This window comes from Triticum urartu, chromosome 4A (assembly GCF_056163025.1).
Source record: "Triticum urartu cultivar PI428250 chromosome 4A, HENAU_Tu73, whole genome shotgun sequence".
NCBI classification, from domain to species: Eukaryota; Viridiplantae; Streptophyta; class Magnoliopsida; order Poales; family Poaceae; genus Triticum; species Triticum urartu.
In genome coordinates, this window is record NC_141876.1 from 559,020,070 (window position 1) to 559,092,158 (window position 72,089).

At 45.6% G+C, this 72,089-nt stretch overlaps 3 protein-coding genes and 1 non-coding gene across 4 annotated transcripts; 2 read left to right on the forward strand and 2 right to left on the reverse strand.

Annotated features, from left to right (window-relative positions):
* Positions 1-5,409: 5,409 nt before the first annotated feature.
* LOC125552758 (F-box/kelch-repeat protein At1g55270) lies at positions 5,410-27,786 on the forward strand. Its single transcript, XM_048716428.2, has 2 exons — positions 5,410-5,766; positions 25,833-27,786. The coding sequence occupies exons 1-2, from the start codon at positions 5,764-5,766 to the stop codon at positions 27,081-27,083; spliced, it is 1,254 nt and encodes a 417-aa protein (XP_048572385.1). The 5' UTR covers positions 5,410-5,763; the 3' UTR covers positions 27,084-27,786.
* A 1,199-nt stretch (positions 27,787-28,985) lies between these two features.
* LOC147976602 (signal recognition particle RNA) lies at positions 28,986-29,289 on the reverse strand. Its single transcript, XR_015602344.1, has one exon.
* A 5,776-nt stretch (positions 29,290-35,065) lies between these two features.
* On the forward strand, positions 35,066-38,327 carry LOC125552757 (uncharacterized). The gene is made up of 10 exons (XM_048716427.2): positions 35,066-35,216; positions 35,731-35,943; positions 36,028-36,097; positions 36,216-36,412; positions 36,532-36,607; positions 36,800-36,883; positions 36,970-37,049; positions 37,146-37,272; positions 37,420-37,479; positions 37,566-38,327. Exons 2-10 carry the CDS (start codon positions 35,777-35,779, stop codon positions 38,106-38,108), a joined length of 1,404 nt encoding a protein of 467 aa, XP_048572384.2. The 5' UTR covers positions 35,066-35,216; positions 35,731-35,776; the 3' UTR covers positions 38,109-38,327.
* A 1,713-nt stretch (positions 38,328-40,040) lies between these two features.
* Positions 40,041-41,833, reverse strand: LOC125552756 (uncharacterized). Its single transcript, XM_048716426.2, has 2 exons — positions 41,406-41,833; positions 40,041-41,309 (listed from the first exon to the last, which is right to left on the reverse strand). The coding sequence occupies exons 1-2, from the start codon at positions 41,725-41,727 to the stop codon at positions 40,198-40,200; spliced, it is 1,434 nt and encodes a 477-aa protein (XP_048572383.2). The 5' UTR covers positions 41,728-41,833; the 3' UTR covers positions 40,041-40,197.
* Between the last annotated feature and the right edge of the window lie 30,256 nt (positions 41,834-72,089).

The window sequence follows — 72,089 nt, forward strand, 5'->3', positions numbered from 1 at the left end:
GAGGTTTTTGAGGTAAAAAAACAATGGATAGTAAGAAGAAGACCGGCAAATTGATTGCTTAATATTTTGATGAATAAAAGCAATTGTTCACATAGAATTCAAGCCCCCCTTCCCAACCCCTATTCTCCTCCCAAAACAGGAACCACTCTTAGACTAAATATTTTGATGAATAAAAGAAATCAATAGTGATAATGAATTGCAAGCGACGAGGATATAATTGCTAGGTTTGAGGCAATGAAGAGTCTTTTCTGGCGCCATTGCCCGTGAGTGTAATGCTCTTGGCAAGTGAAATTTTGTAAGGAAACTTTCATCGTACATGGTGATTTTTATTTACACTTGCGATTGTGGTTTGTGGAAAATCATCATTTGAGAGGCTTGTTTGGGGTGCGATGCCACGTGCACAGGTGGTAAGAGATGAGTCCCCACCTACTGAAAATATTTATTATGAGATTCCTATTACGGAAATATTGCATGCTAATCCCAATGCAGGAGATAAAATCGTTCATCCTGATATGCACTTACTTCTTATAAATGAACTATGTGGATTATTTAAGCTTGCACAATTATTGAGGAATGGAATTATAAAGAAGTTGTTCCCTTTATTTTTGGAGGGAAAAACATTGGCATGGTTTATGCTATTGGATGATCCCCATTCATGAGAATGGAACCGACTGAAGCTGAAATTCCACAATAAATTTTATCATATGCACTTGGTTCATCGTGATTGGAATTATATCCATAGCTTTTGTCCTCGTGAAGGAGAAATTGTCGCTCAAGCTTTCAAAGGCATCTTATATTATGAGACAGATGAAGTATTTATGTTTTTATTTTTATTTTTTTACTATATATATATTGTTTTAGAGTTATGTTTATTTAATTCGGGTTAATTTTCTATTTTCATTTTATTTAGTTTATTTTAATCCATTTTGTGCACTATACATTATTAAATAATTGAAAGCTTAATAATTAGGAGAACATCATTACTAATCTGGATACATAAACACAATACAAACATGCCCCCAACACTTCAAGAAGGTTGTCAAGCTTCCTGCTAGTTACAAGATTAAATTGCACAATGTGGTAGGAATTGATAGGTAGGGTAAATAAGTAAAACAATACAACAAAGTAAAATATTTCTTATGATGTTTCTAGTAAAGGAAAATAGACCCCCCCGATGCCATAGGTTCACTAGTGATATCTCTTACAGTTCGATAACGATTAAATCACAATATTTATATTTATGACTATGATCGTTAATGGTATAATATCATATATGCATTGCATACCTGATATGTCGACCGTTATCCAACTGTATCTACAACTAATACTCCACGCCAATACGGCTATCCAACATGCATATCAAAGTATTAAGTTTATTTGTTTATGAGAAACAGAGCATTGCAATAAGCATGAAGGCATAATGTAGACAGTAAAACTACCATCCAAGTGCGATAAAAAACCATTGTTTTATCCTTAGTGACAAAAATACAATACATATCTTGTCCCTTTCTGTCACTGGATATAGATCACCGCAAGACTGAACCCACTACTATGCACCACTTTCTCTGAAGAACTACGTATCAATCTTGGCCAGAGATGACAAATAGATCTAAAGCACACATAACTACTTAATTATACAACAAAGAAACTCCAAAAAGATTCAATATGATTCAATGAAAAATCTGATCATAAAGTAATAATTCATCATATCCCAACAAACACATCACTGATTACATCATATTGATCCTGATCATGTGAGGCACCTCAAGGAAACTTTGTATTGAATTAAAAGGGAGAGATGATGCCATCTAGCTACTGCTATGGACCCTAAGGTCCTAAGGGAACTACTCACACATGATCATGGAGGTACCAAGGCTGATGAAGAAGCCTCCAATGATGGATTCCCTCTTCGTCAGGCTGCCGGAACAGGCCTCCAGATTGAATATCCTCGAAACAGGAACTTGCGGCAATGGAAAAAATAAGAGAAAATTGGTACGGAGGGTTTCACAAAAATAGGATTTACATGCGAAAGAATGGATGTAAGGTGGTGCCCAGGGGCCCCACGCGGGTGGCCCCTAGCCGCATGGACCCCGTTGATACGTCTCCAACGTATCTATAATTTTTGATTGCTCCATACTATATTATCTTCTGTTTTGGACATTATTGGGCTTTATTATCCACTTTTATATTATTTTTGGGACTAACCTATTGACCCAGAGCCCAGTGCCAGTTTCTGTTTTTTCCTTGTTTTAGAGTATCGCAGAAAAGGAAAATCAAACGGAGTCCAATTGACCTGAAACTTCATGGAACTTATTTTTGCAAGGAAAGCAACCCGGGAGACTTGGAGTCCACGTCAAGGAAGCTTCGAGGAAGCCACGAGGTAGGGGGCATGCCCACCCCCCTGGGCGCGCCCTCCACCCTCGTGGGCCCCTCGTGGCTCTCCTGACGTACTTCTTTCGCCTATATATCTCCATATACCCTAAAACGATCTGGGAGCACAATAGATCGGGAGTTCCACCGCCAGAAGTCTCCGTAGCCACTGAAAGCCAATCTAGACCTGTTCCGGCACCCTGCTGGAGGGGGAATCCCTCTCCGGTGGCCATCTTCATCATCCCGGTGCTCTCCATGACGAGGAGAGAGTAGTTCTCCCTCGGGGCTGAGGGTACGTACCAGTAGCTATGTGTTTGATCTCTCTCTCTCTCTCATGTTCTTGAGGTGATACGATCTTAATGTATCGCGAGCTTTGCTATTATAGTTGGATCTTATGATGTTTCCCCCCTCTACTCTCTTATAATGGATTGAGTTTCCCCTTTGAAGTTATCTTATCGGATTGAGTCTTTAAAGATTTGAGAACACTTGATGAATGTCTTGTCGTGCGTATCTGTGGTGACAATGGGATATCACGTGATTCACTTGATGTATGTTTTGGTGATCAACTTGCGGGTTCTGCCCATGAACCTATGCATAGGGGTTGGCACACGTTTTCGTCATGATTCTCCTGTAGAAACTTTGGGACACTCTTTGAGGTTCTATGTGTTGGTTTGAATAGATGAATCTGAGATTGTGTGATGCATATCGTATAATCATACCCACGGATACTTGAGGTGACATTGGAGTATCTAGGTGATATTAGGGTTTTGGTTGATTTGTGTCTTAAGGTGTTATTCTAGTATGAACTCTAGGGCTGTTTGTGACACTTATAGGAATAGCCCAACGGATTGATTGGAAAGAATAACTTTGAGGTGGTTTCGTACTCTACCATAATCTCTTCGTTTGTTCTCCGTTATTAGTGACTTTGGAGTGACTCTTTGTTGCATGTTGAGGGATAGTTATATGATCCAATTATGTTATTATTGTTGAGAGGACTTGCACTAGTGAAAGTATGAACCCTAGGCCTTGTTTCCTAGCATTGCAATACTGTTTGTGCTCACTTTTATCATTAGCTACCTTGCCGTTTTTATATTTTCAGATTACAAAAACCTTTATCTACCATCCATATACCACTTGTATCACCATCTCTTCGCCAAACTAGTGCACCTATACAATTTACCATTGTATTGGGTGTGTTGGGGACACAAGAGACTTTTTGTTATTTGGTTGCAGGGTTGCTTGAGAGAGACCATCTTCATCCTACGCCTCCTACGGATTGATAAACCTTAGGTCATTCACTTGAGGAAAATTTGCTACTGTCCTACAAACCTCTGCACTTGGAGGCCCAACAACGTCTACAAGAAGAAGGTTGTGTAGTAGACATCACCCGTGTCTACCCCCGACAGGTCTCGACACTTTCAGGACTCCTAGTGCCGTGGAAAAAAATCATATTAAATCCTGATGATTTTTTGACATATGTAGATATTGATTTTCTAAGAAGTCAAAAACATGCAAAAAATAAGAACCACTCTGGGCACTTAATTAGTACATTAGTCCGGAAAAATAATATAAAATGTTATAAAAATATTCAAAAGTGATAATATAATAACATAAAACAATCAAAAAAATATATAAATATGCTTGGGACGTATCAGCAAGTGTTTCTTCTTTCGTCCTTCTAACACGTACAAAAATGGAACGATAAAGCCTCGCAAGATACACATGACCACAGTGTGCAAACAACAACACAAAAGACTGTCAAGAACCTAGCGTTGAAGGCCAATGACCGACAGACGTGTTTGAAGAAGATACTGGTGCTGCATCAGTACCACATCAGCAACGTCGAGGACAGTGGCGGAGCTATGTGTGCTCCTGGGGGTGCTGTGCCCCCCTCAGCCTAAGCAAAAAGTGTGAAGGAATTTTTTTAGAGGGTTTAGATGAGTATAAATTTAGTATTTGGCCCCCTCAGGTCTGCCAGTTTTACCATTTGCCCCCCTAGACTTTCTTCCTAGCTCCGCCAGTCGTCGAGGACAAGAAGGAGGGGGAACTAGTCACTTGTAAGATCTTCTACAGGATGGTGGAGTCCATGAAAGGTCAATAAGAAAGCATTAGTATAATGTGTAAATATATGCTACCTTTATAATCCATATAGTTGCCCTACACAAAAATCTACCCGATGTACCCGAAATTGAATCGACATCCTTGCTCGAAACAACGCTCTACAAAGGACCTGCCTGGGCTCTGCGGCCCCGTCCCTACACAAGAAATATCCAAAGCAATAGCACGGTGCCCAGGACGCACCTCCAGGCAAACCATTCTCTGGCTCCTAAGCCGTTGCTCCGAGGACCGACCATGACTGCATCGGCCCAATGGGTCACATTATCCTTCTTTCTCAGCTATATTTGGTTTTGCGTCATGGGCGTAATGGTTCATCGAGTAGCGAATAGAGAAAACAAAGGAGCAAGGAGAGTAGCGACAAGCTAGGTCGAGGTGAAGGGTGTTGTGGTATTTTGAGCATAAAATGGATCCCGAATCAGGAAAAGGGTGGCGGGTATCACTTAATTAGAATCTTTTTTGAACACAATATAGAGACAGACATTCATACATACACGTATACATACACCCCTATGAACGCATGCATGCATACTTCTATCTTTATGAACACCTCCGAAAAATTGAACCGACAAAATATTTTGATATCTTCGAAGTCATCACAGACGCCTTCATAGTCGACGGAAACGTCTTCTCCCACCGAACAAACATCGCCAGAAGCGTGAAATGGGGTTCAGAAATAATCTAGCCAAAAGTTTCGACTTCTTTTTGGTTACCGCTTATTTCCCCTGGTAGAAGCTCAAACAATTTGATTTTCTTTGACCTTTTGTCTACTTCTTCTGTTTGACTAATCACACATAGCAGCTAGTACAAGTCAACACAGCATAAATCTCATCTAGAAAAACACACAGCATAAATCTAGTGTTAAAAAACCGTAAACTAAATCTAAAGTGTGATATTGTTCGTGGGGGGAGCTAATTTATTCTCTCGATCAGTTGGGAGCCGCTGACCATCTCCGGAAAAAACATGTGTCAGCGCCAACACTAGCCCCCGGTAGAACTTGGGAGCTTGCCCTGTCCGAGCGCCTCCCCGTGTGGCCGCGCCTTCTCCCGGTCGGCGACGCCTCCCTGCTTCCCCTCTAGCTCCGCGTCCCTCAGCCGACTCTCCAGCGACGGCCACCTCCCTCCGACGAGACGCCCGGCCACCCCGTCCTCCCTCAGCACCAGATCCACGGTCAACGCGGCTTCCTTGCGCGTTCCCACGGCCCCCGGCAGATCTACGCGGGCGGCGGCCCTCTCTGTCGGTGGCTGCCCCCCCGCTACCCGACGGCCCTCCTTAGCCATGGTGAGCTCCTTGTCCTCTCTTTCTTACCATGGCCGCTGAATTTGGGCAGCAACTGGGTTGGTTACTACGCCAAAGTGGGAGTAAAATCCCCCTTTGAACGCTAGGTTTTGCTGTAGGATGAAGAACTTGGTAGATTTGAGATTGTGACTCCGCTTTTGAACGCTTGCTTTCATATTATCACAATGCTTATGGGTTATGGCAAGCCATCATATGGAAAATGTAAGGTGCATTTTCCACGTTTCCAGCTTTAGCGATCTTGTGTAAGGTGCATTTTCTATGTTTCCAGCTCTTGTTATTTCGGTTTGGCACAAACATTTACAGAATAAGATTAGATGTTACATATACTAGTGTATAAGACTATGCCCCTGTGTCCAATGGCGGAGGACGATATTTTATTTTTGAGGTGGGGCGGACTCTAAAACAAAAAAAATCGATGCAGATTCAAAGTAGTCTCCATACACACTAACAGTGCACACTAATCCCTAAATTGTTTTGTGGAACATGCGATTCACAACATTAAAATGCCACCAATCACTACACTGCAGACTGCAAGCTATTTTGAAATGCTACTAAAATTCAGAAAAATATAACTCTGCCCCTTTGCTTCTGCTAGCCGCTTCCCCTTTGGTTCGTGGCGTGAGTTGCTTTCTGGGGCTGGCTTTTTTTTTTGAGGGGCTGGCTGCCTGGCTCAATCGGTTCGTGGCGCACTGGCCTGGTGCGGCACTGGTGGTTGGGCAGTGGGGCTGACCAGTGTGCGTCGCTGGGTGCTGGCTAAGGCCCAAGTAGCTGGCTGCATGGCCCAATTAGACAAAATGACTAGTGCTTTGATGTTTTCTAGTGCTCTTTTCCATCGAACGTTAGCTAGCCAGCCACAACAAACCATGTATCACTCGGTCTAGGCTGAGTAATGCGTTTCCGAAGGAGAATGTTGTAGTAGCCGACCGGCTAGGGTTTGATCGTTCATGCCATGTTTGTTCGTTCAGGAGATTGGAGGCTGCGCTAGAGTGACGAGGGTGTGAGTTGGCATTGGGTTGGGAGAGAAGAGGTCCACTGGGTTTTATAACCAAGCAAACCTCTTTTGTTCAGTTTGAGTTAAGTTGGATATGTAAGTATTGGTTCCCACAGAATTGAAGACCACAAAGAAGATCTGCACTTGTAATTTGCTTCAAAACCATTAAATGGTAATACCACAATAGACACTCAAAAGATGATTGACGAATCAAATAATTAATAGCTTAATGATTTGAATGAAAGCAATGGTTCACACAGAATTCAAGACACCCCCAAAGTTGTAGTATCAATGTAGGAGCTATGGTTTTTAATTTGTTTACAAACCTGTTTACATTCATTAGATGTTAATACCGTAATAGATACTTGAAAGAAGATAAATATATTATATCAGATTAGGAGGTTAACAGCAGAAAGCAGAAGTCCTCACACCTTTGCAAAGCGCTTTGGTTTTAAGGGGAGGTAACGACCCTCGCATGTGCTCTCCAGCCGGGATTCCTCGGTAAGGATCGTTCTCTGGGTCACAGGGCAGGGCACTGTATTCTGTTCGGTTTAGTATGAGTAATGTGTTTCGGAAGGAGAACACTGTAGTAGCCGACCGACTAGGGATAGTTCATGCCATGTTTGTTTGTTCAGGAGTTCGGAGGCTGCGCTTGATTGACGAGGGTTTGAGTTCGCATTGGGTTAGGAGAGTGGGGGGGGGGGGGGTACATTGTTTTTTTTAGCCGAGCAAACCTCTTTTGTTTGAATTAAGTTGGATATGTAATTATTGGTTCACAGAGAATGAAGGCTACAAGGAAGATCTGCACTTCTAATTTGCTTCCAAATTTGTATATGCTCATTAAATGGTAACACAGTAGACACTAATACCGTTAAATGGTATTGACACAATAGACACTCCAAAGAAGGTTGGCGAATTAAATAATTAATACCTTCATATTTCGAAGAAAAGCAATGTTCACACATAATCCAGGAACCCCCACCCCGGTTGAGTCAATGTAGGAGCTTCTAATCTTTTACTTCGTTTACGAACCTGCACATTGTCATTATATGGTAGCACTTGTAATTTGCTTCCAAATCAGTATATGCTCATTAAATATTAATACCACAATAGAAACTAGAATGCAGGAGCTTCTAATCTTTTAATTTGTTTACAAACATGCATATATTCATCAATGTTCAAAAAAATCGGTAAGCGTAAGCGAATTGCAATGCCACAACTCAGAGCATTGAGCGCTTAAGCGTAGCGTAACCGCAATTAACTGTTTTTTTTTATAAATTCGTTAGAATCTAGCTCCTTTTGAATAATATGCACATGAAAAATAGGAAACATATCATAGGTAATTGAAATAGTATCTAAAATAGAAGTTCACACAATAGCTCAAACACATGTCCAACAGTAGCAAGCATCATCTCCGACTCCATACTAGACAAATTCCTCTTAAGTGCCTGTGCTATTCCTAAGTAAACAACCAACAACTAATGTTTTTAAGGCGGTAGGGCGAGGCAAGGCGCTGGGGGGGAGGGGGGGGGGGGAGGGCGGTGTCCTCACCGCCTAAGCGCTATGGTATAAGTCAAGGCGACGCCTTAGAGGGTTCTAAGCAGCAGAATTGAGTAGAATTTGGTAGCGGGAGGAGGTAAAACCAATGCTGTCCTGAAGAGAAGCCGAGGAGGATCTGCCGGAGAGGAGGGGAGAAGCTGCAGGAGAGGAGGGGGAGTAGGATCTGTTAGAGATGATGGGGAGTATCCGCCTGAGAGGAGGGGGACAAGCTGCGGGAGAGGTGGGAGCGGATTGGATCTGCAGCTCCAGCCGCCACCAAAGGTCCAGGTGGGGGAAAACTGGTTCGATCTCTCCGATTCCCCTGTTCATAACTGTTGGCGCGCGAGAGCCTTTGGTCCTCTCCCTTCGTTCCCGCCCAAGACTTTATTTCCCGCCTGAAGCCCCTGCCCGAGGCATCCAGATATGCCTAAGGCAGGCAGATTGGAGCCTAGGCGGACGACTTGGACGCCCTATGACCTAAGTCAGACACCTGAAGCATGTGTCTAAGGAAAGGCCGATGACTTGTGACCTGGGAGCGTCTGACGCCTAAGCATCGCCTAGGCGATGCCTTAGGGACGCCTTAAAACAATGCCAACAATTGTTGCTGGAATTAACCGATGACTAAATGTCTAAATGGGAGGAGCAATTGAGTAAGAGAGAACAAGAGAGAGCAGAGGAGGAAGAGGAGCACTTCTACACAAGAGAAGAGGGAGAGGAGGAGGGGAGGAAGAATTGAAGAACAAAAGAGGAGGAGAGGAGAGGAAGGAATCGGTCGGTCCTCACCTGAACTGATTGGTGTAGACGTCGAGGAGGACCAGGGAGCCTTGCGACTCGGAGTTGCCGCTGGCTGCCGAGGAGGAAAGCAGCTGCCAGTGTAATCAGACAGGGGCAACTGCGGCCGCAACAACCTCTCCTTTCCTGGCTTCCGTTCGTTCTAACCCTAGCCGAACTTGCCAATTTTGGCCTAGCCCTTTATACCCCTCCTTTTCCCTCCTGCCTGACTGACCCCAATGCTTTTCCCCTAGCATAATAGCGTGCAACACACTCGGCTTGCGGTTAGTGCTAAATTGGCCGCTAAAGCAAGCTTAATTTAGCTCAATGCTAAATTATGTGCTTATGGTAGAGGCGAGGCGTTAGGCCATTACTTAGTGCTTAAGCACGATTAAGCGCCTACTTAGTGCTTAAGCACGATTAAGCGCCGCCTAATAACGCTTTCTTGAGCATTGACAGTCATTAAATGGTAATACTGTAATCGATACTAGAAAGAAGATAGGCAAATTCTATGAGCTTGGGAGGTTTAAAACTTTTATTTTTTGTAGACATCCATTGGCTAAATGGTAATACCACAATAAAAATGGAAACAATATTGGCAATTTAATTGTAGTTTAATATTTCAAATAAAAGCAATTCCAGTAAGGAGAAGTCCTCACACCTTTGCAAAGCACTTTGGTTTTAAGGGGAGGTAACGATCCTCTCACGTGCTCTGTAGCCAGGATCCTTCGGTAAGGATCGTTCTTTGGGTGGCAGGGCAGGACACTGTATTCTACTCGGTTTAGGCTAAGTAATGTGTTTCCGAAGGAGAACGTTGTAGTAGCCGACCGACTAGGGTTTGATAGTTCAGTCCATGTTTGTTGGTTCAGGAGTTCCGAGGCTGCGCTTGATTGACGAGGGTTTGAGTTCGCATTGGGTCGGAAGAGGGGAGGTAGAATGGGTTTTATAGCCGAGCAAACCTCTTTTGTTTGAATTGAGTTAAGTTGGATATTTAATTATTGGTTCACAGAGAACGAAGACTACAAAGAAGATTTGCACTTCTAATTTGCTTCCAAACCTGTATACACTCATGAAATGGTAACACAATAGACACTAATAGCGTTAAATGGTATTAACACAATAGACACCCCAAAGAAGGTTGGCGAATTAAATAATTAATACCTTGAGATTTCGAATAAAAGCAATGGTTCACACATAATTCAGGAACTCCCACCCTGGTTGTAGTATAAATGTAGGAGCTTCTAATCTTTTAGTTTGTTTACAAACCTGCATATTGTCATTAAATGTAGCACCTGTAATTTGCTTGCAAATCAGTATATGCTAAATAAATGTTACTACCACAATAGTAAGTAGAATGTAGGAGCTTCTAATCTTTGAATTTGTTTATGAACATGTATATATTCATCAGTGTTCAAAAAGTCGGTAAGGGTAAGCGAATTGGAATGCCACAACTCAGAGCATTGAGCGCTTAAGCATAGTTTAACCGCAATTAAGTGTTTTTTTTATAAATTCCTTAGAATCTAGCTCCTTCTGAATAATATGCACAGGAAAATAGGAAACATAGTTTAGGTAATTGAAATAGTATCTAAAATAGAAGTTCACACCATAGCAAAAACACATGATGTTCAGACAGTAGGAGCAACATTACTAGCATCATCTCCTGACTCCATACTAGACAAAATCCTCTTGAGTGCCTTTCCTATTTCTAAATAAACAACCAACAACCAATGCTTTTATGCCGGTAAGGCGAGGTAAGTCGCTGGGGGGGGGGGGGGGCGCTCACCGCTTAAGTGGCAAGTTGATGCCTTGAGGGTTCTAAGTAGTAGAATAGAGTAGAATTTGGTAGTGGGAGGAGGTAAAACCAATGCTTTCTTGGAGAGGAGCTGAGGAGGATCTTCCGAAGAGGAGGGCGAGGAGGTTTTGCTGGAGAGGAGGGGGAGAATCCGCCTGAGAGGGGGAGAAGCTACGTGAGAGGAGGTGGGGGCGGATTGGATCTGCAGCTCCAGCCTTCACCAAAGGTCCAGGTGGGGGAAAACTGGTTCAATCTCTCTGATTCCCCCTGTTTGTAACTGTTGGCATGCGAGATCCTCTTGTTCCCACCCAAGACTTTGTTTCCCACTTGAAGCCCCTACCCCTGCCCCTGCCTGATGCATCCAGATTTGCCTAAGGCGGGCAGATTGGCGCCTAGGTGGACGACCTATGACCTAAGGCGGACGCCTTAAGCATGTGGCTAAGGCAAGGCCGACGCCTTGTGACCTAGGAACGCCTTGACGCCTAAGCGTCGCCTAGGTGACGCCTTAAAAACAATGCCAACAACTATTGCTGGAATTAGCAAATGATTAAATGTCTAAATGAGAGGAACTGAGTAAGTGAGAACAAGAGAGAGCAGAGGAGGAAGAGGAGCACTTTTGCATAAGAGGAGAGGGAGAGGAGACGAACAATTGAGAATAGAAGAGGAGGGGAGAGGAAGGAATCGATTGGTCCTCATTTGGACTAATAGGTGTAGTCGTCGAGGAGGAAGACCAGGGAGCCTTGCTTCTCGGAGTTGCCGCCGGCTGTCGAGGACGAAAGCAGCTGCTGGTGGAATCAGACAGGGGCAACCGGCGCTGCAACAACGTCTCCTTTCCCAATATCCTTCCGTTCTAACCCTAGCCGAACATGCCAATTTTGGCCTAGCCCTTTATACCCACCTTTCCCTCCTGCCTGACTGACCCCATTGCTTCCCCCTAGCCTAATAGCGTGCAACGTACTCATCTTGCGGTTAATGGTAAAATCGGCCGGTAAAGCACGCTATGGGCGAAGCGAGGCGTTAGGCCATACTCAAGCGCGATTAAGCGCCGCCTGATAACGCTTTCTTGAACATTTACAGTCATTAAATGGTAATACCGTAATCGATACTATGAAGAAGATTGGCAAATTCTATGGGCTTAGGAGGTTTAAAACTTCTATTTTTTGCAGACATTCATTGACTAAATGGTAATATCGCAATAAAAATGGAAAGAATATTGGCAATTTAGTTTTTAATATTTCAAATAAAATCAATTGCAGTAAGGAGAAGTCCTCACACCTTTGCAAATGCTTTGGTTTTAAGGGGAGGTAACGACCCTCGCACGTGCTCTGTAGCCGGGATCCCTCGGTAAGGATCGTTCTTTGGGTGGCAGGGCAGGGCACTGTATTCTACTCGGTTTAGGCTAAGTAATGTGTTTCCGAAGGAGAACGTTGTAGTAGCCGACCGACTAGGGTTTGATAGTTCAGTCCATGTTTGTTGGTTCAGGAGTTCCGAGGCTGCGCTTGATTGACGAGCGTTTGAGTTGGCATTGGGTCGGGAGAGGGGTGGTACAATGGGTTTTTATAGCCGAGCAAACCTCTTTTGTTTGACACTAATGGCGTTAAATGGTATTAACACAATAGACACCCCAAAGAAGGTTGCGATGGAGTGATGAGGGTGAGAGTTGGCACTGTGTTGGGCGAGAGGAGGTCCAATGGGATTTTATAGCCGAGCAAACTTCTTTTGTTTGGATCGAGTTAAGTTGGTTATGTAAGTATTGGTTTACACATAATTGAAGATGACAAAGATCAACACTTGTAATTTACTTCCAAACCTGTATACGCTCATTTAATGGTAATAACATAATAGACACTAGAAAGAAGGTTGGCGAATGAAAAAAATTAGAAAAAAGTCCATTTTACTACCCTCAACAAAGTGACCGGTTCACATAACCCCCTGATTATTTTTTCAGTTCCCTTAACCCCCTAATCTATTCAGTACCGTTCAAAATTCCTCTCTGATGGGTTTGCTCAGATTGTTTGCTGACATGGACGTGGTCAAAGCGGTATTTGACCAGCTAGTGGGTCCCTGGAAACCACGTCACAATTTTGAGCCTTGTTTTTCTTCCACACCGAGCTCTGAGCTGCTTCTTCCACGGCCACCGCTTGTCTCCTCGTGGCCTGAAAATACCCCAAGGCCATCTAGCTTGTCCCTAAGTCCCGCCTCGTTCCCCTGTACCTCCACGTCAAGGGGATCGGCTAGAGTGTCCCCTAGAGCGTCGCCCCTGAGCTCCCTCCCTCGCATCCGACCACTGTTCTCTGCACTAAATTGGGCGTCGGCAAGACGCCCGAGGACTCTCTACTCAACGCTTCCGGTCCGCGGCACACTAGCCAGGATCCTAGACATCACCACGGTGAGCGCCGCTACGTCCTGTGCCTGCTGCACGTCGTCGTGCTCCGGCCAACGCCTTGGTCGCCCATGGCCGCGCTCACCTACCTCCCATGCCTCTTCTACAGCGCAGTGAAGACACTCCGGCCAGCGCCTCAGTTGTTCGCGCCGCGCTCACCGACCTCCCCTACATCTTCTACAGAGCAGTAAAATGAATTGCAGTGGGCAGCAGAGCTTGGCCACGATGTGCGAGGTCCTCGGAGATGCGCAGCTCAAAATGGAAGGGTTGTACTTCAGGGGAGCACCACGTTGCTCGGGAAACAAAGGAGAAGAAGTAGGGGTCGCCAGAGGAAGAGATCGAGGCAGCGGGTTCTCCGTACGCCGCGGGGGTGCTCCTCCGAGGCATGGCGTTAGTGCGAGCGCTTGGTGCGGCGGCAGGAGATGGACCGTGTGCTCGGTTGCGTCAGGTTGGTGTCGTTGGTCAGCTCCTCGCCCTCGTCGTGTTCTATGGCGCATGGTCTTCTGACCCAGGCCGATGCCCGTTTTTTGCATGGCAGAGGAGATGATGTTGTCCTCCATCCCAAGCTAGACGACGAGATGCGCGCCATAGCGTGGCCTTGTGGAGATTGGATGGGCGGCTAGGCGAGAGGGAAGACAGAGACCGGCACGCTGCGCGGGGGGAAGGAGATGCGGTCAGGTGGCGGAGCTCTGAGGAGTCGCCGGCTAACGGCGGGGTCAAGGAGCCCCAACCTGACAAGGGTGCCCCATTGGTCAAATACCGCTTTGACTACCTTCACGTCAGCAAAACAAATGAGCAAACCCAGCTAAGATGTTTTGTGAATGGTATAGGATAAATCAGGGGGTTAAGGGAGCAGAAAAAATGGTCAGGGTGTTATGTGAACCAGCCACTTTGTTGAGGGGAGGAAAATGGACTTTTTTCAAAAAATTAATAGCTTAACATTTCGAATAAAAGCAATGGTTCACACAAAATTGAAGACCCCCCCCCCCTCGCCCAGTTGTAGTATCAATGTAGGAGCTTCTAATCTTTTGATTTCTTTAGAAACCTGTATACGTTCATTAAGTGGTAATACCACAATGGATAGTAAGAAGACCGGCAAATTGATTGCTTAATATTTTGAAGAATAAAAGCAATTGTTCACACAAAATTCAAGCCTCCCTTGCCAACCCCTGTTCTCCTCCCAAAAAAGGAACCACTCTTAGACTAAACGTCAGGCACATTTGGACGCGGGTTACTATTGGTTTTAGATCAAGTCCTTTTGTATCTATTTTGGGGTTTTGTTAGAGAGAGGTTGTGAGAGTTCCTCAACTCCTTGAGGTACAATTGGGTGAATCAATTGGAGATTTTGCTTAATCTTGGCATGGCTTAAGTGCACAGAGATAAGGTGAATCCAATTGCCATTGCAACTCCTATGGTCAGATTACTGGTGACGTCCGATCTTTGTTTAGCCTCACCATTGTTTTTGAGTCGAACGACTAGTCAACGAGTCGCAACTGGCAGGTCGACACAACATGTCGACTTGACTAGTTGGCTGAGTTGAGCGACTCAATCGACTATTTGCTTAAGCGGCAAGTTGATGCCTTGAGGGTTCTAAGTAGTAGAATAGAGTAGAATTTGGTAGTGGGAGGAGGTAAAACCAATGCTTTCCTGGAGAGGAGGAGCTGAGGAGGATCTTCCGAAGAGGAGGGCGAGGAGGTTTTGCTGGAGAGGAGGGGGAGAATCCGCCTGAGAGGGGGAGAAGCTGCGTGAGAGGAGGTGGGGGCGGATTGGATCTAGAGCTCCAGCCTTCACCAAAGGTCCAGGTGGGGGAAAACTGGTTCAATCTCTCTGATTCCCCTTGTTTGTAACTGTTGGCACGCGAGGTCCTCTTGTTCCCACCTGAAACCCCTACCCCTGCCCCTGCCTGATGCATCCAGATTTGCCTAAGGCGGGCAGATTGGCGCCTAGGTGGACGACCTATGACCTAAGGCGGACGCCTTAAGCATGTGGCTAAGGCAAAAGGCCGACGCCTTGTGACCTGGGAACGCCTTGACGCCTAAGCGTCGCCTAGGTGATGCCTTAAAAACAATGCAACAACTATTGCTGGAATTAGCAAATGACTAAATGCCTAAATGAGAGGAACTGAGTAAGCGAGAACAAGAGAGAGCAGAGGAGGAAGAGGAGCACTTCTGCATAAGAGGAGAGGGAGAGGAGACGAACAATTGAGAATAGAAGAGGAGGGGAGAGGAAGGAATCGATCGGTCCTCACTTGAACTAATAGGTGTAGTCGTCGAGGAGGAAGACCAGGGAGCCTTGCTTCTCGGAGTTGCCGCCGGCTGTCAAGGACGAAAGCAGCTGCTGGTGGAATCAGATAGGGGCAACCGGCGCTGCAACAACGTCTCCTTCCCCAATATCCTTCCGTTTTAACCCTAGCCGAACATGCCAATTTTGGCCTAGCCCTTTATACCCACCTTTCCCTCCCGCCTGACTGACCCCATTGCTTCCCCCTAGTCTAATAGCGTGCAACGTACTCATCTTGCGGTTAGTGGTAAATCGGCCGGTAAAGCACGCTATGGGCGAAGCGAGGCGTTAGGCCATACTCAAGCGGGATTAAGCGCCGCCTAATAACGCTTTCTTGAACATAGAATTTAAGCCCCTCCTTCCCAACCCCTGTTCTCCTTCCAAAACCGGAACCACTCTTAGACTAAACCTCATGCACATTTGGCCGCGGGGATTACTACTGGTTTCAGATCAAATCCTTCTGTATCTATTTTGGAGTTTTGTTATAGAGAGGTTGTGAGAGTTCCTCCACTCATTGAGGTATAATTGGGTGGATCGATCGGAGATTTTGCTTAATCTTGACATGGATTAAGCGCACAGAGAGAAAGTGAATCCACTTGCCAGTATAACTCCTATGGTCAGATTACTGGTGAGGTCCGATCTTTGTTTAGCCTCACCACTGTTTTTGAGTCGAACGACTAGTCGATGAGTCGCAACTGGCAGGTCGACACAACATGTTGACTTGACTAGTTGGCTGAGTCGAGCGACTCAATCGACTAGTCGTGGTTTTCGAGTCGAACAAGTCAAATTGCCCCCACCTGTCATATATTTTTTCTATTTGCTTGCCCAAACCCCCTGGAAACCTGGCTCGCCCAGTGCCCCCCTCCCCTGCCCGAACTTCTCCTGCAACCGTCTCTCTTGGCCGTCGCTGACGCCCCACAATCCTGCCGGCCAGTGCCAGCGCAAGCTGGTCTGCTCCTCCGTTGGTTGCTGTTGATGGTGGTCTGCTCCTCCCCTGGTTGCTGCGGTTGCTGGTCTTCTCCTCCCCTGGTTGTCGCCGGCTACTGCAGGTCTGTCCTCCCCTGGTAACTCATGCCGACTAGTCAACCATGAGTCTTGACTATCCCCCCTAGCCCCCCCCCCTCCCACACCCCCCCAGTAAGGATCGTTCTCTCGCTGGTGTGTTTCCAAGGAGAACACTGTAGTAGTGGCTGGCTAGGTTTCGTTTGTTCAGGATTTTGGAGGCTGCGATGGAGTTATGAGGGCGAGAGTGGGCATTGTGTTGGGAAAGGGTAGGTCCAATGGAATTTTATAGCCGAGCAAACCTCTTTTATTTGGATCGAGTTAAGCTGGATATGTAAATATTGGTTTACACAGAATTGAAGACTACAACGAAGATCCACACTTGTAAATTGCTTCAAACATGTATACACTCATTAAATGGTAATAACACAATAGACACTAGAAAGAAGGTTGGAGAATGAAATAATAATAGCTTAAAGTTTTGAATAAAAGCAATGGTTCACACAAAATTGAAGACCCACCCCCTCGCCCAGTTGTAGTATCAATGATGGAGCTTCTAATCCTTTGATTTGTTAAAAAACTTGTATACATTCATTAAGTGGTAATACCACAATTGATAGTAAGAAGAAGATCGGCAAATTGATTGCTTACTATTTTGATGAATAAAGCGATTGTTCACATAGAATTCAAGGCCCCCCACCCTTCCAACCCCTGTTCTCCTCACAAAACAGGAACCACTCTTAGACTAAACCTCAGGCACATTTGGCCATGGGTTACTACTAGTTTCAGATCAAGTCCTTCTGTATCTACTTTGGAGTTTTGTTAGACAAAGGTTGTGAGAGTTCCTCCACCCCTTGACGTATAATTGGGTGGATCGATAGGAGATTTTGCTTAATCTTGACATGGATTAAGCGCACAGAGAGAAAGTGAATCCACTTGCCAGTGTAACTCGTATGCTCAGATTACTCGTGAGATCCGATCTTTTCTTAGCCTCAACACTGTTTTTTAGTCGAACAACTAGTCGACGAGTCGCAACTGGCAGGCCGACTCAACATGTCGACTAGACTACTTGGCTGAGTCGAGCAACTCAATCGACCTGTCGTGGTTTTGAGTCGACGAGTCAAATTGGCCCCACCTGTAATTTGTTTCTTCTATTTGCTTGCCCAATCTCCCCTGGAAACCTAGATCGCTCAACCCCCGCGCCCCCGACCTAAACTTCTCCTGTGACCCTCTCTCTTGGTCGGCGCAGCTGCCCCACAATCCTGCCGGCCGGCGCCGTCGCAAGCTGGTCTGCTCCTCCCCTGGTTTCTGTTTATGCTGGTCTGCTCCTCCCCTGGTTGCTACGACTGCTAGTCTACTCCATTGATTGCCGCCCGCTGCTGCAGGTCTGCTCCTCCCCTGGCAACTCACGTCGACTAGTCGACCATGAATATTGACTAGTCCCCCCCCCCCTAAGTAAGGATCATTCTTTGGGTGGTGTGTTTTTGAAGGAGAACACTGTAGTAGCCGGCTGGCTAGGGTTCGTTTGTCCAGGATTATGAAGGATGCGATGGAGTGATGAGGGCATTGTGTTGGGAGTTGGGAGGTCCAATGGAATTTTAAAGCCGAGCAAACCTCTTGTTTGGATCGAGGTAAGCTGGATATGTAAGTATTGGTTTACACACAATTGAAGATTACAAAGAAGATCCACACTTATAATTTGCTTCCAAACTGTATACGCTCATTCAATGGGAATAACGCAATAGACACTAGAAAGAAGGTTGGTGAATGAAATTATTCATAGCTTAACATTTTGAATACCCTAGTTGTAAACATGTATACGTTCATTAAGTGGTAATACCACAATGGATAGTAAGAAGAAGACCGGGAAATTCATTGCTTAGTATTTTGATGAAAAAAAGCAACTATTCGCACAGAATTCATGCCCCCCTCGGAACCCCCGTTCTCCTCCCAAAATAGGAACCACTCTTAGACTAAACCTCATGCACATTTAGCCACGGGTTACTACTGGTTTCAGATCAAATCCTTCTGTATCTATTTTGGGGTTTTGTTATAGAGAGCTTGTGAGAGTTCCTCCATTCCTTGAGGTACAATTGGGTGGATCGATCGGAGATTTTGCTTAATCTTGACATGGATTAAGCGCACAGAGAGAAAGTGAATCCACTTGTGAGTGTAACTCGTATGCTCAGATTACTAGTGAGGGTCGATCTTTGTTTAGCCTCAACACTATTTTTGAGTCGAACGACCAGTCGACATGTCGACTGACTAGTTGGCTGAGTCGAGCGAGTGTCGGACGAGTCAATTTGGCCCCAACTGTCATTTTTTTCCTATTTGCTTACCCAATCCCCCTGGAAACCTAGATCGCCAGTCCCCTCCCCCCTTTCGACCAAACTTCTCCCGCGACCCTCTCTCTTGGCCGGCGCCGCCGCCCCGCAATCCTACCGGCCGGCGTCGCCGCAAGTTGGTCTGCTCCTCCCTTGGTTGCTGCGGCTCCTCCCCTGGTTGCCGCCGGTTGCTGCAGGTCTGCTCCTACCCTGGTAACTCAGGTCGACTAGTCGATCATCCTTTGGGTGGCGTGTTTTTGAAGGAGAAAACTGTAGTAGCCGACTGGCCATGATTCGATTTTGCAGGAGTTTGGAGGCCGCGATGGAGTGATGAGGGCTTGAGTTGGCATTGTGTTCGGAGAGCGTAGGCCGAATGGAATTTTATAGTCGAGCAAACCTCTTTTGTTTGGATCGAGTTAAGCTGGATATGTAAGTACTGGTTTACACAGAATTGAAGATTACAAAGATGATCCACACTTGTAATTTGCTTCCAAACATGTATACACTCATTAAATGGTAATAACACAATAGACACTAGAGAGAAGGTTGGCGAATGAAAAAAATTAATAGCTTAACATTTTGAATAAAAGCAATGGTTCACACAAAATTGAAGACCCCCCCCCCTCGCCCAGTTGTAGTATCAATGTAGGAGCTTCTAATCCTTTGATTTGTTAAAAAACTTGTATACATTCATTAAGTGGCAATACCACAATGGATAGTAAGAAGACCGGCAAATTGATTGCTTAATCTTTTGACGAAGGAGAAGATGGGAAAACTTTGTTTTTGCCACTCTAGTTTTTGCCTACTTTGCTTATGCCACTCCCGAATAGAGCAATTGTTCACATAGAATTCAAGCCCCTCCTTCCCAACCCCTGTTCTCCTTCCAAAACAGGAACCACTCTTAGAGTAAACCTCATGCACATTTGGCCGTGGGGGTTACTACTGGTTTCAGATCAAATCCTTCTGTATCTATTTTGGCGTTTTGTTATAGAGGTTGTGAGAGTTCCTCCACTCCTTGAGGTATAATTGGGTGGATCGATCGGAGATTTTGCTTAATCTTGACATGGATTAAGCGCACAGAGAGAAAGTGAATCCACTTGCCAGTATAACTCGTATGCTCAGATTACTTGTGAGGGCCGATCTTTGTTTAGCCTCAACACTGTTTTTGAGTCGAACGACCAGTCACGACTAGTCGACGAGTTGCAATTGGTAGGTTGACTCAACATGTCGACTTGACTAGTCGGCTGAGTTGAGCGACTCAATCGACTAGTCGTGGTTTTTGAGTCAAACGAGTCAAATTGACCCGACTTGTCATATTTTTTTCTATTTGCTTGCCCAATCCCCCTGGAGACCTAGATCGCCCAGTCCCCTCCCCCCTTCCAACCCAACTTCTCCCGTGACCCTCTCCAGGCCAGGGCCGCCGCCCCACAATCCTGCCGGCTGGCGCCGCTGCAGGCCGGTCTGCTCCTCCCCTGGTTGCCGCCAGCTGTTGCATGTGTGTTCCTCCCCTGGTAACTCATGTCGACTAGTCGACCATTAGTCTTGACTAGCCCCCCCACCCCCCAAGTAGGGATCGTTCTTTGGGTGGTGTGTTTTCGAAGGAGAACACTGTAGTAGCCGGCTGGCTAGGGTTTGTTTTTTTAGGTTTTTGGATGCTGCGATGGACTGATGAGGGTGAGAGTTGGCATTGTGTTGGGAGAGGTTAGGTCCAATGGAATTTTATAGTCGGGCAAACCTCTTTTGTTTGAATCGAGTTAAGCTTGATATATGTAAGTATTGGTTTACACAGAATTGAATATTACAACGATGATCCACACTTGTAATTTACTTCCATACCTGTATACGCTCATTAAATGGTAATAACACAATAGACACTAGAAAATAGGTTGGCGAATGAAAAAAATTAATAGCTTAACATTTTGAATAAAAGCAATGGTTCACACAAAATTGAAGACCCCCCTCCCTCGCTCAGTTGTAGTATCAATGTAGGAGCTTCTAATCCTTCGATTTGTTAAAAAACTTGTATACATTCATTAAGTGGTAATACCACAATGGATAGTAAGAAGAAGAATGACAAATTGATTGTTTAATCTTTTGATGAATAGAGCAATTGTTCACATAGAATTCAAGCCCCTCCTTCCCAACCCCTGTTCTCCTTCCAAAACAGGAACCACTCTTAGACTAAACCTCATGCACATTTGGCCGCGGGGATTACTACTGGTTTTAGATCAAATCCTTCTGTATCTATTTTGGCGTTTTGTTATAGAGAGGTTGTGAAAGTTCCTCCACTCCTTGAGGTATAATTGGGTGGATCGATCAGAGATTTTGCTTAATCTTGACATGGATTAAGCGCATAGAGAGAAAGTGAATCCACTTGCCAGTATAACTCGTATGCTCAGATTACTTGTGAGGGCCGATCTTTGTTTAGCCTCAGCACTGTTTTTGAGTCGAACGACCAGTCGTGACTACTCGACGAGTCGCAACTGGCAGGTCAACTCAACATGTCGACTTGACTAGTTGGCTGAGTTGAGCGGCTCAATCGACTTGTCGTGGGGTTTTGAGTCAAACGAGTCAAATTGGCCCCACCTGTCATATTTTTTTTCTATTTGCCCAATCCTCCCAGGAGACCTAGATCGCCCAGTCCCCTCCCCCCTTCCAACCAAACTTCTCCTGTGACCCTCTCTTGGCCAGTGCCGCCGCCCCACAATCCTGCCGGTTGGCGCCGCTGCAAGCTGGTCTGCTCCTCCCCTGGTTGCCGCCGACTGGTGCATGTGTGCTTCTCCCCTGGTAACTCATGTCGACTAGTCGACCATGAGTCTTGACTAGCCCCCCACCCCCAAGTAAGGATCGTACATTGGGTGGTGTGTTTCCGAAGGAGAACACTGCGGTAGCCGGCTGGCTAGGGTTCGTTTTTTCAGGAGTTTGGATGCTGCGATGGAGTGATGACGGCGAGAGTTGGCATTGTGTTGGGAGAGGTTAGGTCCAATGGAATTTTATAGTCGAGCAAACCTCCTCTTTTGTTTGGATCGAGTTAAGCTGGATATGTAAGTATTGGTTTACACAGAATTGAAGATTACAAAGGTGATCCACACTTGTAATTTGCTTCCAAACCTGTATACGCTCATTAAATGGTAATAACACAATAGACACTAGAAAGAAGGTTGGCGAATGAAAAAAAAATTAATAGCTTAACATTTTGAATAAAAGCAATGGTTCACACAAAATTGAAGACCCCCCCCTCGCCAAGTTGTAGTATCAATGTAGGAGCTTCTAATCCTTTGAATTGTTAAAAAACTTGTATACATTCATTAAGTGGTAATACCACAATGGATAGTAAGAAGAAGACGGGCAAATTGATTGCTTAACCTTTTGATGAATAGAGCAATTGTTCACATAGAATTCAAGCCCCTCCTTCCCAACCCCTGTTCTCCTTCCAAAACCGGAACCACTCTTAGACTAAACCTCATGCACATTTGGCCGCGGGGATTACTACTGGTTTCAGATCAAATCCTTCTGTATCTATTTTGGGGTTTTGTTATAGAGAGGCTGTGAGAGTACCTCCACTCATTGAGGTATAATTGGGTGGATCGATCGGAGATTTTGCTTAATCTTGACATGGATTAAGCGCACAGAGAAAGTGAATCCACTTGCCAGTATAACTCGTATGCTCAGATTACTTGTGAGGGCCGATCTTTGTTTAGCCTTAGCACTGTTTTTGAGTCGAACGACTAGTCACGACTAGTCGACGAGTCGCAACTGGCAGGTCGACTCAACATGTCGACTTGACTAGTTGGCTGAGTTGAGCGACTCAATCGACTAGTCGTGGTTTTTGAGTCGAACGAGTCAAATTGGCCCCACCTGTCATATTTTTTTTTCTATTTGCTTGCCCAATCCCCCTGGAGACCTAGATCGCCCAGTCCCCTCCCCCCTTCCAACCAAACTTCTCCTGTGACCCTCTCTTGGCCGGTGCCGCCGCCCCACAATCCTGCCGGCTGGCGCCGCTGAAAGCTGGTCTGCTCCTCCCTTGGTTGCCGCCGGCTGCTGCACGTGTGCTCCTCCCCTGGTAACTCATGTCGACCAGTCGACCATGAGTCTTGACTAGCCCCCCCACCCCCCAAGTAAGGATCGTTCTTTGGGTGGTGTGGTTTTGAAGGAGAACACTGTAGTAGCCGGTTGGCTAGGGTTCGTTTTTTCAGGAGTTTGGAGGCTGCGATGGAGTGATGAGGGCTAGAGTTGCCATTGTGTTGGGAGAGGTTAGGTCCAATGGAATTTTATAGTCGAGCAAACCTCTTTTGTTTGGATCGAGTTAAGTTGGATATGTAAGTATTGGTTTACACATAATTGAAGATTACAACGATGATCCACACTTGTAATTTGCTTCCAAACCTGTATACGCTCATTAAATGGTAATAACACAATGGACACTAGAAAGAAGGTTGGCGAATGAAAAAAAAATTAATAGCTTAAATTTTGAATAAATACAATGGTTCACACAAAATTGAAGACCACCACCCCCCCCGCGCCCCTTGCCCTGTTGTAGTGTCAATGTAGGAGCTTCTAATCCTTTGATTTGTTAAAAAACTTGTATACATTCATAAAGTGGTAATACCACGATGGATAGTAAGAAGAAGACCGGCAAATTGATTGCTTAATCTTTTAATGAATAGAGGAATTGTTCACATAGAATTCAAGCCCCTCCTTCCCAACCCCTGTTCTCCTTCCAAAACAGGAACCACTCTTAGACCCCCCCCCCCCCCCCCCCCCCCCCCCCCCCAAGTTGTAGTATCATTGTAGGAGCTTCTAATGCTTTGATTTTTTTACAAACCTGTATACGTTCATTAAGTGTTAATACCACAATGGAAGACTGGGAAATTGATTGCTCAATACCACAACCTGTATACGTTCATTAAGTGACTCAATCGACTAGTCATGGTTTTTGAGTCGAACGAGTCAAATTGGCCCCACCTGTCATATTGTTTTCTTATTAGCTTGCCCAATCCCCCCTGGAAACCTAGATCGCCCAGTCCACTCCCCCGCCCAAACCTCTCCTGCAACCCTCTCTCTTGGCCGGCGCCGCCGCAAGCTGGTCTGCTCCTCCCCTGGTTGCTGCTGCTGCTGGTCTGCTCCTCCCCTAGTTGCTGCGGCTGCCGGTCTGCTCCTCCCCTGGTTGCCGCCGGCTGCTGCAGGCCTGCTCCTCCCCTACCCCAGAACGACTTGTCGACTCATCGACTTGAAAACCTTGAGCCTCAAGCACTGCTCTTTCTCCAGGATTAATTCTTAGAAGTTGCCGTGTTCAGTTGGAAGTTATGATCTTGCAAATGATCCAGGATATTTTCTGCTTTTTATGTGTGTGTGATTTGGGTTTGAATCGGGGCCCTTAAGGTTTGTTTTTGGAGTTTGCGTTCAAATTATTGACGGGCAGACTGGTATCCTTTTCCTTTTTTGTTTTGGGAAATCATTTGGGTTACATTTTAGTGTTGCTTTAAGCTTAAAGATGATATGCAAGTGCCACTTTCTTGGTTAGAAACAGCCGCATTGCATGAGAATTTCGTATGTACATTGACTTAGGGTTATTCTCTGGAGTCGATGCTTTTGGTTCGAACTTATGATCTTACAATTGATCAAGGATATTTTTTTTGGCTTAGAGTTATTATCTTCCAAGGGTGCAGTCAAAATTATGTTCATTTTTGTTATTTCAGTTCGAATCTTGGTCCTCCGGGTTGTTTGTGATTTTGGGTTTCAAGGTAACTATGGAGGTGCTATTTTAGTGACATGTTAGTGTTGCTTTTAGCTTAGAGATATTGTGCAAGTTCCACTTCTTTGGTTTAAAAGAAAGAAACACTATTACATGGAAATCTTATATGAGCATTACACATTTGTGATAAAGAGACCGGTATACTTCTCTTTTTGTTTTGTGAAATTATTTGGGTTATAGTTAGTGTTGCTTTAAGCTTATAGATGATGTTTAAGTGCTATTTTCTCAGTCAGAAGCAGTATTACTTGAGAATTTTGTATGCATGTTGAGTTAGGATCATTGCTCTAGGTTTGGTTCATACTTATGGTCTTGCAACTGATTAAGGCATTTTTGGGCATAGAGTTTTTTTCTTCCAAGTGTGTGGTCAAAATTATGTTCATTTTTGTGATTTGAGTTTGGATATGGGCTTCTGGTTGTTTCTGGAGTCCGGAGTCAAGGTAGTAACCATGGAGGTGGCTGATCCTTTATTTCTGTGAAATTATTTTAATGGCATGTTAGTTTTGCTTTAATCTTAGAGATACTGTACAAGTGCTAATCCTTTGGTTAGTGACTTGGAAATATCATATGAGCAGTACACATAATTGTGGTAATTTCATCTCTTTTCTGCATGGTCTTCTTTGCATGGAATAGTTGTGTCTGATGCATTTATGTGTGGCTGAAGGAGCTTACCGAGTGTATCTTTATCAGTTAGGATCAGTGATCGCAGCGAAAGCCAAAACAAGCCTGTTCTAATTTTAGAATCCAGTTCAAACAGTAGGTGCTAAATGCTCCTGTACTAATGTAATTCGAGTGCTAATTCCTTTTTTTTTTATCATGTTTCTGTTTGTAAAATGTTCTATTTTTTCTTTGCTCATGCGGAGTTTCAATGGAAAAAGAATATTCCTGTGTTCTAAGTTCTAAGCCAAGTCACATTCACTTGATCTTGTATCCATAGGTTATTGCCGATTTTATTTCAATACAGATGACTGATCTGTTCCTTCTGTTTCATATGATAAACAACAATTAATGGTGAGTCTGAACATGGTCACTCTTCCGGTACCAAGTGTTATTTCGACGGATATTTTGCTAGTGGACAAGTTGTGTTTGTATCCTTGATAAATGATAATACATAGATAAAATGATAACTCCCTTTGGTTTTGTTTCATATACTTTTGTCATTCTACATTCAGATGAATAAAAGCATCTTATATGATTGGTCAATGTGTCTGCAGGTAGAATCTGTGTCCTGCTACTGCAGGGTAGATGGAGGCCTTAAAACTGTTGTCAATGCTAGAAAGTTCGTCCCTGGTGCTAGACTGTGCATGCAACCTGATGTCAAACCGAACAAGCGCAAGTCAAGGAGCTCACGCAAGGAGAGGTGCCGAACTCAGGCGCCACTTCTGCCTGGACTTCCTGATGACCTGGCTATTTCATGTCTGATACGGGTTCCTCGAGTGGAGCACCCTAATCTTCGTTTAGTCTGTAAAAGATGGAGCCGACTTTTATCTGGTAATTATTATTACTCACTGCGGAAGAAATTTGGCATGGCAGAAGAATGGGTTTATGTCTTCAAAAGGGATCGTGATCAGAAAATATCTTGGCATGCCTTTGACCCGGTGCACCAGCTCTGGAAGTCACTTCCTCCAGTACCGCCAGAGTATTCGGAAGCCGTGGGATTTGGTTGCGCTGTTCTCAGTGGCTGCTATTTGTACTTATTTGGTGGCAAAGACTCAGTGCGAGGTTCTATGAGGCGTGTTGTATTTTACAATACTCGGACAAACAAATGGCACCGGGCCCCAGATATGCTACGGAAGCGGCATTTCTTTGGTTTTTGTGTCATAAACAACTGCCTCTATGTTGCTGGTGGGGAGTGTGAAGGGATACAGAGAACTCTAAGGTCTGCAGAGGTTTACAATCCGAACAGGAATAGATGGTCTTGCATTACTGAAATGAGCATAGGAATGGTGCCTTTCATTGGAGTTGTATATGATGGCAAGTGGTTCCTAAAAGGATTTGATTCTCACCGGCAGATTGTGAGCGAGGTCTATCTGCCAACATCCAACATGTGGTCAACCACTGGTAATGAACTGGTTGCAGGCTTACGGAATCCAAGCATTTCATTTAACGGTCGTCTTTATTCAGTGGATTGTCGGGATGCCTGCAAGCTAAGAGTTTATGATGGGGACAAGGGATTGTGGACAAGGTTCATGGACAGTCGACGCCATCTGGGCAGCTCACGGTCTTTTGAAGCTGTGGCTTTGGTCTCACTGGATGGAAAGATCTGTGTTATCCGTAATAACATGGGCATCACCCTTGTTGATGTCTGTGACCCAACAACAGTTATTGAGATTGACAGTGCCCGCATGTGGGAGAGTTTTGCCCGGAAGGGCCAGCACAGGTCTTTCATGGCAAACTTGTGGGCAACAATTGCAGGGCGTCATTTAAAGACCCACATTATCCATTGCCAAGTGCTCCAAGTTTGAATGTGTCTGTCTGTCAAGTGGATACATGTTCAAATGTATTTAATTGTTGTCAGAAAGATAATCAGATTTTGAAAGAAAGCCCTTGATTAGAAGCTGAAATATGGATGCCAGTACGACGACAGTACCCCACGGGGGGGGGGGGGGGGGGGGGGGGAGGCATCATGTTACCGCATTGAACATCATCGATTGATTCCATTCCTACAAATTCTCTGAGGTGTCAACCAAGTTGCTTGATGTTTATCAAAGAGGGGGCCAGAGCAATGGTTGTCATCGTGAGACGAACAAGAACCTTCCGTAGCACCAATGGTGTATCCGGAAGCACCCGTGATCTTTCTGAGCTGACACTTTAGGATTTTGGTTAGCCGATGCTGCTGGCGATAGGCAGCAGAAATTGCACTTCACCCTCATGTCCATGGATGTGGTTTTATTCCTATTTGGCATATGTATTGTAGCAGCAGACTATATAGACTTGAAATGTAAGAAATGGAATAACAGTGTTTGGTTTGTGCCAAAACCAATGCTACCCCAAATTTGGCTAGCCAACGATTGGCAACAAGTTTGGCTTGATGATTTGGGCACAAACCAAATCACACCCTAATTCTATGTTTATGCTTTGGAATTCCTTCTTGGCTGGGAACTTTTGGCATCTGCAAGTGGATGCAATGTGGCTATATATTCTGAATGGAAAAGGTTGTCATAGATATTTCATGTATGAGTTGCAATCTTTGCAGTGATCAGCTGATGCAATTACTAATATCATGTATCCAAGGAATCTATGTTTGTTTTATTATTTACAAAAGATAGAATTGAAAGGGTGGAATAAAAGAAATTTTGGTTATGGAATGACCTGGGCCAGTGGTGCAGTGCATGGTATCCCTCCACTGATGAAGAGATGAGCCAGTAGAGTAATTCTCATTAGATGGATACAAATGGAAACATATGAGAATTTTTTTTTTGCGGATGGAAACATATGAGATTTGAGCTCACTGAAGTAATTTTCATTAGAAGAATCAAAATGGAAACATATGAGATTTGAGCTCAGTAAAATAATTTTCATTGGAAGAATCAAAATGGAAACATATGAGATTTGAGCTCAGTAAAATAATTTTCATCAGAAGAATACAAATGGAAGCATATGAGAGATTGAGCCCAGTAAAATATTTTTCATTAGAAGAATCAAAATGGAAACATATGAGATTTGAGCTCAGTAAAATAATTTTCATTGGAAGAGTCAAAATGGAAACATATGAGATTTGAGCTCAGTAAAATAATTTTCATCAGAAGAATACAAATGGAAGCATATGAGAGATTGAGCCCGGTAAAATATTTTTCATTGAAGTAATTTTCATTAGAAGAATCAAAATGGAAACATATGAGATTTGAGCTCAGTAAAATAATTTTCATTGGAAGAATCAAAATGGAAACATATGAGATTGAGCTCAGTAAAATAATTTTCATCAGAAGAATACAAATGGAAGCATATGAGAGATTGAGCCCAGTAAAATATTTTTCATTAGAAGAATCAAAATGGAAACATATGAGATTTGAGCTCAGTAAAATAATTTTCATTGGAAGAGTCAAAATGGAAACATATGAGATTTGAGCTCAGTAAAATAATTTTCATCAGAAGAATACAAATGGAAGCATATGAGAGATTGAGCCCGGTAAAATATTTTTCATTAAATGAATGAAAAATAAAAAACATACGTGACTGAGCCACCGAATTTTCCATTAAAAAATTAAAAAAAAAGATGGTGGTCTGTTATGGAAGGACTCCGAACCAGAACGGTAAAATATTTTTCATTGAAGTAATTTTCATTAGAAGAATCAAAATGGAAACATATGAGATTTAAAAAACATACGTGACTGAGCCACCGAATTTTCCATTAAAAAATTAAAAAAAAAGATGGTGGTCTGTTATGGAAGGACTCCGAACCAGAACGAGCCCATGGTGCAGCGGCCTGTTAACCTTCCACCGTTGGAAGCGGACAGTGAGCGTTGCTCTGTGAAACCAGCCTAACGCGGTGCCTGTCACTTCAGGGACAGAGAGGCCGAAGCTTCCGCAACAGCCCCCCAGCCCACTACCAACTTGGACCGGGCAGGCCAGCATGTTACAACACGAGCCCAGGTCCAGAGTCCACACCAAACATCCAACACCACCTTAACGCCCCCACATGGGTGACAAGCTCTCGTGACTGAGCTCGGCGATTCCACTGCGCCAGCCGGGTATTTAAGCTGGTGTTTCTGCTTGTCGACAAGCGAGGTGGGACTAAAGATGGTGGAGTGGGGTAACCGATTTTTGTGTCCGCGGCGGACTGGCGGGTTGTAGGCTGGAAACAGGCCGACGCACGACTCGAGGCTGTGGGCTGTTGTGGGCTGTGTGCTCTTTTTCCTTCCCATTTCCACTCCGTTCGGTCTGTTTCCAGCAGGCTTCGTACTGATTTTTTTCCTACTTTTTAGGCGTTTCTCTTGATGGCTAAATGAAGTTATATTGAAGGCACTCAACTTTACAAAAAAAAAGTACCGATGACTCAGTCAATTTATGGTTATGCTTATCGGTTGCTTGACGATCATTAGACAGGACGAAAGAGATGATGAAGACAACTGCGATGACGAACTGCTGATAGTATTTTTATGTCGATGATCCGCGCATATCCGACCTTCCATTTGCACGCAAGTCAAGACCATGGGCTGCTAAGCCCCTGCACCAGTGGTCAAGGGGATGCCATACCAGGGGCTGCTAATAATGTGATCAAGAGAAATACAATATGATTCTCAAAAATGAAAAAGAGGAATATATTACTGTATATAGGAAAAAACCTGACACTGCCAAATCTACTTCGTCCTTCGGATGGAGACATCTCTGTACTCTTTAAACATGAAAGAGTTTGGATGCTTGCTTGGCCCATGTGGCTGACAACTTGACACAGTTTTAAAACTAACCCATACTACCTACCCACACAAATTTCCTGCTAAAGAACTCTGATTTTCATGCACCCTGTAAGGTCCCAAAAAATAAACTTTGCGCGGCGTATATAGGGAATCTTACATCACATGAGAGCTACTAGTGCTGAAGAATTATTGGTGTCTGCTAGTCTGATAGGCCAGTTTGGTCACCTTTTTAGCGAGACGGCGCCGACGAAGCTCAGTTAAAGGTGGTCTTACCACCTAATACGTTCATGATTCACGACTGGCAGGCAAGCAGAGGCGGCTATGGTAGCTCCTGGTGTCCTGGATGACCAACTTTTGCCATGCACGCATGACTTGATCAGAGATCTACCAAGATCTGTATACGACTTCAGGGCATGAAGTCTGTTCTTGAATTCACATTGTTTTGCTGACCAGCTACAGTGATTTTGTTTTTACTGAATGAAAGGTGAATTTACCCTGTGGAAGATATGGACTCTACAAAAGCTATGACTTTCAAGCAACAAAATCAGCACAGTATCTTCACCCTTAAGCGAATCATTGACGACTTCATGCTTTGGACGCACCGGATGAAGAAAGAGCACAAACAGTCCGCCTCCTTGTGTAATTCACCTTTGTAATCAGGCAAACGCTGGGTTACAAATTTGAGAAATATATTCAGGTGGAGAGCTAGCTCCCCCCGGGTGATTTTTCAAAAAAAGAGAGAGGTGAAATTAACAATGCTTGTAACTCTGTTGGGACACAAGGTATCCTTCTGTTCTATTGTTTGAACTAGTTTTTTACCGGTGGCTCTGCTTAACTGATTGACGAGTTACCGCTAGCTTGCAATGCACATGCTGGTATGAAACTGCCAGTATATAGCTAACGAAATTAACATACATAGTAACAAGCACATGCTCAAATTTCTGTTAAAGACATATCATTTCTTGTTTTCTCAGAACTTAGGATTAACTTTCTTTTACTTTTTTGATTACTTCTTGAGCTCTGAGCGAGCTTGTTCTGGACCGGGGGTAATCCTCCTTAATAAAGGGGCTGCATGCATCTTTCTGATGCAGAGGCCAGGGGTATCCTCTTTTTCTAAAAAAAAACTAGCACCTCATTTCACTTTCACCTCTTTTCTATTGTCACAAGTCCTCAAAGGCATCATACCTATTTACTATTTGTTTCACCACATTGTTTTGTCGTGTTGTGACCCATGTGTTTGGCGTTTGTGGTTGTAGTTTGTTGGGACCGTTTGTCGGCCGGCCTCGAGGATTCATGCTTTAGTAGTGATAAGCACGTGGTCAAGTTTGTAACGGTTTTCATGCAATTATTGTAGCTTGGCAATTCTCTTCTACTTAATTAATCGATGTGACAAATCTTTTGCCTTCAATTCAAGTAAACGTGAAAGTGTCTTAAGATTTCATTCTACATAGGGTCTTAATATAAATGTGAAAGTGTGCAATGTTTGCACACTTTCACATTTAATGCCAACCGTCCGTGTACCATCATTTTAATATACCTTGATGTACAAGTTATTTTTACCAGCGATCCTAATTTCTATGGAGAGGTTGAAGTTAGGTTTTCCTTAATTAACCAAGAGGTGTACTGTTTTTTTTATCCGGTTTCCCTCCTTATCTGGACAATCTCTCTTCTTCTTGATACAATTGTTCAGTATACGAGCATTAGAGATCGCTTTTAGTTTTCAAATGATATTTTAATAAATCTCTATAAAAATAAAATAAAGAAAGAAAGACCAAAGCCCCTCACAGAACTTCTGAAAGAGGCGAGAACCCAAAGTCTCGTCCGAGTTGGCTTGGCTAGGCCCAAAATCCATGCAACTATTCATTTGGCCTCGAGTAGATATACAACTAGCAGGTGTATTATTATATTTATATTTTCTTGAAAATATCATACGGTAAACTATATTTCAGAATGTAGCAAAAATGTGTTTCTCATGAAACATGTCCATACTTTGATAGTGATATTTTCATTAAGTGCATTGGGTTGTTACAATAAAGATGGACATACAAAAGATTGATGAATATTTTACTGTTCCCTCTCAATCTTGCTCCACTCTCGCTCCTCCATTTTTTTTCGAATCTTACCAATTTGAGGTTATTTTGACCAAGAGCTAACCTCCTATTTGAACCTAGTGAACTCTTTATCCACCCATCTCTTCGTTGGATGTATTATGCCTTTTTCATCTTAGACTAGATGTCTATGTCGTTTCACAATTGCAAGGCAACTTTGACCAGTTTAGCTTATTGAAGAAATGTCATTAAATTCTTTCTCACTAACTTTGATGAGGGTTTGTTCTCTCCAAACTTATATTTGTAGTAGAAGTACAACCATGTTGCATACTTGACATTTTCTGGTCTCTCTCTCATCATAGCTTCTTTTCTAGTTGCACTCGTATTGTTTACGCTATTTCACACATTCGTCTATGGTGATGAAAGATTCAAATCCATATGATCTCTTTAGGTTCATATGTATTATATTCTAGGGGTTTCTCAAAAAGGAATTATGAAGGTATAGTAAAAAGTTCAAAACATTCTAAAAGCATTCATGTTGCTTGCTCAACCATAATCAACTTGTTTTGATCATGCAATTGTTGTTTCCTAGGGCTTATGCTTGTAGCACCGAAGCAACTTATTACACACTTGACATTATTTATCGACTCTAATATTTACAGCTGCAGTCACGACAAGGGTTTGCTTCCTTCATATGTTACGCCGCTTGTACACATATCACACTAGAAAAGTCCACATATTGTGCCTACATGTCATGCATGTTTTGCACCTAGTCCTGGTGCACGTATACTTGTCTTGCTAGGTCTATGTTATCTTGCACTTGATTCGCAATCCAAACCCTGGAAGCAACTGACAAAGTTCTTCTACATGTAGCAATCCAAACCCTAGAAGCCACTGATAATGGTCTTCCATATGAACCATCATTGTCTCTCGCCGTAGTTATACGAACTTCGCCAGTGACTGTCCATCCAAACATACTTCTATGGGTCTTTATTCCACCGAAGCTAATGTCTTTTTCATACAATTGAATCCATGCATAACTGAACCACACATGTTAATACATCGAAAGCATGCTATGCTAGCGATATTCGTATTGTGTCACTTTTATATCTTATGATATGTAATAGTGGTGGGCCTAGAATTTTAGGTGCCACAATTTACATACGTTGTATAGACAAGCAAACTGCCATATGTAAATCTTATTCTAAAATTTAGCTATTTATGGAAACGCATTAAAATTGCTAAGCTTGTTGTTAATTCATCGATGACATAAGAGATGATGTCACTGCATGCAATAAATGATACTTTTTTGGATTGAGTACCATAATTGTCCATTAGAAGGATGCCATAGATATAGTGCGGGCCTAGAATTTTAGCACCAAGGTTACCTCAATTTACATATTTGGTGTATAGACAACATAACTATAATACACATGCTCAATTTTTGTGAAAAAAATACAATATAAATAGTACCATTTGATTTAAACATAACCACAATCTCTAGTGTTAACTATATATTATAGACCATTTTGCATTTTAATAGGGAGTGTCACGGCACCCATGGCACCACCACTAGATCCGTCCATGACACGACTGAAAAATGATGTGGCACCGAGATATAAATTTTGCTTCCACCACACGATACACCGCTTACACACATATAATACATTGGATGTATATGTATATTGTGCTTACACAACACCAAGCGTGTTTTGCACCTGGTCCTGTTGCATACCTACATGTCTTGTTTGGTTAAGCGTCATCTCGCACTTGACTACCAACCCATAACCCGGAGGCCATTGCCGAAGTTCTTCCACAACCAAGCACCGTTGTAGTAGCTACGAACTTCGCCATGGCCACCATCCAAGCATGCTTATATGGGCCTTTGCGATCTACTCGTACCAATGCCTTTTCACACACAATTGGATCCATGCATGTTGATTCACCTAACTAATTCGTACATGTCAATACATCAACGACACACTATGCCGACGATAGTCGTCTCGTGTCACTTTGTTTATCGTTTGATACGTAACGGAAATCAGGCTATTCATTTTGCTCCACACTCGGATCGAATTCCATCCATAAACCAAATAGCAAAGTGCCATACAGTAGTATGTTTTCGTATTCTAGCGGTTTAGCTATTCATGGAAACCCATGAAAAAACAATTTGCCGAGCTTGCTATTAATTTGCCAATGACACAAGACATCACCACATGCAGTGCATGATTCTTTCTTAGGATTGGGTTCAATAGCTGTCCAAGCAGTGTATTGTTCGTTCTTGGCCAAAACATATACTCCGTCCGTTTTTACTTACTCCGCATATTAGAGTTGACTAAAGTCAAACTTTGTAAAGTTTGACCAAATTTACAGAAAAGAATACAAATATTTAGCATAACAAATCTATATGACGTGGAAGTACATTCAACGACGAATCTAATGGTATGGATTCGTTGTTGTATATGTTAATATTTTTGTCTGTAAACTTTGTCAAAGTTTGTAAAGCTTAACTTTGACCAAAACTAATAGGCGGAGTAAATAAAAACGGAGGGAGTAGTACTGTATTTATGATTATTATGAATGATGATGATATACAATAGGTACTAGTAGATATACAACAAATCTTTTGCATTGATGAATGGCAGCCGGTCCCAAAGGCACGCAAGCTTTGCTTGTGTCCGACTGGCGCCATGGATCAGGAAGCAAGCAAGCGCGGGAGAGAGTCCAAGACTCCAAGAACAGCCCCAAACAACCCTTGAAAAAAAAAGAAGAGAAGAAGAACCCCAAACAAAGACAGAATTAATACTGTAAGTGTAGAGAAAGAAAGGAATTAACACTGCTTGACCATCCATGCAGCCGGGGTAAAAAAGGCCGAAACGCCGGTCCGGGGAGAGGGCGGACCGGAGTCTGAACGGCCCGTTTCCAGTAAGAAAAAAAAGGAAGGCGGAGGAAAAACCTAAAGAAATCGCATCGTCTTTGTCCTGTGGCGGCACTGACGACCGCGCGCGGGCGGCGTCGACCGCGCCGTCGCCCTCCTTCCCCACCCCAGGTCGGGGCCCCCCTTCCCCCCACTCGCTCGCCTCGCCAGCTACGTCCTATAAATACCACCGCCTGCCTGCTCATCGGACCAAGCCATCATTCGCCTCGCCGGCCGCCTCCACCTCTCGCTCCCGGCCGACGTCGGAGGCGCCCGGTACGTGCCCGCGGCCGCTCTTGTTCCCCCCTCTTGCGCGCGCGGCGCCTCCTCAGGCCCCGCCATGGCTCGTTCGTTCCTTCGACGAATGCTTTGGTTCTGTCTTTGATTCGTCCTCTCTCTCCGGGAAGTTTTTTCTTAGAAAGATGCGAGTTCGCTGCTGGGATTCAGGGACGGGTTGGGTTGAGGCCGACTGTTTACCGTCCATTCGTTCATTGTGTGTGTCGCGCTGCTGCGAACCACTTTCCTTCCTTATTGTCATAATATCGGTTACAGCTATGCGAACTAGTACTACTTCTTGCCTTGTTATTCCAGCAACATTTTGATTACTCCCCAAATTCACGCCCTCGAACCCCGCCGAAACTTCCGTGCCACACGAATCCCTCCCTTCCAAAGCTAGCTCTTCCGCTGAAGCGCCTTTAAATAACGCCTGCTCTCGTCTGGTCTGGTCTGGTCTGTGGGCGACTAGCAGCTGCAGTAGTAGATGACACAGCTTCGGCTTTGGTTTTCGCAGGGGTGATTCAGAATCTTGGTTCGTAGCAGAGGTTCCGAACCGAGCCATGGCTGATGGCAAGTGCGGCGCGGAGGAGGAGGTGGAGGTCGCCGAGCCGCTGGGGCGGTGGCCCGTGCTGTCCTACGGCGTCGGCCACATGCTCAACGACATCACCTCCGCCTGCTGGTTCACCTACCTCCTCCTCTTCCTCCAAGAGATCGGCCTCGCCCCAAGGTACTACTGCTGCAGTAACCAATGCAGCCATTTTCATCAGCATAAATATCTTCTGACCCTGACCTGATCGTTCATGCCTTGCAGGGACGCAGCGATCGTGATGCTCTCAGGCCAGGTCGCGGATGGGCTGATGACCATCGTCGCCGGGGAGATGGTACAGAAATCAATCCAACTCGATCGAAACTTCGTGTTCTTGCCGGTCGACAGTGAGAACCATGATTCCATGAACAATGGCGCCTGAACAACGTGTGCTGTTTGATCACCTCCCGCAGATCGACCGGTTCGGGCGCTTCAAGCTGTGGCACATCGGGGGCTCGGTCCTCGTCGGCATCTCCTTCTCCTCGGTCTTCGGCGGGTGCCTCCTCTGCACCATCCTGGGCACCGACTCCTACCTCGTCAGGACCATCGGCTACAGCTTCTTCGCCGCCGTCTTTAACATCGGCTGGGCGGCCACGCAGGTCTCCCACATGTGAGCAAACGTCCTTGCTTTGCCTCCTTCAAACTTTGACTGACGAACATTTTACAATCTGACAAGTGTTTTGAACATTACTGATATTTGGTTGTGTTCCCAATCCTTCTGCCTTTCAGGTCGATGGTGAACTGCATGACATCCAACCCCACGAGCCGGGTGGCCATGGCGAGCTGCAGAAACGCTTCCACCATGGTGAGTCCTTCCTACGACCATGCACGCACGGCCATCTTTCTTGACTTGTCTGCTTTCTCTTTGCTTCACGCCACTGCCTCATCTCGTGCCAACATGCTTGCCTGTTCTATGATCTCTATTATGTATATACCTGTCACAACGTGACCCTGAAACAAAAATATGCTGACAGTGAGTGAGTGTGACAAATTACAGGTGGCTAATCTTGGTCTATATGGCATCGCGTTGGCAGTCTTTGGAATAGTGAAGGCAAAGACATGTGCGGACATTGTTGTTCAGGTAACCTTCTCCAAATCAGCTTTGAGTTCTAACATAACAGTAGCTTGTGAGCAAACGATTCACCGTGATTTTATCTTCGCCCGCAGTACAAGTGGATCGCGTACGTGTCCATCTTCGTGGGGTGCTGCTTCCTCGTGCTGTTCCACGCTGGAACGGAAGAGCCCACGTATGCTGACTTGCTGAGACTGAAAAAATGGCAGTTCAGAATGTGCACATAAACAGTGTTTTCTGAAAGAAAATCTTCTTATGGTGTTGCTTGCAGCTTGAAGTGCGAGCCTAACTGCAAGAAACGGGCTCGGATCGCGTGGAGCTACTGGTTCAACAAGACCCTCTACTACCAAGTCGCCCTCCTCTACATGCTTGCCAGATTGATCACCAACGTCTCTCAGGTTAACTTACACCCTGCTCTCTAATCGCCCTAGGCTAGATGTTCTTGGTGAAGATCATTTCTGGTGGAATTTGATTTCTGAAGATTTGCTTCGGCATCATGGTGTGATGAACTTGGATTATGAACACTATTGTTCTGTGGTTTGCAGTCGCTCATCGCGTTCTACGTCACCAGAGATCTGAAGATGAACGAATACTCCAAAGCCACCGTAAGTTCTTCAGTTCATCACCACCAATTTGAGTACCGTGATCTTCTTGGTTCAAGCGTTTGATCTTTGACGATGGGTTTCTGCAGATTCCGGCCATCATATTCTGCTGCAGCTTCTTGGTCTCCGTGGTGCTCCAGGAGATGAGGTGGAACAGCCGGCGGCTCAAGTCGCTGCTGACGATCGGGGCGACGCTGTTGGTGATCTCCGGCGCGGCGGTGTTCCTCCTCCCGAGCCAGATGCACAACCTCATGTACCCGCTGGCCGTGGTCATCGGCGCCGCCAACGCGCTGGTCATGGTGACCACCATCGGGCTGGAGAGCGCGCTGGTCGGCGAGGACCTCAACGGCTGCGCCTTCGTCTACGGCTCCCTCAGCTTCCTCGACAAGATGTCCTGCGGCCTCGCGCTCTTCGTGCTCGAGTCCTACGACGTCGCCTCCAGCTGCGGCGAGGAACGGGGGCTCAACACCGTCAGCAGGTACGGCACCGGGCTCATCCCGGCCTGCTTCGCCATCCTCGCCATCGTCGTCGCCTCCACCCTCAGGCTGCAGGACGACGACGTTGCCCGCGCCGACCGGAGGGCCAGGGCTTCCGCCGCCGCCGGCGCGCTGGAAGCTCCGCTCCTCGTCTGAATCAGTTCCCGCCCTCTGTTCGTATGTGGGAAAGAATTTGGGAAATGCTGATCCTTTTTCAATTAGATTTGAAAAAGGAAGGTAAGATAAGATGTACTATCATCGTCGACATGCCGGTGGTAATCGTGTAATGCAGCTCTTTCCAATTAGATTTGGGAAGATGCTCGTCAGTTGTTTATCACATACCATCAGACAGTCCCAGCTCCAATTTTGAGTGAAGTTTCAGGCGCATAATAAAATTTAGGAGTATTTAACGAAAAACTACCACATTTCGTCAAATCGTGCCTACAAACTACCACTTGACAAATTTATGCCAAAAACCACCACTTTTTGACTAATTTTTCCTCAAAAACACTAGTAATTGCGTGACCGAAATTAAACATGATTATGACAGGGTTGGCCCACATGTAGGCGATGACATGGCACAGTAGTCAACTCCGTTAGATTGACCGTTACGTTGACCGTTATGACATGTGGGGCCCGTATGTCAGTGTTGGTAAAATTTCTCAAGTTTCTAATGAACATACTAATTACATTTTTTTCTGAGAAACACATACTAAATGCAACTAGTTAGGCTAATCTAACCACGCGGGCCCTGTGAACAGTGGCCCATCTAATCCTAACAAACCACTAACCCATTCCTAACCTACCCACTAACCCATCACCTAACCAATTCTTACCGCTCGCGCCGCTCTGCCCAGGCCGTTGGTGGATACGCCGCCGGAATACTGACGGCCGGGACGCGCTGTGGGGAGGCCCAGGCCGCCGCCCGGTGTCTCGCCGCACCTGCAGGTCGCGCCATGGGGAGGCCCAGGCCGCCTCCCTATGGCTCGCCTCTCCAGATGCGGCCGCACAATAGCTTTCCTCCTTGCGCCGATGAGGCCACCGGCCGTCCCCCGTCCATTCTTCATGTCCAGAAGATCCGCCACCTCGCGCCGGTCATCTCCACGGAAGAACTCGTCCGCGGTTGTACTGCACCAACCGAATGAAGCCGTCTTCCTCGCCGGCACCCGAAGACCAAAATAGTCGATTCGTCCTCCTCGACCTCGAAGCCGACGCCATATGATACGTTATGAGCTTCTCCATCTTTTCCCTCTGCTTTAGCTGTCGCGTTGGTTCCGTAGTCATCGTTCCACGAGCTCCGAGCTCTGGCCGCCGCCATGACCGACGAGGCAACGAGCTCCATGCTCCAGAGTTCCTCTGCTCGAACCCGTTGCATACGTGCGTTCATAGCGTTCCCAAAAACTAGTAATGCCGCTTAGTTTGCTTGCCAGCCAGCCACGACCCCACACCCGTGCATAGCCGAGCTCTGCCGCCGTCACCCGTGCACAGCCGAGCTCCGCCGCCGTTTGAGCTTGCCACTGCCGCTACAGGCCGCCCAAGCACCAGCCGCTGTCACCTTTAGACACGGCGCACCGCGAGCTCTCGAACGAGCCTAGCCGCGCGAGCAGCCATCACCGGAAACGGCCGGACGAGCTCCAACACAAGGTGTTTGTTAAAATACAAGAGAGATAAGGAAGAAGAGGGTTGACGTGTGGGCCCCATTTGTAATAACGGTCACCCTGGCTTGTGAGCCGGGCACTTTCCCTGGCAGTTTTTAGTCAAATATTAGTCAAAAAGTCGGCACAAATTTATAAAATGGTGCATAATTGGTTTGCTACCAATATTTGGCTTGCCAAATGTTGGCGCTGCCAACTATTAGCAATACCAAGGCTTGCCAACTATTGGCAACTTTATGTGAGAGAGGCAAAACAACTCGTAGCCAACCAAGTAATTGCCAATATTTGGCACAATGCCAAACATTGGCATGCCAATTTTTGGCAGCAAACCAATTATGCTCGTAGACACGCTTCGACGAAATGTGGTAGTTTTTTTTGTTAAATACTCAAAATTCATAAGGATCAAATTTGTAAAAAGATTCAGGACAACAAATTTTTCAAAAGGAACTTGTTTGATCGTGGAGGGTTCTCTACAGATGGTCACATTATTGTACAAGAGGAACAGCACAAGGAAAAAAAGACTAGCTCGAACACTGAAAACATTCATGGAAGAAGAACTGTGGCAAGAAATGCAGAGGGGTGGTGCTCATTCACAGCTCGTCGTCCTTGCGGTGCTTCTTGCCCTTGCCGTCGGCTGCCGCGCCGGTGACCTTGTCCTTCACCTCCCCAACCTTGTCCTTCACCTTCTCGTACCCCTGGTTGGCCTTCCCCTTGGCCGCCTCCGCCGTCTCCCAGGCCGTGTCCTTGGCCGCCTCCGCCGTCTCCCACGCGGCGTCCTTAGCCGACGCCGTCTTCTCCAACGTGGCGTCCTTGGCCGCCCCTGCCTTCTCCCCGACAGTGCCCTTGGCCGCCTCGGCGTTCTTCCACGCGGCATCCTTGGCGGCCGCGGCCTTCTCCGCGGCGGTATCCTTCGCTGCCGCTGCCTTCTCCGCGGCCGTCTGCTTGGCCGCGCCGGCTTTCTCCGCAGCGGCGTCCTTCACGTTCGCGGCCTTCTCCGACGCGACGTCGTTGTATTGCTTCAGCTTCTCCTGCGCCTGCCATGTGGCGTCCTTGGCGGACTCCGTCGTCTCCCACGCCGCGTCCTTCGCGGCGCGGGCCTTCTCAGCGGCGGCATCCTTCGCTGCCGCTGCCTTCTCTGCTGCCGTCTGCTTGGCGGCGCCGGCCTTCTCCGCGGCTGCGTCCTTCGCAGCCGCTGCCTTCTCAGCGGCCGTCTGCGTGGCGCCACCGGCTTTCTCCGCGGCGGCGTCCTTGGCTGCCGCTGCCTTCTCCGCGGCCGTCTGCGTGGCGCCGCCGGATTTCTCCGCGGCGGCGTCCTTGGACTGCTTCAGCGTCTCGTACCCCTGGCCAGCCTTTTCCGCAGCCGTGTCCTTGGCGGTGCCGGCCTTCTCGGCGGCCGCGTCCTTGGTTTGCTTCAGAGTCTCGTACCCCTGTCCGGCCTTCTCCTTGGCCGTCTCCTCAACCTTGGCCTTGCCCTGCTTCGACCGCTCGTGCGTCTCGGCGCCAGTCTTGGCGGCCGCCTCCGCGGTCTCCTTGGTCTTGTGCTTGGCCTGCTCCGCCTTCTTAGACGCCTCGCCGGCCGTGCCCTTCACCGTCTCCGCCGCCTTGTCCTTGGCCTGCCCCGCCTTGTTGGCCGCCCCGGTCGCCGCCTGCTCCGCCGCCTCCTTGGTGTCCGAAGCCTTGCCGCTCGCCTGCCTCCCCGTCTCTGCAACACACACAAATCAACGACCGTCATCAGCATCAGTGTCATTCAGGATGAACAGCGTGCCGAGCGCGGCTGCGCGGGAGCACGCATACGTACCGGAGGCGGTGTGCTGGACGGTCTCGCGGGCGGACTTGACGGTGTGCCCGGCCTTGCGGGCGGCCTCCTCCTCGTCGGCGTGGTGCTTGAGCCCCAGCCCCTCGGAGATCTTGTCCAGGCCGAGGCCCTCGGAGATCTTGTCCTTGGCCCACCCCGTCCACGACTCTTCCTCCTTGCCCGGCGCCACCTCCGCGCCGCCCGGCGTCGTCTTCGCCGCGGACGCCGCCTCGGCGGCCTCCCGCGTCGTTTTGGCGGCCGCGGGCGCCGCCAGCGCGAGCAGCACCAGCAGCGCCGCCGCCGCGAGCCTCTTCGACACCGCCATTGATTGGATTGATTGTCCCGAGCTGCTCGTGTTGTGTGCTTTGCGTGCTCTGAATGGAGGATTGCGAGGGAATCAGTAGGAGTGATCGGGTTTGGGTTTTGTGGCGCGGCGCGGGGTTTTATGGGGCGGGAGGGGGCGGACGCGTGGAGGGGTTGGTGCGGGCGAGGCGGGTGGCGCGGCGACGGGTGTCCGGGCAGGGTGTCACGTAGCCCAGACACGTCGTCGTCTTGCTCTAGTCGGCACACACGCGGCCGTCGGAACTCGGGAGGCGATGGCTCTGAATTCGCAAGCTGCTTCTAGTCGCTTCGGCGCCTTCTCTTTGTCCAGGTGAACCTCGCGTGTGTGCGGACACGACGGACCGTTGCGAGCTTTTGATTCGCATGATTTCTGGAATAGTAGAAAAGAAATGCGGGATAATACACAATTGTATGTCAACTTACATTTTTATATGATTTGGAAAACACGGGAATTTTGTATGTAATGACATAGGAAAACCTCATGAATTACAGAATGAGGTTTAAGTGGATGAAAATTCTCGTTCAAAATGGGATGCAAAAGCAATCTTTGCTCTTTTTTTTTTGAGAACAAAGGCAATCTTTCCTAAGTACCCATCCTAATCCTAAAAATCTAACGGCTTTTGTTGAGAAATTAATATGGGTCTAAATCTTCCAAAAACCTTATACAGTTCTTTTGAATGAAAGGAGCACTTGGGGCTTATTTGGTTTGTACGATTCTAAAATATTGTAGCAAGAGAAAAACACAAAAATAAGATAAAAATGCATGAACAAAAAATAAGGATAGAAATATATCGGATTTTTTTTAAGTTTAGACGTTTGGTTAACAGAAATAAATAAGTACACGACTCTTGGGATCAAATTTTCCCAGACTCTCCGGGTGTCTAGTCTCACTTGTTTCATTTTGGACCATGTTCCACTAGTAATTTCGGTGTGCACATCTTTTCCTCGTCCTTCGCTTTTTATATTTGAGTTAGGTTGGGCCTAAAGTTAGGTTGGGCCTAAAACCCGCCCTGTAGGTCGGTCATTGCCTCATATTGGGCCTCGGCTCCTATTCGCCAATCTGTCTGAGGGAGTCCTGGATTAGGGGGTGTTTGGATAGGCGAACTATACCTTCAGCCGGACTCCTGGACTATGAAGATACAAGATTGAAGATTTCGTCCCGTGTCCGGATGGGACTTTCCTTGGCGTGGAAGGCAAGCTTGGCGATGCGGATATTCAAGATCTCCTACCATTGTAACCGACTCTGTGTAACCCTAGCCCTATTCGGTGCCTATATAAACCGGAGGGTTGTAGTCCGTAGGCAATCAACTCCATACACAACAATCATACCATAGGCTAGCTTCTAGGGTTTAGCCTCCTTTATCTCATGGTAGATCTACTCTTGTACTACCCATATTATCAATATTAATCAAGCAGGAGTAGGGTATTACCTCCATCGAGAGGGCCCGAACCTGGGTAAAAAACATCGTGTCCCTTGTCTCCTGTTACCATCCGGCTTTGACGCACAGTTCGGGACCCCCTACCCGAGACCCGCCGGTTTTGACACCGACATTGGTGCTTTCATTGAGAGTTCCTCTGTGTCGTCGCCTTTAGGCCCGATGGCTCCTTTGATCATCAACAACGATACGGTCCAGGGTGAGACTTTTCTCCCCGGACAGATCTTCGTCTTCGGCGGCTTCGCTCTGCGGGCCAATCCGCTCGGCCACCTGAAGCAGATCGAAAGCTACGCCCCTGGCCATCAAGTCAGGTTTGGAAGTTTAAACTACACGGCTGACATCCGCGGAGACTTGATCTTCGACGGGCTCGAGCCACGGCCAAGTGCGCCGCACTATCTCGAGGGGCATGATCTAGCTCTGCCCCCGGACAGTGTCCTGGAGGCCGCACACGCATCGGTTCCGACCCCTAACTCGGAGCCTATTGCGCCAATTGAGGATGAGCGGTTGGACGTCACCTCGGGGGCTGTGATCCCGAAAGCGATCGAGCCGAACGCTAGCCCCGCACTCTGCACGACCCGTGACTCCGAGGATCCGGACTCCTCCCCGGACTCCGAACCCCCCGCGCCCCTGCCAATCAAATCCGATGGGGCGCCGATAATGGAGTTCACCACCGCAGACATCTTTCAGCGTTCGCCTTGTGGCGATATCCTGAACTCTCTCAAGTCTCTCTCCTTATCAGGAGAGCCCTGGCCGAACTACGGTCAGCGAGGATGGGATACGGACGATGAAGAAATTCAAAGCCCATCCACCACCCACTTGGTAGCCACTATCGACAATTTAAGCGACGTGCTCAACTTCGACTCCGGAGACATCGACAACATGGATGACGATGCAGGAGATGCCGACGAACCAACGCCCATAGGGCATTGGACAGCCACCTCATCTCACGATGTGTACATGGTGGATACCCCTAAAGGAAGCGACAACGAGGAAAAAGGGGATGGGACGGGAGATCGACCCCCCGAAAAGCAATCAAAGCGTCGGCGTAAACGCCGACCCAAGCCCCGCCTCGACAAAAACCCAGCCATAGAGCAGGACGAGCCGGTAGACGACGAGCAGGCCTTAGAGCAACCGTCCGAACAGGGCAACACGGATAGAGAAACCGAACATCCCTCCCCCGGCGAAAACGGCATTCCGGACGACCTCACGCCGAATAAACCTATGGAGCAGAAGAATCTCCACGAAAGGCTCGTTGCAACTGCACGCAGCCTAAAAAAGCAGAAGCGGAAGCTAAAAAAAACGGAAGATGCACTTCGGATTAGATGGAGCAAAGTAATCAATACCACAGATAAGTACGGCGACAGTCGCCGCACTAAAAGCTATCCGAAAAGAAAGCTACTGCCTGAATTCGACGAAGAGGCCCTAGAGCCCTCGCATTCAAAAAAATGAAAAAGCCACACGGTCGGATAGACGACCCCATAAAGCGGCAAGCGGCGCCGCACCTAAATCGACATGCGACCCACTTAAGGATTCGCATCATGGCCCAGTCAGGTCCATTTATGGGCCAAGAAAGCAAGCTCTTGTAAGCAACGCTATGAAGCCATCATCAGAATCCGGCACACCCAAATACAGGGGCGCCGCACCCCCCCTATGTTTCACCGATGAGGTCCTGGACTATGAATTCCCAGAGGGATTCAAACCTGTAAACATAGAGGCATATGATGGAACATCAGACCCTGGAGTCTGGATCGAGGATTATATCCTCCACATACACATGGCTAGAGGAGATGATCTCCACGCCATAAAATATCTACCCCTTAAGCTTAAAGGGCCAGCCCGGCATTGGCTTAAAAGCCTTTCCGAAAACACAATTGGAAGCTGGGAAGAGCTCGAGGATGCTTTCCGAGCAAACTTTCAAGGGACCTATGTCCGCCCTCCGGATGCAGACGATCTTAGTCACATAACTCAACAACCCGGAGAATCAGCTCAGCAGTTCTGGAATAGATTCCTCACTAAAAAGAATCAGATAGTCGACTGTCCGGACGCCGAAGCCTTAGCATCTTTCAGGCATAACGTCCGAGATGAATGGCTCGCCAGACACCTCGGCCAAGAAAAGCCAAGAACAATGGCCGCACTAACAAGCCTCATGACCCGCTTTTGTGCAGGGGAGGACAGCTGGTTGGCAAGGTGCAGCCCCAGCGACCCAAGTACATCCGAAACTAGGGATGGAAACGGAAAACCGCGACGCAACAAGGACCGTCGCCGGACTAAGGACAAAAGTCCGAAGAGCACGGCAGTCAATGCCGGATTCAAAGGCTCACGACAAAATCAGGAAAAATCGCCCCCTCAGGATAACAGGGACGATCCATCCAACCTAAATAAAATCCTGGACAGGATATGTCAGATACACAGTACTCCCGGGAAGCCTGCTAACCATACCCACAGAGACTATTGGGTTTTCAAACAATCCGGCAGACTCAATGCCGAACACAAGGGGCTCGACACACCAAGCGAAGACGAGGACGAACCCCAAAAGCAGAGCACCAGGAAACAAAAGAACTTCCCACAAGAAGTAAAAATAGTGAACTCACTTCACATAACAAAACGTGCGGCGCCCGTAAAGGTACGCACCACACGGACCATCCCCAAAGGGTCCTGCCACTGGTTGTCAAAACCGATCATCTTTGATCAGCTAGATTATTCTAGGAATATCAAGAATGTAGTCTGGACTGCCTTGATACTTGATCCAATAATTGGCGGACTCCAATTTTCAAATGTCCTTATGGACGGCGGCAGCGGACTAAACCTGATATATCAGGATACAATCCAGCACATGGGGATAAACCCAGCAAGAATCCGCCGCAGCAAAACCTTCTTTCAAGGGGTAACACCAGGTCCGGACACCCATTGTATGGGTTTTCTCCGGCTCGAAGTTATATTCGGCTCTGCCGATAACTTCCGCCACGAAAAGCTGACCTTCCATATCGTCCCGTTCTCAAGTCGCTATCAAGCACTACTGGGGCGCGAAGCTTTCGCCCGCTTTAACGCAATACCTCATTATGCATCTCACGCTTAAGATGCACGGTCCATGAGGCATCATCTCTTTGAAGGGGAAGCACTAAAGTGCGCCTCCCCAAGCGGGGGACTGTGCGGCCGCTTTGACAACCCCACAGTAAAATGGCCTCACCGGCCAAAAAACTTCGAAATAGGTCATTAAAGACCACGAACGCGGATAGACGAGTTCGGTACAAAATCATCATTGATACAGGCTTAGTGGCCATATACCCCCGCACTAGGGGCTCCATGCATATACAATAAGAGACAATAAAGCTCAATTTTATATATTTTACTTTACACTTTGTTTATTTTAAACTTTTGTTCGCCACGACCGTTTTCAACTCAGTTCCTCTCTTTTACAGATGAACATCGTGCGGCGCCCGTCCAGGATACGGCACAACGGAGACACAGGCGCAGACGTGCAGTAGGGACCCGTCCTAAAGGATTCTTTTTAGATTAAGACCCTGCGTAAACCTTTTTTACTGTCTCTTGTTGCTACACATCCCCTGGTTTTTTCTGATATAACCAAGGAGGAGGCTGGCGTCTTGGCATGTGGCCACATCAGAAATTTTTGCACGTACCTGGACACTAGGGGCTTTTTTAATAAAGAGTGTTGTTTCGCCCGCACTCATAATGACCGAACACCTTAGGGAGTGTTCGGCGTCGCGAGTTTTGGCATTATATGCATCAGCTCCGAATCATGTCTTTGGTCAAATGTTGGGTTGCCCGGCTCCTGAGTTCGGCTACCTTACATTCCGCTCTATCGGCTAAGGTAGCACCAGGAGAACTACTGCGATTGTGCCCCCGGTTCGGCCGGGCGAGCACCTCAGTAAAGAAAGCCGAAAACTGACTGTCATGATGTAGCGTGAGACTGGTCAGCCACTCGATGACCTACCGGAATCTATCGGATTCCTCTGCTTTAACGAAGGGCCGCTTCCCGGTCAGGCACATACGCGCCCCGAATTCGGACGAGCGCAGTTGCCACCAAGGAGCTACCTAAAGAGTCTCATTGTCAAACTCCTATGGCTAAGTGAAAGTGTTAAAGCATTATAGTCCGGTTGCCTGGCCCGCTGCGCTATCACCTCCTTTGTAGGACCAAGACGTTGGGTTAAGTGTGAAAATGCGTCTTCTGCGAGCACCCCCGCACTATGTGCGTGAGGGCTGAAGCCAACGACTGCCATCTTTCAGATTATATATATATATATATATCTCTTAAAACGGCCGCACAGGAGGTGTTCCCAATACTTGGAGGCACAAGTATAAAAAAAGGCCACTACAGTTTATCAAAATATTACTTTATAATTACATATGCTATCATAACATAGCATCTTTCGGGCACTGCGTCTCTATTACACGAGCGCCTTCAAAAACTTCCTGAAAATAGTGCTCGGAGGGTACTCGGCTTTTGTCCGAATCTCAGAACGCAACAACGGTGGTCTCCATCTCTGCCCAGTATGTCTTAACACGGGCAAGAGCCATCCTAGCGCCCTCTATGCATGCTGACCTCTTCATTGCATTTATACGCGGCACCGCGTCAAGGAATTGCTGCACCAAGCTGAAATAACTCTTCGGCTCTGATCTCCCCGGCCACAGGTGACCCATGACGTACTTCATGGCGAGTCCAGACAACCTATTCAGTTCGGCCCATTGAGCCAAACGATCATCCACTGCCAGTGGACGCTCTGGATTGTGAAACTGCGACCAGAAAAGCTTTTCCACTTCGCGATCTTTCTGATCTCGAAAGTGTTCGGTCGCATCAGCAGCACTCGCTGCCAAGTCCAGATAGGTATCCTCCACACTCCACATCCGGTCCAACGGAGCAAACTTCGGATCACAAAATTTCCTTCGTAGCATAAAGGGCTTTCCAGCCGCAATCTGTTCGGCCTGACGCAGCTCCTCCTTCACAGCTCTCATCGCAGAGCGAGCGTCCTTGGCATCGGCAACGGCCTTCTCTAAGTCCGTCTGTCTCGCCCGGTCTTCTTTCTCAAGAAGTTTGCAACGGTCTACAGCACTCTTTAACTTCTCGGCCATCTCGGCCATCTCTTCTTTGCTTCGGCAGTGAGCAGCCTGTTCGGCTCTCAGCTCTTCAAGGGCCTTCTCGGCAGCTGCATCGCTTTTTCTGGCTTGCTCCTTAGCTCGGGCAAGTTCTGCCCTAAGATTCTCCACGGCGGCCGTACCATCTGCGTCAAGCACACACATTGTAAGACACTGGAATGAAGCTCCTCTTACCCGATGCCGCCCGAAGAATTACATACCTTGAGCCTCATCAAGCCGCTTGTTGACAAGCGCGATGTCGGCATCTGCCACGTCCAGTTGCCGCTTTAGTTCGGCTACATCATCAGTTCGGCTGGATTCCGGACACCTCGCCACCTACATTCAAAGGCGACATCTTAGACCTGGGATTATGATCCTCTGCGTGCCGTCATTTCTTGACAACGCGCAGAGTCTCAGGGGCTACTATCTACACAGGGCGCATCTTACTTATGTGCAACTAACAAAAGTGTACACTATCTAACGTACCTCAAAACCCATCAGTAAACTTTTGACGGCCTCATGCAATCCGCTTTCTGCGGATGAAATCCTTTCAATCACCGTGCCCATCAACGCACGGTGCTCCTCTGAGATAGAAGCTTGCCCCAGCAGAATCTTTAGCTCCTCCGGCCGAGCACTAGACGGTGCCGGACTTGTCCTATGGCCTCTTTCGAAGGCCGCACGCGGAGAGCCTTGGGGGGCCACATAGCTATCTTCCGCCCCTGCCGGATTCAGAGAAACCCTCCGCGACGACACCTCAGGGTCGCCCGCCTCGCTAGGCGGTACGGCAGGGGGAGGCGTCCCGCTCTCCATCATCTCCGGAAGAAGATCCCCCGAAGACGAGCTCTGCTGAGAAGGGCTGAGGTCCGAGTTACAAGGTAAAATTTCGGTTAATCTTCTCAGATATAAATCAAGGATTTCTTTCATCCCTCAAAAGGAAAACCTCTCTCTACTTACGGCTCGCTGGAGGGATGATCCCTTTGAGGGCGTAGTTCGGCCGAGGAACTCCCCGGCGTCGGACCCTCTGACGAGGATTTTCTCCCCCGCTTTGGGGCCATGGTCTCCAGGTCGTCAGAGGCGGCCCTCTTCTTCCCCTTGGGAGAGGAATTGTCGGTTCCTCCCTTCGGAGCAGCCTCCTTCGAGGAGGCCATAGTTCCCTTGTCCTTCCCCTTACTTCCCTCCAAAGGCATTATCTTCAACATCCTGACAAGCACGGGATCCGGCCTGGTTTCGGGAAGGGGAGCCGGACACCTGATCAGCTTTGCCTTCGCTATCCACTCCTGTTTAAAAGGACAACTCTTTGAGGGGCAAGTTTATGACGATTATATTGATAGTAGGTCCGGGCACAAGGTTACTTACTTCGGTATCCGGGCGATTGCAGCTTAGGCCTGCGTCCTCGGTCAAACCCGGACACATCATTTGTGATCCGAAGAACAGTTTATACACCTCCACGGGCGTTGCGCCCATAAAATGATGGAGAGCTCGTGGTCCCTCCGGATTAAACTCCCACAGACGAAGGGAGCGGCGTTTGCCGGCCAGTGTTCGGCGAATAAGCATGACCTGCGTCACCTTGACCAGGTTGAGGTCTCTTTCTAAGAGATCCTTGATGCGGCCCTGCAACAAGGGCACGTCTTTTGATAACCCCCAATCTAATCATTTGTTGACCCATGACGCTAGCCGTGATGGGGGACCCGAGCGAAAGGCAGGAGGCGCCGCCCACTTGGCGCTCCTGGGAGCGGTGATATAGAACCATTCTCGTTGCCACAAGCCGAGCTCCTCTTGAAAGGAGCCCTCGGGCCATGGAGCATCAGCATTCTTATGACAGCGCCTCCGCACTCTGCGTGCCGTCCCTCGATCATCTTTGGCTCCACTCCAAAAGTCTTGAGCCATAATCCGAAGTGAGGAGTGACACGGAGGAACGCTTCGCACACAACGATGAATGAGGAAATGTGGAGGATGGACTCCGGAGCTAATTCATGAAATTCCAGCCCGTAATAAAACAGCAGCCCCCTCACGAAGGGATCCATCGGAAAGCCTAACCCCTGAAGGAAGTGAGACATGAACACTACGCTCTCACCGGGCTGGGGACTGGGAATAGCCTGCCTTTGAGCAGGCAACCTATGCGAAATTTCGGCGGTCAAGAACTTAGCCTCTCTCAACTTTAGCACGTCCTCCTCCGTGACGGAGGAGGGCATCCATCGGCCTTGAAGGTCGGAACCGGACATTGTCGAAGGTCCGAAGCGTCTGGAATCTGGAGCCTAGGGTGTTGGAACCCGAGGCGACGGGCGAACTCGTTTGAGATTGGAAAAAGGAGTAAGGCCTTGGTCTCTTTATAAGAGGTTGAATACGAGGAGCCCTCCCCGTAACCGTTTAGGACTCGCTTTTAATCGAGAAAACATGCTAACAGGCACGATTGGGTTACCCACGTCCGTATTGATGAGAATCCCGTAAAAAGGGGGGCACACGATCTCTGCTTTGACAAGACGTGCCAAGGAAACCGCCTCGCAAAACACGCTGAGGTGGAAAAGTGAAAACGATTCGAGTAAAGGACTTGGCTGTAGTGTGATGACGCACTGCGGAATACGTCAGCAGATTTGATTTGTGTTAATATTATTCTCTCTATGGCAATATGTGGAAGCTTATTTTGCAGAGCCGGACACTACTCTTGGTGTCTACAATCTTCTATGAAGGACTTGGAGGAGGAACCCGCCTTGCAATGCCGAAGACAATTTGCGCGTCGGACTCGTCGTCATTGAAGCCTGGTTCAGGGGCTACTGAGGGAGTCCTGGATTAGGGGGTGTTCGGGTAGCCGAACTATACCTTCAGCCGGACTCTTGTACTATGAAGATACAAGATTGAAGACGTCGTCCCGTGTCCGGATGGGACTTTCCTTGGCGTGGAAGGCAAGCTTGGCGATGCGGATATTCAAGATCTCCTACCATTGTAACCGACTCTGTGTAACCCTAACCCTATCCGGTGCCTATATAAACCGGAGGGTTGTAGTCCGTAGGCAATCAACTCCATACACAACAATCATACCATAGGCTAGCTTCTAGGGTTTAGCCTCCTTGATCTCGTGGTAGATCTACTCTTGTACTACCCATATCATCAATATTAATCAAGCAGGAGTAGGGTATTACCTCCATCGAGAGGGCCCGAACCTGGGTAAAAAACATCGTGTCCCTTGTCTCCTGTTACCATCCGGCCTTGACGCATAGTTTGGGACCCCCTACCCGAGATCCACCGGTTTTGACACCGACACTGCCCTTCTCACAATTACTCGTGCACTAAAAAATGTCGTCTTGCACTTCGGGTGTGGCGCAAATACACTAACCCTATCAACACTCGTGAGACAAATTTCAAACTCATGATAGACCTCCTCGACTTCATCAAAGAGTCATGATTTCCCTCCCCCGCAGTACTTGCTCTATGACATGTAGTCATTAAGCTGTTTCATAGAACGATTTCAGAAAAGCTGATCTATTGACGGCTGAGGTCAAAAATCAAAAAGACTATCCAAGGTGATGAAAACTCTAGGTACGTTCATGCCTCAGCCTCCCAAATCGGCATAATAAAATCCACTCAATCTCACATGACAATCAAATTTTCATATCTAGGATGCTAAAAGTCACATTCTCACCTTCTATTACGCATTAATTCTTGGAACACCATTCTTGCCGGTGTGGAATTTCTCGCTGCAACCTTTTTACCCCACACTCACTCCACAACTTTTGCACATGGATTCTCCCTTCACAGGTCAGGAAACCTATGACTCCTTTGCAGACATAAACATTTTTGCTAGCCCTGGCCCGGATGGTTTTGCGCTAGTTTTTTATCACAAATTCTGGCCCATTTTTAAACCAATTTTTTTAACCTTTTTATATGTTTTTACGACCAGTTAACAAACTTCTCTTGCCTCAAACGAGCCTATATCGTCCTTCTCCGAAAGGCTCCAGACTCCCCTGCGTCGGACGCTTTCAGACCCATTTGACTTTAAAGTTGCCCTGTAAAAGCCATTGCCAAACTTCTCGCCCATCATCTTAAGGCGGTCGTCCCGCTTCTTGTGCACCGGATCAAACCAGGTTTCTATCAAGACGCACCATCTCCGGAAAAATTCTTTATGTGGCTAACCCTCCTGCATGTTTGCGCTATGAAAAAAGCCCCTACCATGGTCATTAAGCTAGACTTATCCTAGGCTTTCGACTCAATGTGTTGGCTTTCACTACTTGCCATTTTGGCTGCTAGGGGCTTCTCAAACAAATGGATTAGTTGGATTGACTCCCTTCTTAGTTCTGAAAAAACGACCATCCTCCTTAATGGAATTTTTGTCCCATGGATTCAATGTAAGAACGGTTTACGTCACGGAGACCCACTGTCTCCCTTCCTATTCATAATTACCGCAGATGTCCTCCAAAGGATGATCATAAACGCTCATGATCAAAACCTACTCACCCACCCCATCTCTCCAACACTCCCTTGCCCGGTCCTCCAATATGCGGACAATACACCAATTATTCTTAAGGAAGATGAACCAGCTGAAGGAAATATGCCCTAGAGGCAATAATAAAGTTATTATTTATTTCCTTATATCATGATAAATGTTTATTATTCATGCTAGAATTGTATTAACCGGAAACATGATACATGTGTGAATACATAGACAAACATAGTGTCACTAGTATGCCTCTGCTTGACTAGCTCGTTGATCAAAGATGGTTATGTTTCCTAACCATAGACATGAGCTGTCATTTGATAAACGGGATCACATCATTAGGAGAATGATGTGATTGACTTGACCCATTTCGTCAGCTTAGCACTTGATCGTTTTAGTTTACTGCTATTGCTTTCTTCATGACTTATACATGTTCCTATGACTATGAGATTATGTAACTCCCGATTACCGGAGGAACACTTTGTGTGCTACAAACATCACAACGTAACTGGGTGATTATAAAGGTGCTCTACAGGTGTCTCCGATGGTACTTGTTGAGTTGGCATAGATCAAGATTAGGATTTGTCACTCCGATTGTCGGAGAGGTATCTCTGGGCCCACTCGGTAATGCACATCACTATAAGCCTTGCAAACATTGTAACTAATGAGTTAGTTGCGGGATGATGCATTACAGAACGAGTAAAGAGACTTGCCGGTAACGAGATTGAACTAGGTATTGAGATACCGACGATCGAATCTTGGGCAAGTAACATACCGATGACAAAGGGAACAACGTATGCTGTTATGCAGTTTGACTGATAAAGATCTTCATAGAATATGTGGGAGCCAATATGAACATCCAGGTTTCGCTATTGGTTATTGACCGGAGACGTGTCTCGGTCATGTCTACATAGTTCTCGAACCCGTAGGGTCCGCACGCTTAAAGTTCGGTGATGATCGGTATTATGAGTTTTTGTGTTTTGATGTACCAAAGGTAGTTAGGAGTCCCGGATATGATCATAGACATGATGAGGAGTCTCGAAATGGTCGAGACGTAAAGATCGATATATTGGACGACTATATTCGGACACTGGAAGTGTTCCGGGTGACTTCAGAGAAAACCGGAGTGTCGGAGGGTTACCGGAACCCCCCCCGAGAGAAATAATGGGCCTTATGGGCCTTAGTGGAGAGAGAGAGGGCTGGCCTAGGGCAGGCCGCGCGCCCCTTTCCTTCTCCCTCTCCCCCTTCCTTTCCTCCTCCTAGTTGGACTCCTCCTCCTGGCGCGCCATAGAGGGTCGGCCGGCCTCCCCCTTGTTCCTTTATATACGGGGGCAGGGGGCACCTCTAGACACACAAGTTGACCATTGATCCCTTAGCCGTGTGCAGTGCCCCCCTCCAACATAATACACCTCGATCATATCGTAGCGGTGCTTAGGCGAAGCCATGCGTCAGTAGCAACATCATCACCCTCAACACGCCATTGTGCTGACGGAACTCTCCCGTGAAGCTCTGCTAGATCGGAGTTCGTGGGACGTCATCGAGCTGAACGTGTGCTGAACTCGGAGGTGCCGTGTGTTCGTTACTTGGATCGGTCGGATCGTGATGACATTCGACTACATCAACCGCGTTCTCATAACACTTCCGCTTATGGTCTACGAGGGTACGTGAACGGTACTCTTCCCTCTCGTTGCTATGCATCACCATGATCTTGCGTGTGCGTGGGATTTTTTTTGAAATTACTACGTTCCCCAACAGTGGCACCCGAGCCAGGTTTATGCGTAGATGTTATATGCACGAGTAGAACACAAGTGAGTTGTGGGCGATACAAGTCATACTGCTTACCAGCATGTCATACTTTGGTTCGGCGGTATTGTTGGATGAAGCGGCCGGGATCGACATTACGCGTACGCTTACGCGAGACTGGTTCTACCGACGTGCTTTCCACACAGGTGGCTGGCGGGTGTCGGTTTCTCCAACTTTAGTTGAACCGAGTGTGGCTACGCTTAGTCCTTGAGAAGGTTAAAACAACACTAACTTGACAAACTATCGTTGTGGTTTTAATGCGTAGGTAAGAACGGTTCTTGCTCAGCCCATAGCAGCCACGTAAAACTTGCAACAACAAAGTAGAGGATGATACGTCTCCAACGTATCTATAATTTTTGATTGTTCCATGCTATTATATTATCAACCTTGGATGTTTTATATGCATTTATATGCTATTTTATATGTTTTTTGGGACTAACCTATTAACCTAGAGCCTAGTGCCAGTTTCTGTTTTTTCCTTGTTTTAGAGTATCGCAGAAAAGGAAAACCAAATGGAGTCCAATTGACCTGAAACTTCACGGAACTTATTTTTGGACCAGAAGAAGCCCACGGAGTATCGGAGATGGACCAGAAGAGTCCCAGGCTGCCCATGAGGGTGGGGGGCGCGCCCCCTGCCTCGTGGACAGCACGGAGATCCACCGACGTACTTCTTCCTCCTATATATACCCATATACCCTAAAAACTTTGGGGAGCAGAATAGATCAGGAGTTCCGCCGCCAGAAGCCTCCGTAGCCACCGAAAACCAATCTAGACCCGTTCCGGCACCCTGCCGGAGGGGGGAATCCCTCTCCGGTGGCCATCTTCATCATCCGGGCGCTCTCCATGACGAGGAGGGAGTAGTTCTCCCTCAAGGCTGAGGGTATGTACCAGTAGCTATGTGTTTGATCTCTCTCTCTCTCGTGTTCTTGAGGTGGTACGATCTTGATGTATCACGAGCTTTGCTATTATAGTTGGATCTTATGATGTTTCTCCCCCTCTACTCTCTTGTAATGGATTGAGTTTTCCCTTTGAAGTTATCTTATCGGATTGAGTCTTTAAGGATTTGAGAACACTTGATGTATGTTGATGACCCACAAGTATAGGGGATCTATCATAGTCCTTTTGATAAGTAAGAGTGTCGAACCCAACGAGGAGCAGAAGGAAATGATAAGTGGTTTTCAGCAAGGTATTCTCTGCAAGTACTGAAATAGGTGGTAACAGATAGTTTTGTGATAAGATAATTTGTAATGAGCAACAAGTAACCAAAGTAAATAAAGTGCAGCAAGGTGGCCCAATCCTTTTTGTAGCAAAGGACAAGCCTGGACAAACTCTTATATAAGGAAAAGCACTCCCGAGGACACATGGGAATATCGTCAAGCTAGTTTTCATCACGTTCATATGATTCGCGTTTGGTACTTTGATAATTTGGCATGTGGGTGGACCGGTGCTTGGGTGCTGTTCTCACTTGAACAAGCATCCCACTTATGATTAACCTCTATTGCAATCATCCGCAACTACAACAAAAGTATTAAGGTAAACCTAACCATAGCATGAAACATATGGATCCAAATCAGCCCCTTACGAAGCAACGCATAAACTAGGGTTTAAGCTTCTGTCACTCTAGCAACCCATCATCTACTTATTACTTCCCAATGCCTTCCTCTAGGCCCAAATAATGGTGAAGTGTTATGTAGTTGACATTCACATAACACCACTAGAGGCTAGACAACATACATCTCATCAAAATATCGAACGAATACCAAATTCACATGACTACTAATAGCAAGACTTCTCCCTTGTCCTCATGAACAAACGTAACTACTCACAAAGCATATTCATATTCATAATCAGAGGGGTAATAATATGCATAAAGGATCTGAACATATGATCTTCCACCAATTAAACCAACTAGCATCAACTACAAGGAGTAATTAACACTACTAGCAACCTACTAGCACAATTCTCGGACTTGGAGACAAGAATTGGATACAAGAGATGAACTAGGGTTTTGAGATGACATGGTGCTGATGAAGATGTTGATGAAGATTGCCCTCTCCCGATGAGAGGAGCGTTGGTGATGACGATGGCGATGATTTCCCCCTCCGCGAGGGAAGTTTCCCCGACAGAACAGCTCTGCCGGAGTCCTAGATTGGTTCCGCCAAGGTTCCGCCTCATGGCGGCGGAGTTTCGTCCCAAAAGGTTGCTTCTTATTTTTTTCTCGACGAAAGACTTCATATAGGAGAAGATGGTCATCGGAGAGCCACCAGGGGGCCCACGAGGTAGGGGGGCGCGCCCCCCACCCTCGTGGAAAGGGTGTGGGCCCCCTGGTCTTCATCTTTGGTGAGGATTTTTCATTATTTACTATAAGGTATTCCGTGGAGTTTCAGGACTTTTGGAGTTGTGCAGAATATGTCTCTAATATTTGCTCCTTTTCTAGCCCAGAATTCCAGCTGCCGGCATTCTCCCTCCTTATGTAAACCTTGTAAAATAAGAGAGAATAGTCATAAGTATTGTGACATAATGTGAAATAACAGCCCATAATGCAATAAATATTGATATAAAAGCATGATGCAAAATGGACGTATCAGCTCCCCCAAGCTTAGACCTCGCTTGTCCTCAAGCGAAAGCCGATAACAATAAATATGTCCCCATGTTTAGAGGTAGAGGCATCGATAAAATTAAAATACGGACATGAGGGCATCATGATTATTCTCATAACAGCAACATACATAGATATATGATTACTTATGTTCAAGTGATGATCTATTCACAATGCAAAAGTATGAATCAGAAACCTTATTGAGAACCAACAAACTATAACCTCAGTCATTGAAGCAATTGCAATTTATCATAACATCAGAAAGAGTCTATGTCAGAGCTAAAAAGCAAGTCCACATACTCAAGTATCATCTAGTCCTTCATAATTGCTAACACTCACACAATACTTGTGGTTACCGACTTTTAATCGGATATAGAGAAAGATAGGGACTTATAGTTTTGCCCCACAACCTTTTACCTCGAGGGTAACGTCAACAATAATAACTCATGCCCCCTACATCCAATTAGATATATCTATCAGGATTGAAAGAACATGCGGTGCCCCCATGTTTGGTTTTGGTAATTGATGACAATCTCTATGGACTAATGGTTGCCTTGAGTTATATTTGAAGGTTTTTGTCCATAGGCTTTTCTTGGAGTACATGTGTTGGTTTCAAGGAGAGTTTGTGTCGACCAAGGTGCTATTCAAGGAATTACCTAAAGATTGGTCTTGTGAGAGGTTGATCAAGACTAAGTCAAAGAGTGAATCAAGTTGACCAACCCACAAAGCGTAGAAGATGTACCGAGAGGGATCAAGTGATCCCATGGTATGGTAAGCATTGTCAATTACGCTTCGTGTACTAACCCATGGTCTTCGTGAGGGTTCTTTGTGGGGTTAGGTTGCGGTGTGCAAGTTCAAGTGGAGCATCACAAAGAGATCAAATGCTTGAAGCTTGCCGTCCTTTGTGGTGACAATGGACTTGTGAAGATGTGCAGAAGAGTGGCTCACCCATAGTGGAGTATGGGGGAGCAATTAACTAGTCTTCATCAAGTCAACCCAATCAAGAAAGGTGGTCCAACTTGAGGGAGTCAAGATCGTCTTCATCTAGCTCAAGTGGACCATGTGCAAGTCAAAGGTTTGCCCTTGATAGGTTTTCTATTTTACCGGTCTCATGATGGTAGTTGGGAGACTGGGTTATAGGATCGATTGCCGTACTATCAAGGGGGGCTCTCGATGAGTAGCTTGATCGTATCGTTCGCTGAGAGCTCAAACCATTGCATCCTTGCATCATCTTTCTTGGTTCTTGTTTGGTTCTATTTGAGAGTCTTAGAGCTTTTGGTCATCTTGATGACAAGCTTGAGTTCATCGAAAACGGAGTTTGCTTGCATACTCTATGATGTTTTCGTTGTTGGAGATTTTGCCGGTTCTTCTCGGTTGGAGGTTTCACTCCTCTATTTGTTGGCATACCTCCCCTGCCTCTTCTTACTATAACCAGTCGTTGTTTTGATGCTACTCGTTGTCTTGTTTCCAACAAGCTTGAGTTTGCTCAATTCGGAGCTCATATGCAGAAGTTATGGCAGTTCTTGTTCTCTTGAGTGTGGTTTTGTCAGGGTCCGCGTTGGAAAGGTTTGGGTGGATTCATCACGTACACGTCTCCTTCTTTTCCCCTCCTTCTTCCTTGGAGCTTCCTCCATTTTCTTGCCTCCCTTGTGTGGCTGCCGTTGTTGGTTGTGGTAGTACTGCTCCCAGGAAAGCGGTAGTACCATAGGCATCAGCGGTAGTACCGTGCAGTGGCACGGTAGTACCGCAGGTGCCCACGGTAGTACCGCTCCCCTGGAGCCGCACTACCGCTGCCCACCAGGCTAGTGCCGCCCCTTTGCGGTAGTAGGAGCGGATGTAATTTTTTACATCCGCACCTACCGCGGTAGTACCGCTTTCGCCGTGCGGTAGTACCGCGCTATGCGGTCAGGCAGTAGTACCGCCCCTCGGTAGTACTACTGTGTCAGGTTTTTGCTACTTCCGTTTCTTTGCGGAAGTAGGCACGGAAGTTTCCCTTTTCCCCTGGCTGGGACTTTTGCCTCGCGGTAGTACCGCATGGGGCACGGTAGTACCGCGCGTGCGGAAGTTCCGCCCCCAGCTCCTGTGCGTCTGTTTATCGGTTCTGTGCTGGGGTTGCGGCAGTACTGTGGGTCGGTATGGTAGTACCGCATAGCCGTGCGGTAGTACCGCTTGGATTCAAGCAGTAGTACCGCGCGGCCTTGCGGTAGTACTGCTGGCCAGGCGCGGTAGTACCGCTGGCCGCGGGCTGGTTGGTGGGTAACGGTTGGATTTTTCCCCACCTATAAAAGGGGTCTTCTTCCCCAATGAACCTTACCCTTTGAGCTCGTGTTCTTCCCCCATTGTTGACCTTCTTCGAGCTTGCTAACTCTCAATCCCTCCATGGTTTCTTGCTAGTTTTTGAGGGAAAAGAGAGAGGAGATCTAGATCCACATTTCCACCAATCACTTTCTCCTCTATGTGAGGGGAACCCCTTGGATCTAGATCTTGGAGTTCTTGGTGTTCTCCTTCTTGTTATTCCTCTCATTTTCCTCCCTAGCATTAGTTGCTTCGGTGGGATTTGAGAGAGAAGGACTTGGGCACTCCGTGTGCCCTTGCCATTGCATTTGGTGCATCGGTTTGAGTTCTCCACGGTGATACGTGGAAGTTACAAGTTGAGAAGCTTATTACTCTTGGGTGCTTGGTACCCTTGAGCTTGTTCCTCTTGGGTGCTTGGGCGCCCTAGACGGTTGTTGGTGTTCGGAGCTCAATCATTGTGGTGTAAAGCTCCGGGCAAGCGTCGGGGTCTCCAATTAGGTTGTGGAGATCGCCCCGAGCAATTTGACGGGTTTCGGTGACCGCCCCCAAGGGTTGCCAAAGTGTATGGGTTTGGTGACCGCCCCCAAGGGTTGCCATTTGTACGGGTTCAGTGGCCGCCCTCAAGGGTCCCTTAGTGGAATCACGGCATCTTGCATTGTGCGAGAGCGTGAGGAGATTACGGTGGCCCTAGTGGCTTCTTGGGGAGCATTGTGCCTCCACACCGCTCCAAACGGAGATTAGCATCCGCAAGGGTGTGAACTTCGGGATACATCGTCGTCTCCTCGTGCCTCGGTTATCTCTTACCCGAGCCCTTTACTTATGCACTTTACTTTGTGATAGCCTTATTGTTTCTTGTCATATATCTTGCTATCACATAGTTGCTTATCTTTCTTAGCATAAGTTGTTGGTGCACATAGGTGAGCCTAGTTGTTTTAGGTTTTGTGCTTGGCAAATTAACTGCTAGGTTTATTCCGCATTTGTTCAAGCCTAAACCGTAATTATTTTAAAACGCCTATTCACCCCCCCTCTAGGCGACATCCACGATCTTTCAAGGATCTTTCCAACACACTGTGCTTGCCAAAGGATAAAATGAAAAAGGGAGAGGTGAAAATCACCATGACACTTGCATAAGGTAGAAGATAATAATAAAAGATAGGCCCTTCGCATAGGGAAGCAGAGGTTGCCATGCGCTTTTATGGTTAGATGCACAAAATCTTAATGCGAAAGAGCGTTACTTTATATTGCCCCTTGTGATGTGAACCTTTATTATGCAGTCCGTCGCTTTTATTACTTCCACATCACAAGATCGTATAAAGCTTATTTCTCCCACACTAATCTACATATTTAGGGCAATTTTTATTGCTTTGCACCGATGACAACTTACTTGAAGGATCTTACTCAATCCATAGATAGATATGGTGGACTCTCATGGCAAAACTGGTTTAAGGGTATTTGGAAGCACAAGTAGTATCTCTACTTGGTGTTGAGAATTTGGCTAGCATGAGGGGGAAAGGCAAGCTCAACATGTTGGATGATCCATGACAACATACTTTATCTCAGATATAAGAAAACATAACCCATTACGTTGTCTTCCTTGTCCAACATCAACTCTTTAGCATGTCATATTTTGATGAGTGCTCCCAATCATAAAAGATGTCAATAATAGTATATTTATATGTGAAACCTCTCTTTCCTTATTACTTCCTATTAATTGCAACGATGACCAAAGCTATGTCTGCAAACTCCCAACAACTTTTAATCATCACACTCTTTCTATGTGAAGTCATTACTATCAATAAGATCGATATGAACTTTTGTTTCTTCTTATTCTTTTTCTCTTTTCTTTTATTCACCCAAGATCATAGCAAGAAAATCAAGCCCTTGACTCAACACTAATCTTTATTATATAGCTCACGGACTCGATTACATAGAGAGATCATAAAGCAAAACTTAAAACTAGATCATGCCATAAACTTTATTCTACTAGATCAAAATACTAATAATAGGATCGAACTAAAGAAAATGGTAAAGATAGGAGTTGTGATTGTGATACGATACCGGGGCACCTCCCCCAAGCTTGGCGGTTGCCAAGTGGAGTGCCCATACCCATGTTATCATATCTCCTTGGTTGGTGAAGAAGGTGGAGGTGTTGTTGATGATGCGGGCTTGTCATCCGTCTTGCAAGGCATAGGTTCACCATCATAGAAGGATGATCGAGTCTCCGGAATCCTCGAATCTGCAGCCAAACTCATTCTTTTGAATCTATATTCATACTCACAGTTTTGGTTTTGCAGGTCATAGATTTGGGCTTGGAGGTGCTCGATCTTCTCATGTAGCTTGAAGATGGCCTCCTCGGTGTTCTTGCCATCCGGCTTGTAGTTGTTAGTGAACTCCGCGAGCATCGTGTGGCTAGCGTTGATTCCACGCTCCACCATCCCCTGGCACTTGAAAACTTGTTGCCCCATTGCTTCGAGCCTCGTCTCCACACTTCCGGTTCCCTTTGGTCCCTCAGCATCGCGGATGTGCAGCAACCCATCACGCATCTCAATGGTTTGAGGGTGTCGCAGCACCTCCGCGAGGTAAGGGTTGATGACTTTCTCGAAGGACTTGTCCTTGGAAGCACTTGGGGACATCATGATAATCTAGATATGTCAGAAAAACAGCTCGAAACAAGAACAGAGAATATTTGCGTGATACCGAAGTCAAAACCCCCGGGAGAATATATGATGAATTTTTACCGACCAAAATACGTATCGTGCAAGAAAACGGAGTCCGGAAGGCACACGAGGAGCTCACTAGGTAGGGGGGTGCGCCCTCCACCCTCGTGGGGCCCTCGTGTCCTTCCCGAACTGCTACTTAATTTTCTATTTTTCTAAATATTCCAAAACGGAGAAATATTGCCTTAAAAATTGTTTTGGAGTCGGTTTACTTACCGTACCACATACCTATTCCTTTTCGGAGTCTGAAACGTTCTGGAAAGTGTCCCTTATGTATTCCTCCGGGGTTACAGTTTCAGTAATATTGGTTTCAACATTTATGGGATTACCTGAGATATAATGTTTGATTCTTTGACCGTTTACCACCTTCGGATTTGTGCCTTCGAAGTTGTTGATTTTTATGGCACCAGAATGATAGACCTCCTCGATAACATAGGGGCCTTCCCATTTAGAGAGAAGTTTTCCTGCAAAAAATCTTAAACGAGAGTTGTATAGCAATACATAATCACCTACATTAAACTCACGCCTTTGTATCCTTTTGTCATGCCATCTTTTAACCTTTTCTTTAAACAACTTGGCATTTTCATAAGCTTGGGTTCTCCATTCATCAAGTGAGCTAATATCAAATAACCTCTTTTCACCGGCAAGTTTGAAATCATAGTTGAGCTCTTTAATAGCCCAATATGCCTTATGTTCTAGTTCGAGAGGTAAGTGACATGCTTTTCCATATACCATTTTATACGGAGACATACCCATATGATTTTTATATGCAGTTCTATAGGCCCATAATGCATCATCAAGTTTCTTGGACCAATTCTTTCTAAACCTATTGACAGTCTTTCGCAAAATTAATTTGAGTTCTCTATTACTCAATTCTACTTGACCACTAGACTGTGGGTGATACGGAGATGCAATTCTATGATTGACGTCATATTTAGCAAGCATTTTACGGAAAGCACCATGAATAAAATGTGAACCACCATCAGTCATTAAATATCTAGGGACTCCAAACCTTGGAAAAATAACTTCTTTAAGCATTTTAATAGAAGTGTTATGCTCAGCACTACTAGTTGGAATAGCTTCTACCCACTTAGTAACGTAATCAACAGCAACTAAAATATGTGTATATCCATTAGAGGCAGGAAAAGGTCCCATATAATCAAAACCCCAAACAGCAAATGGTTCAATAACAAGTGAATAATTCATAGGCATTTCTTGACGTCTACTAATATTACCAATTCTTTGACATTCATCACAAGATAGGACAAACTTACGGGCATCCTTGAAGGGAGTAGGCCAATAGAAACCTGATTGCAATACCTTATGTGCAGTTCTATCTCCCGCGTGGTGTCCTCCATAAGTTTCGGAGTGGCACTTGCGTAGGATCTGTTCCTGTTCATGCTCAGGTACACAACGTCTAATAACACCATCTACTCCTTCTTTATAAAGATGTGGGTCATCCCAAAAGTAATGTCTCAAATCATAGAAGAACTTTTTCTTTTGTTGGTATGTGAAGCTAGGTGGTATAAATTTAGCAACTATGTAATTAGCATAATCAACATACCAAGGGGTACTACGAGAAGTACTTATGACATTTAATTGTTCATCAGGAAAGCTATCATCAATAGGTAGTGAGTCATCAAGAACATTCTCTAACCTAGATAAGTTGTCTGCAACGGGGTTCTTAGCTCCTTTTCTATCAACAATATGCAAATCAAATTCTTGTAGCAAGAGAACCCATCTAATAAGTCTAGGTTTAGCATCTTTCTTCTCCATAAGATATTTAATAGCATCATGATCAGTGTGGATAGTTACTTTAGAATCAACAATATAAGGTCTGAACTTATCACAAGCAAATACAACTGCTAAAAGTTCTTTTTCAGTAGTAGCATAATTTCTTTGAGCATTGTCTAGAGTCTTACTAGCATAATGGATAACATTTAATTACTTATCAACTCTTTGCCCTAGAACAGCACCTACAGCATAATCACTAGCACCACACATAATTTCAAAGGGTAAATTCCAATCAGGTGGCTGAACAATAGGTGCAGAGACTAATGCTTTCTTAAGTATTTCAAATGCTTCTACACAATCATCATCAAAGACAAATGGCATATCTTTTTGTAATAAATTAGTCAGAGGCCGAGAAATTTTTGAGAAGTCCTTAATGAACCTCCTATAAAATCCGGCGTGACCAAAGAAACTTCTTATACCTTTGATGTCCTTGGGACATGGCATCTTTTCAATAGCATCAACCTTGGATTTATCAACTTCAATACCTCTTTCAGAAACTTTATGCCCCAAGACAATACCTTCATTAACCATAAAGTGGCACTTTTCTCAATTCAAGACAAGATTAGTTTCTTCACATCTCTGCAAAACTCGATCAAGATTGCTCAAGCAATCATCAAAAGAAGATCCATAGATGGAAAAGTCGTCCATCAAAACCTCACAAATCTTTTCACAAAAGTCAGAGAATATAGCCATCATGCATCTTTGAAAGGTAGCAGGTGCATTACATAAAACAAAAGGCATACGTCTATAAGCAAAAGTACCAAAAGGGCATGTAAAAGTAGTCTTTGATTGATCTTTAGCCGACACAGGTATTTGAGAGAAACCAGAATAACCATCTAGAAAGTAGTAGTGTGTATGTTTGCATAATCTTTCTAGCATTTGATCGATAAAAGGTAAGGGGTAATGATCTTTCTTAGTAGCCTTATTTAATTTGCGGAAATCAATTACAATCCAGTAACCTGCAATAATTCTTTGTGGAATCAATTCATCTTTATCATTAGGAACAACAGTAATACCTCCCTTCTTAGGGACACAATGAACAGGACTTACCCACTGACTATCAGCAACGAGATAAATTATACCTGCCTCCAGAAGCTTTAGTATTTCTTTTCTTACCACATCTTTCATTTTAGGATTCAGACGTCGTTGAGGATCACGAACTGGTTTGGCATCTGCTTCCAAATTTATTTTATGTTGACATAGAGTGGGACTAATGCCCTTAAGATCATCAAGAGTATATCCAATAGCAGCACGGTGCTTCTTCAGAGTTTTCAATAATCTTTCTTCTTCATGCTCTGAAAGGTTAGCACTAATAATAACATGATATATCTTCTTTTCATCAAGATAAGCATATTTAAGATTATCATGCAACGGTTTAAGCTCAAACACGGGATCACCCTTAGGTGGAGGGGGATCCCCTAGGATTTCAACAGGCAAATTGTGTTTCAGAATAGGTTCCTGTTTAAATAATACTTCATCTATTTCCCTTCTTTCATTCATAAACATATCATTCTCATGGTCTAGCAAATATTGTTCTAAAGGATCACTAGGAGGTACGACAATAGAAGTAAGACCAATAGTTTCATCCTTACTCGGCTATTCTTCTTCACGGTGTTGTTTACTAAATTTAGAGAAATTAAACTCATGAGTCATATCATCTAAGCCGACAGTAACAACATCCCTTGTGCAATCTATGGTAGCATTAACAGTATTTAAGAAGGGTCTACCAAATATAATGGGACAAAAGATATCTTGTGGGGAACCAAAAACAAGAAAATCATCAGGATATTTAGTTTTCCCACACAATACTTCAACATCTCTAACAATTCCCATTGGTGAAATAGTATCTCTAGTAGCAAGTTTAATAGTAATATCAATTTCTTCTAACTCAACAGGTGCAATGTCATGCATAATTTCTTTGTATAAGTCAATAGGTATTGCAATAGCACTAGCACCCATATCACATAAGCCATGATAACAATGATCTCCTATTTTAATAGAAATAATAGGCATGCCTACCACATGTCTAGGTTTATCTGTATCACGGGGTTTAGCAATTCTAGCAGTTTCATTACAGAAGTAAATAACATGCCCATCTATATTATCAGACAAGAGATCTTTAACAATAGCAATATTAGGTTCTACTTTAACTTGCTTTGGAGGTGTATATGTTTTAATATTGCTTTTACGAACCACAGTTGAAGCTTTAGCATGATCCTTTATTCTAACAGGGAAAGGTGGTTTCTCAACATAAGAAGTAGGAACAATAGGATCATTATAAGTGACAGTCTTTTCTTCAACTTTAATAGGTGCAACTACTTTTACTTCTATGGGAGGATGATATTTAAACCACTTCTCCTTAGGGAGATCAACATAAGTAGCAAAAGATTCACAAAAAGAAGCTACTATCTCAGAATCAAGTCCATATTTAGTGCTAAACTTACGGAAAATATTGGTATCCATAAAAGATTTAACACAATCAAACTTAGGTGTCATACCTGACTCCTTACCTTTGTCGAGATCCCAATCTTCAGAGTTGCGTTTAATTCTATCCAATAAATCCCATCTAAATCCAATAGTCTTCATCATAAAAGAGCAAACACAAGAAGTATCGAGCATGGTGCGATTGTTTTTAGAAAGCCGAGCATAAAATTTTTGAAGAATTGTTTCTCTTGGGAGCTCATGATTGGGGCATGAATATAACATTGATTTAAGCCTCCTCCAAGCTTGAGCGATGCTTTCTCCTTCACGAGGCAAAAAATTATATATATAATTGCGATCACAATGAACAAGATGCATAGGGTAATACTTTTGATGAAATTCCAATTTCAATCTTCTATAGTTCCATGATCTCGTATCATCACATAGCCTATACCATATCAATGCGTCTCCCTTCAAAGATAAAGGGAAGACCTTCTTCTTAGCAACATCATCGGGTATACCTGCAAGCTTAAATAATCCACAAACTTCATCCACATATATTAGGTGTTCATCAGGATGCTTTGTTCCATCTCCTGTAAAAGGATTAGCTAGCAGTTTTTCTATCATACCCGAAGGATACTCATAAGGAATTTCATTTTCAATAGGTTCAGTAGGTTGAGGAGCAACTCTTTGCTCTACTAGTCGGGGTGAAGATGTTGGGTTTCGTAGTAATTTCAAAATTTTCCTACGCACACGCAAGATCATGGTGATGCATAGCAACGAGAGGGGAAGAGTGTGATCTACGTACCCTTGTAGATCGACAACAGAAGCGTTAACTTGGTTGATGTAGTCGTACGTCTCCACGGCTCGACTGATCAAGCACCGAAACTACGGCACCTCCAAGTTCTAGCACACGTTCAGCTCGATGACGATCCCCGGACTCCGATCCAGCAAAGTGTCGGGGAAAAGTTCCGTCAGCACAACGGCGTGGTGACGATCTTGATGTACTACCATCGTAGGGCTTCGCCTAAGCACTGCTACAATATTATCGAGGACTATGGTGGAAGGGGGCACCGCACACGGCTAAGAATATGATCACGTGGATCAACTTGTGTCTCTAGGGGTGCCCCGTGCCTCCGTATATAAAGGCTCAAAGGGGGGGGGGGCTGGCCGGCCAAGAGGTGGCGCGCCAGGAGGAGTCCTACTCCTTCCGGGAGTAGGACTCCCCCCCTTTCCTAGTTGGAATAGGATTCGCGGAGGGGGGAAAAGAGGAGAGAGAGGAGGAAGGGGGGCCGGCCCCCTCTCCTTGTCCTATTCGGACCAAGGGGGGGGAGGGGTGCGCGGCCCATCTCTAGCCACCTCTCCTCTCTTCCACTAAGGCCCACTAAGGCCCACATACTTCCCGGGGGGTTCCGGTAACCTCCCGGTACTCCGATAAAATCCCGACTTCACCCGGAACACTTCCGATATCCAAACATAGGCTTCCAATATATCAATCTTTATGTCTCGACCATTTCGAGACTCCTCGTCATGTCCGTGATCACATCCGGGACTCCGAACAACCTTCGGTACATCAAAATGCATAAACTCGTAATATAACTGTCATCGTAACCTTAAGCGTGCGGACCCTACGGGTTCGAGAACAATGTAGACATGACCGAGATACGTCTCCGGTCAATAACCAATAGCGGAACCTGGATGCTCATATTGGCTCCTACATATTCTACGAAGATCTTTTATCGGTCAGACCGCATAACAACATACGTTGTTCCCTTTGTCATCGGTATGTTACTTGCCCGAGATTCGATCGTCGGTATCCCATACCTAGTTCAATCTCGTTACTGGCAAGTCTGTTTACTCGTTCTGTAATACATCATCCCGCAACTAACTCATTAGTTGCAATGCTTGCAAGGCTTAAGTGATGTGCATTACCGAGAGGGCCCAGAGATACCTCTCCGACAATCGGAGTGACAAATCCTAATCTCGAAATATGCCAACCCAACATGTACCTTTGGAGACACCTGTAGAGCTCCTTTATAATCACCCGGTTACGTTGTGACGTTTGGTAGCACACAAAGTGTTCCTCCGGCAAACGGGAGTTGCATAATCTCATAGTCATAGGAACATGTATAAGTCATGAAGAAAGCAATAGCAACATACTAAACGATCGGGTGCTAAGCTAATGGAATGGGTCATGTCAATCAGATCATTCAACTAATGATGTGATCCCGTTAATCAAATGACAACTCTTTGTCCATGGTTAGGAAACATAACCATCTTTGATTAACGAGCTAGTCAAGTAGAGGCATACTAGTGACACTCTGTTTGTCTATGTATTCACACATGTATTATGTTTCCGGTTAATACAATTCTAGCATGAATAATAAACTTTTATCATGATATAAGGAAATAAATAATAACTTTATTATTGCCTCTAGGGCATATTTCCTTCAGTCTCCCACTTGCACTAGAGTCAATAATCTAGATTACATCACCATGTGATTAACATCGATAGTTCACATCATCATGTGATTAACACCCATAGTTCACATCGCCATGTGACCAACACCCAAAGGGTTTACTAGATTCAATAATCTAGTTCACATCGCTATGTGATTAACACCCAAAGAGTACTAAGGTGTGATCATGTTTTGCTTGTGAGAGAATTTTAGTCAACGGGTCTGCCATATTCAGATCCATATGTATTTTGCAAATATCTATGTCAACAATGCTCTGCACGGAGCTACTCTAGATAATTGCTCCCACTTTCAATATGTATCCAGATTGAGACTTAAAGTTATCTAGATCAGTGTCAAAACTTGCATCGATGTAACTCTTTACGACGAACCTTTTGTCACTTCCATAATCGAGAAACATATCCTTATTCCACTAAGGATAATTTTGACCGCTGTCCAGTGATCTATTCCTAGATCACTATTGTACTCCCTTGCCAAAATCAGTGTAGGGTATACAATAGATCTGGTACACAACATGGCATACTTTATAGAACCTATGGCTGAGGCATAGGGAATGACTTTCATTCTCTTTCTATCTTCTGCCGTGGTCGGGCTTTGAGTCTTACTCAATTTCATACCTTGTAACACAGGTAAGAACCCTTTCTATGACTGTTCCATTTTGAACTACTTCAAAATCTTGTCAAGGTATGTACTCATTGAAAAAAACTTATCAAGCGTCTCGATCTATCTCTATAGATCTTGATGCTCAATATGTAAGCAGCTTCACCGAGGTCTTTCTTTGAAAAACTCCTTTAAAATACTCCTTTATGCTTTGCAGAATAATTCTACATTATTTCCGATCAACAATATGTCATTCACATATACTTATCAGAAATGTTGTAGCGCTCCCACTCACTTTCTTGTAAATACAGGCTTCACCGCAAGTCTGTATAAATCTATATGCTTTGATCATACTATCAAAGCGTTTATTCCAACTCCGAGATGCTTGCACCAGTCCATAGATGGATCGCTGGAGCTTGCTTATTTTGTTAGCACCTTTAGGATTGACAAAACCTTCTGGTTGCATCATATACAACTCTTTCTTTAAGAAATCCATTAAGGATTGCAGTTTTGTTATCCATTTGCCAGATTTCATAAAATGCGGCAATTGCTAACATGATTTGGACAGAATTTTAAGCATCAATACGAGTGAGAAAATCTCATTGTAGTCAACACCTTGAACTTTGTCGAAAACCTTTTGCGACAATTCTAGCTTTGTAAATAGTAACACTACTATCAGCATCCGTCTTCCTCTTGAAGATCCATTTATTTTCTATGGCTTGCCGATCATCGGGCAAGTCAACCAAAGTCCATACTTTGTGCTCATACATGGATCCCATCTCAGATTTCATGGCCTCAAGCCAATTTGCGGAATCTGGGCTCACCATCGCTTCTTCATAGTTCGCAAGTTCGTCATGGTCTAGTAACATGACTTCCAGAACAGGATTACCGTACCACTCTGGTGCGGATCTCACTCTGGTTTACCTACGAGATTCGGTAGTAACTTGATCTGAAGTTACATGATCATCATCATTAGCTTCCTCACTAATTGGTGTAGTAGTCACAAGAACAAATTTCTGTGATGAACTACTTTCCAATAAGGGAGATGGTACAATTACCTTATCAAGTTTTCTACTTTCCTCCCACTCACTTCTTTCGAGAGAAACTCCTTCTCTGGAAAGGATCCATTCTTAGCAACGAATGTCTTGCCTTCGGATCTGTGATAGAAGGTGTACCCAATAGTCTCCTTTGGGTATCCTATGAAGACATATTTCTCCGATTTGGGTTTGAGCTTATTAGGATGAAACTTTTTCATATAAACATCACAATCCCAAACTTTAAGAAACGACAACTTTGGTTTCTTGCCAAACCACAATTCAGATTGTGTCGTCTCAACGGACTTAGATGGTGCCCTTTTAAACATGAATGCAGCTGTCTTTAATGCATAACCCCAAAACGATAGTGGTAGATCGGTAAGAGACATCATAGGTCGCACCATATCTAATAAAGTACGGTTATGACGTTCGGACACACCATTATGCTGTGGTGTTTCAGGTGGCGTGAGTAGTGAAACTATTTCACATTGTTTTAACTGAAGACCAAACTCATAACTCAAATACTCTTCTCCACGATCAGATCGTAGAAACTTTATTTTCTTGTTACGATGATTTTCCACTTCACTCTGAAATTCTTTGAACTTTTCAAATGTTTAGACTTATGTTTCATCAAGTAGATATACTCATATCTGCTCAAATCATCTGTGAAGATCAGAAAATAATGATACCTGTTGCGAGTCTCAATATTCATCGGACCACATACATCAGTATGTATGATTTCCAACAAATTTGTTGCTCGCTCCATTGTTCCGAAGAACGGAGTCTTAGTCATCTTGCCCATGAGGCATGGTTCGCAAGCATCAACTGATTCATAATCAAGTGATTCCAAAAGCCCATCAACATGGAGTTTCTTCATGCGCTTTACACCAATATGACCTAAACAGCAGTGCCACAAATAAGTTGCACTATCATTATTAACTTTGCATCTTTTGGTTTCAATATTATGATTATGTGTATTACTACGATCGAGATCCAACGAACTATTTTCATTGGGTGTGTAACCATATAAGGTTTTATTCATGTAAACAGAACAACAATTTATTCTCTTACTTAAATGAATAACCGTATTACAATAAACATGATCAAATCATATTCATGCTCAACGCAAACACCAAATAACACTTATTTAGGTTCAACACTAATCCCAAAAGTATAGGGAGTGTGCGGTGATGATCATATCAATCTTGGAACCACTTCCAACACACATCATCACTTCACCCTTAACTAGTCTCTGTTTATTCTGCAACTCCCGTTTCGAGTTACTAATCTTAGCAACTGAACTAGTATCTATTACTGAGGGGTTGCTATAAACACTAGTAAAGTACACATCAATAACATGTATATCAAATATACTTATGTTCACTTTGCCATCCTTCTTATCTGCCAATCACTTGGGGTAGTTCTGCTTCCAGTGACCAGTCCCTTTGCAGTAGAAGCACTTAGTCTCAGTCTTAGGATCAGACTTGGGCTTCTTCACTTGAGCAGCAACTTGCTTGCCGTTCTTCTTGAAGTTCCCCTTCTTCCCTTTGCCCTTTTCTTGAAACTAGTGGTCTTGTCAACCATCAACACTTGATGTTTTTCTTGATTTCTACCTTCATTGATTTCAGCATCACGAAGAGCTTGGGAGT

Coding starts and splice junctions, on each gene's coding strand:
- LOC125552757 (XM_048716427.2), top strand. CDS start 35,777: ATGGCTGATGGCAAGTGCGGCGCGGAGGAGGAGGTGGAGGTCGCCGAG. Junction 36,413..36,531: donor GCCACGCAGGTCTCCCACAT/GTGAGCAAACGT, acceptor TCTGCCTTTCAG/GTCGATGGTGAACTGCATGA. Junction 37,480..37,565: donor ACGAATACTCCAAAGCCACC/GTAAGTTCTTCA, acceptor GGGTTTCTGCAG/ATTCCGGCCATCATATTCTG.
- LOC125552756 (XM_048716426.2), bottom strand. CDS start 41,727: ATGGCGGTGTCGAAGAGGCTCGCGGCGGCGGCGCTGCTGGTGCTGCTC. Junction 41,310..41,405: donor CGTCCAGCACACCGCCTCCG/GTACGTATGCGT, acceptor TGTGTGTTGCAG/AGACGGGGAGGCAGGCGAGC.